Source organism: Homalodisca vitripennis, chromosome 1, assembly GCF_021130785.1.
Source record: "Homalodisca vitripennis isolate AUS2020 chromosome 1, UT_GWSS_2.1, whole genome shotgun sequence".
Classification (NCBI taxonomy): Eukaryota; Metazoa; Arthropoda; class Insecta; order Hemiptera; family Cicadellidae; genus Homalodisca; species Homalodisca vitripennis.
In genome coordinates, this window is record NC_060207.1 from 79114352 (window position 1) to 79186440 (window position 72089).

A 72089-nucleotide genomic window follows, 5' to 3' on the forward strand; every position below is an offset into this window, starting at 1 on the left:
AGTAAGCATCAAAATGTGAGAGTAAGTATCAAAATAAGTAAATCAACATTCTTCTAGCATCAAAAACATTTATCTGGGCATCGATATCCTCCAATTAAGCTCCCAACTGGAGGTTAGCTCTACTGTATAGCTGCCTACAGTGTCTAAGATTGTGGCCTTAATGTAAGGGAAACGTTGATTGAGTATCAATTTACTATTTCTCTGTGTATAGATTTCCTCCCCGAAACTTCTTAGCAACGGCTTATCTCTGCTGAATATGTGTATCCAGTCTCAAGGATTGGGAACTAAATCCGAGGAAGATATTTCTCTGGTACGAAATCATTGTTTATCTGGGTGTAGAATACCTGCACGCAAATTCTCAGCAAGGGCTTATCTCTGCTGTATAACTGGCTATAGTGTCAAGGATAGTGAACTCAATCTGAGGAGTTCATTGTTCTGGTATCTAATCATTATTTATCTAGGCATAAATTTCCTCCATACAACTTCTCAGCAAGAGCATTATAAAACTGTCTTTGTACACATTTAATACAAACTAATTAAAAATATCAAAGTTAAAGCAATGTATATATCCAAAACAAGTTCACCATATAAATAAAACATCAAAATATATAATGCATCACACATTAAAGAGCACCCAGTACAATACAAAATGTCTAAAAAGTTTGTAGCCATTTCTAATAAATTAAATTTAAAAACATTTTTGCCAGAAGTTTCCTTTCTATTCATTCCTTTTTAGTTTATCTGGGTGTAGAATACCTGCACGCAAATTCTCAGCAAGGGCTTATCTCTGCGGTATAACTGGCTATAGTGTCAAGGATAGTGAACTAAATGTGAGGGGTTCATTGTTCTGATATCTAACCATTATTTATCTAGGCATAAATTTCCTCCACATAACTTCTCAGCAAGGGTTTATCCCTGCTGTTTCGCTGTCTTATGTGTAAGATTGTGAACTCAATTTGAAGAATATATTGTTCCAGTAAATCATTATTTATCTAGATATAGATTTCCTCCACTTAAGCTCAAACAACGGCTTATCTTATGACTGTTTCTAGAGTTTAGGATTGTGAACCCAATCTGATGAAGACATTGTTCCGGTAGCCAAACATCATTTATCGTAGAATCGATCTCCTCCACGTAACATCTCAGTAACGGCTTATCTCTGATCTATAGCGATCTCTAGTGTCCTGGGTTATACATCCTTACTAACGCAGTTTTGTAATGTAAAAAGTTAACAAACTGAAGGTAGTAATAAAACATATTATAATTAGATGAGTCTCAGTAGGCTTTTTACTGTATTAGCTAATGAGGAGCAACAACTTTCCCAGCTGAAAATTTTACTTTGTATGTGGTAGTGTATTTTTGTGATACGTACAAGGACTATTATATTAGATGGATTATTAAATTGTGAGTAAATTTCGGTAGTAACTGAAACGTATCATACATTTTCATAATTCTCCCATTTTCAGACATGAAGGAACTAAGTTAATTATTAAATATTAAATGACATGCATAAATAAAGCTGACTAATTAATATAGACTATACTATACTGACATTGTTAGTATAGAAGAGTGCTCTTACTATATTAAAATTGTTGTTTTCTCAAAAATGGTGGTTGCAATCGGTTATGTATTAAAGTATAATTAAAATTATGGATGTTTATTTTTAGAGAGGTTATTTGATTTGTAATCTTTTTATTCCAATATCAGCCAATATCAGATTAACTTGGCCTGTAACATTACATAACCAATATACTTAAGTGCTAATAATGCAAGGAAACATTTATTGATATAACATCACGTACTTCATCATATACACTAACGTGTCGTAACGGGTAGGAAAATGTATGTTAATAATAAACATAAAATAGTTTATGGAAGGTCCAGGTATTTTTAAGATATCATGAAAAAGATGGAATGAATTACCACATTGACTGCGAACGCACCTGACCTCTACCTGTAACAGCGAACGTGTTTAGAATAAACACATAATAAAGATAGATGTATAGTTCAATAACTTAATATAGCTAGAGACGTATACTCATCGATTGCTGCGAATCCAAAATGCTACAATTTCTGCTTTACAAAGTTTGTTTATGATTCGTATCGCAATTGTAACAATATATAAAGAAGCTAGATATGTATCATATTTAAAAAACGTGCCATAAAGTTAGATATGTATTATATTTTAACAATATTATAATATAGCTAGGTTTGTCTCATAGTTTAAAAACATATAATATAGTTATAGAAGTATCATAGCAAAACACAATATCTGCTGCGTATCCACAATGCTACTATTCTCACTGTCCTAAAGAAGGTACATGACTCTAGTCGCAATTAAGATGTCAATAGTTGCATATCAAACGTTTGAATGAAAATACAATAAACACATTTTTGAATAAGCAATGGAATACGGTTGTTGCAACTGCTACATTAGAACTAGCTTCAAAACTACAGCAACTAAAGCACTGTCTCCCGGAAGTAACTTACAATCATAGGATGAAATCACCGTACTGACGGCACTTTATATAGTTCCCCTTGTTCCTGAGCACATATTCATTTGTTGTTTTCATATTAAATAGTCCTATGTTTCAATATTGAGTGATATTTCTGTGAATATGTAACCACTGGCCCTCATGTATATAATTATCTCTTAGTGTTTGTGGAAGGTACATTTTGTAATATTATAAGTTTATAAATCTATTATTATTTTGTAATTTCTTTGGAAACGCCGTTGTAAAGTAAAAATAGTATTCGGAAACAAAATATTGTCAATAATATTTTATCTTCGACTAATAAATGTTATATTATTAGTATGAATTCAGAGGGAACTTGGATTACTGATTAAGGAAAAGTTATGGTTTTCCATTTCCAGCAATTACCTCAGCTTAACATTCGCGGACGACAAATTGATGGCGGTTGAAATGGATTGTTCAGTGGTTCCTGTAAAGCTCTTTACAATCAGTTTAGTTCAGGCCTGATGGCTCTTGCATCAACTCGATTTCCAGTCGGTGCCGATTGGCTCTCATTGCTAAGTTTCATAACATCAGTCGTTAATTATGTTTGTTTAAAGGTTCAAATAACCTGTTGATTTGCTTGTAAAAAATAACATTGATTTGATAATGGGTCACTTGTACATCTAGAATACTTTCAATAGATATTTGTAAGTAATGGGCTTTAAAATGATAGTAGTAATGTAACAATAAGAACTCAGCTTCAGTGTTAAAGTTTTGTTGAACGTTAAAGAGAAACCTTTACATTTGCAGCTTGGCTATTGGGAAGAAAATATATCTCTATGTTTGATTTAACCTTTTAAAATGTATTGCCATCTATCTATCATTCCACCAACTGCATGGGTGTCAAACCAGTCAGACACAGGAAGCTGTTTTAATATTTCAAGATAGTTTTTGATAATCTGTACTATTTTAGTAACCAATGCGTGCTTTTAAGAGAGCTCAGTGCTAACTATAATGTTTGAGCGTACCTTTTAAGTACAAGCCAATCTTTACTGAGATAAAACGTATAAGGATTACAATGTTACCTCATCGAAATTAGGAAAGAATAAAAAAAGAAAGAACAGAAACTGATATTGGTTGACGTGGGAGTCACCGATTTTACTGTTTAAAGGTCACATTTAAATAAACGACAATTAATTTTTCATACTCTCTAAGAGAAAACGAGGACAGATTCCAGATTCAATAGTGATTTTTATATGATGAGAGTTCTGGTTATCGGTACTTGATTCCAAGTACTAACGGTCTGCTAACAAAACTATTACATCAATAAAATCCATTAGTTAATAAACTAAATAACTGTATTTGGCGCATACTGTATAAAATAACGAGAAATATAATAGCCGTATTAAAGTTTAGTTTGAATGTGTAGTTTTAATGACATAGTCGTAACTATAGTAACACATTCAGGACACAGACATTTCCATGCTAAGAGGGTTTACTTGTACAACTCCCACAGGTATACTTGTTGAACCTGTCCTCTTATACCTCCCTCACACACCTACTCTAGGGCCTACTATGATATTTAGTTTAGTGTTTGTAAAATTGTCAATATTAATAAAGTTCGGAGTTATCAATGACTTTGCTCTTTTGGTTTGTCATAATCTAAGTAAATTTATATTAAAACAAAATGTAATCAAATAATATAAAATACTGTGAAAACTCATTTTAAAATGAATATTAAAACTTAAATCTATTGTGAAAGTAAGTAAAAGAATTTAGCCTAGTTCCTTGGAATATACATGTAAAACACGGAATTTAATTTTAAACTACGAAGTGTCCTAAATACGGAAATCAGCTGAAATGGAGACTAGTATTTTTTACAGTTATACTGAACCATATGCTAACACTGACAACCTACATCAAAGAGAAACAATAGGGGGTGAAGGAGTCTGATTTTCAGATTTCAGACTTCCGGTGGTGTGCTTATTGAATGTGTTGCAATTATGGAGGAACTTAAGGAAGTGAGGTCGATCTTGAAGAATTCCGTCAGAGAAATGGGAGGGATAAGAAAACTTCATAGTGAACCTTTTGGTTTAGTTAACATAGTCAAGTTCTAGTAGTAAAGGTTATGCTAGTTGATTTTTTAAATCCTTTTTTTTTATAAATGTAAAAATGTCACAAATTTCCAACCTTAAAATTTTCAATGCAGATAGTCAACTGGTATTGAATGTATACAATCACTGTTTGATTTAGAACTGCCCATGGAATATCCAGCGTATCTTCACCATCCAAAAGAGTAAGAAAAATACCAAACCCCATATTCACTAAACATTAATTCTGATACTGAAAGATACTGGTATATCTCCTTTGGAGATATAGGGCATTTAGTTTTAATTATAAATAAATTATCCTAGATCCCCCACCGAAAAGTTTATCCAACCGTTTTAGATTTTTTATTATCGATCTTAATATATTATTTATTTTTTAGTTAAAAGAGATTTTTTCTTTATTAACAAAAACTTCATCAACTAAACATATTATCATTAAAATTATATTGTTTTACTTTTTATTTTTGCCATTTACTTGTTTCTAACAATTTATAAATTTGAATCTCTTATATTTTTTTTCTAGAATTCGTTGTAACTATCAGCACTATAATAACTAGGACCTACGCACAGGTTTACTTGCCCATGTAGATCCTATTTCCCTAATGGAAGTGTATATCCAGTAACATATTTATATATTGTGTATGATTTTTATATTCGAACATAATTACTACATTTATATATGTTTTCAAATAAAAGTATAATTATACATATGTATTGTAATTGGTATTATTGGAAAATACATATTCATTCATCCTATTCTTGATTAAAACTCGCATTTATTTTTAACCTGAATAAACGTTACATTAGTTTACAATAATACATAAAATTTATAAAACCTGTATTATTTACATCGTAAAAACTATATTTAGTTTGAATACAGAACTATAAATAATTGAATGTTATAAGTGAGTATGGCTCTAATTGTAATGTTCTAACTTCCCTTACTCGGCGGAAATGATCTTTTTAATAAACTTTGTGCACAGTAACATTGGCTGACAAAATGAATGGAATGAAAAAGGGAAAACATTTAAACTATGATTTTGCAGTAAATTCTATAACAATGATCCAAAATCCTTAAAATATTCGCCTTAAAACTTCTTAAAAAACGTGAATTTGTCCAGTCACTATAAATAAAAATATTTTATTCAATGAGATATGTTTTATTATTTTTATGTGAAAAAGTACATTATATTGTGAGCAAATACTATAAAAATTAATACACATCAATGAAATATAGGATTTACTTATTAGTAACGAAATAAACCTCATTTTTACAAGATCTTCTAAACACAGTATTTTTACAGAAAATCGTCACTCGTTCAGGGAGGAAAATATTTATAACCAAAACTTAGTTTCAATAATATTTTGTACGAAAATTAAGACAATGGAATTATTGTTATATACATTTATTTTATATATATTTATATAATGTAATATGTATATGTATATATACTATACATACACATATATATATATATATATATATATATATATATATATATATATATATATATATATATATAGTTAGGAGTATATTTTGTTTAGGATTCATCTAATGTTGGAATATTTAAAATTTACGACAAAAGACGAGGAATTGAAATAAAGGCTACGGTGACAAAGTTTGTTTTTATTACCGGTCTTTATCACATATGTAATGTCATATCTAATTAAAATGGAACACTACAACATTGTCTGTGAGGAAGGTATATTTGTCTCATGTGACATGCTTTTATGTTACAGGGATTAATGCTTATTATTTCATTAAATTGACATTCTAGCTAACAAAAATTCTAAAGATCTTAAATTCTACAAAAAATACATTTGCTAACAGGCAATTATATCTTTATAAGATAATAATATTGATTAATTCAAGTTAAATAATTTTCTTCTAAAAAATCAAACACGACATTGATACTTGAAATATGTTTAAATAAATCCATTTTCAATTATAATTAAGAGCCAAAGTTATAAAATTGTATATACTGTCTGGTTGAGTTCTCATGCATACCAGGTTGTTTTGATGCTTTTATAGCAGATTTGACCGTCGTGAACTGCTAGTATTCTCCTACGTGGCACTTATATCTTAATTTACAGATCAGAAAAGACTTATTTTACAGGCGGAGTTTTCAAAATATACGTTGATAGATGTCTTTAGCTTTTTAAGACTTACTTTCTTAATTAGGCGTAACAAGGTAGTTTCCTTGACAATTTAATGTTTACAAATTACTAATAGAATAAAAAACATATCTAAAGCGATTATATTAATCATTTGAACAGCATTTTTGTATCAAAGTGACTAATCTAAAATCTTTCACTGAACTGAATTAATGAACTCTGAATGGATGATGTAGAATATCGATGAACCAGGAGCACGAAGCTGATCGTGCAAAGTTGGTATTGAGGATTATGGATTTAGGTCTTAAAAATTGATTTGCTTTAAAGAGCGACCCTTAAACGCTAAGGATTCCGACAAATCATTTTAATACAATATATTTGCAAGGGTTTTTGTTCATATGAGGTATATAGGGTAGAAAAATGTGTATCCTCTATCACACCTTAAATTTAATAGAACTAGATATTACTATTTACCGTAGTCAATCATTACTGTTTCGTATACTGGTCTCTTGATATAATCATGCAATGTACCTTTTTTTTCGTTTGAATATCAATAATCTATCTTGCATATATATAAATAAATATGGTATGTATGAATATTGTATATATAAATTTATTTATCTGTAGTTATAACAATGTTCATAAAACAAACATTTTCAAACAAAATTCTTAAAATATACCAATTGTTACTTTAAATATAATACTATATACACCTTACTTTATTCAAAGAAGTAAAAGCCCAATCGGACACTGTAGTACTCCTTTTGAAAGGTCCTAAGAGTTCGTTAAATGAGATGATTATGTCCTAACATTTATTAGCGGATGATACTTGTCAGACATTGAAGTTGATGAAAACGATGAAAATGTCTCTAACTCAGGCCTAAAATATTGTTTAAGATTTACTAAAAGATTTTTAATAGCCAATGGTTTTGTTTCTCAAACGGCTTTCTGTAATTATATTGAATAAATGTATATTCCTGAAGAACTTTTCTTTCCCTAAGAACGGGTGATTGAATGCTGTAACAAGTTCAAACTTGATAAAAGAATTTACTTTTAAAGCATCTAGCCTGCGTTCGATTGCTAGCTCTTATTTCGTTCCAATATGTTGTCCGTTTAACCAGTTTAAATTCACAGTTCCGTTATTATTAACATAGATAAAAAACAAAACAGGATACTTTAATGCATATAGGATTTTCAAAAAATTGTGTAATAGACAAGTTTTTAGTACCTTGAATGATTAAAGAGATATAGATTATATGTATTTTTCAAAAAATCTTCTGCCATATTTATTTATTTTTTTAATACCTCGACTAAGATGGTTGGCCAGCTTAATATACCGTTACTTTTCATTATGCGGCCGTTTAAACATAAAATATTTACAACACCGTTATTTAAATGGATTTGGACACAAATTTAAACAGTTCTCTAATGTTTGTGACATTTCATATTAAGAACACATGAATGAGAATAAATTAATAATGTTTCAGTTCTCAATAAATCTAACTAATTCTTCCAACTAAGCCAGAAAGAATATTTCTTATTCTTTTAACTTAGTTTGGATTATAAATTAAATGAAAACGTTACTTAAAAACTCTATTTTCCAAATATTCATCTTGTATTTAATTGAAAATATGACGGCTTATGTCTTTATATATTCTTTAAACTTTAGATTTACCAAATTTATTATATGTATGGTGCATTTAACAGTTTCTGAAACACAGAAAACAAACCAGTAGAAAAATTCTACATGTGTGAGAAAGTGTCAAACTCATGGAAATTTGTCACCACAACCAGATTGCGCCAGAGTATAACAAAACATGTGTAAAAGCGAGGACCGTGAACATGTTTATTGTTTAAATTTAAATGAAAACATCACCAATCTCAGTCACGGTAATATTTCCTCTCTGCTGTAAACAGGCAATACAATAGGAGACTCACGTTATAAATCATCTCAACGACATTACTCATAAAGTTATATAGCTTCACTTTATTACAGTTTATCCTCCCATTACTGTCTTACTGTTCTTATTAAAAGATTGATATACTACTCCGTAACTAAACAATTCTGTTCCCACAAAATTAGCTGCGTTTCAAGGATGGAGTCTATTCTCTTAGTTAGGTGTAAAGCGACTTTATACTTAGGGTAATGTAAGCAAAACAGTACAGTGATTAAATTTCCGAGCTCAAATAATCTGACAACAAAACAAGTTGTACTTTAAAAAATCTGTAATTGATAAAAGTGAAAAATATATAGAAATACAATATCTTGTTTTAAACCGTTTTGAATTTCATTTTGTTATAAGTTTTATAAGGTGTCAATTTACTTTTAACAAAATATTTTTAATTAGAAATTTTATGTTTAATTTTGGACCACATTTGTAATTAAGAGCAGGTTATGATTTTTTTAAGTTTATGCAAATGCTTCAATATAGTATAATATTATGGTTTCGTTAAAATTTAAATTTATTTCATCGATACACAAATTTGGGGATTTTCAGTATTACGTTTGAAAATTACAACAAGATACAATGCCATTACTTATTTTAGATATCATTTTTTAAATATAAAATATTTAACACAGAGTTAACTAAAATACTTGTAATCTATTTGTGTTGTTCTTATATTATTTATGTAATTATGTGTTACTCGTATAGTATATTTCGAAAATATTGAGAAATCTATTAATTTTTCTAAACAATTTAGATAAGAATTTGTAATAACACGCACGTTTAGTGCTTATTTTAATAATCGTGAGATTACAAAATTAAACAACAGAACGTTTCATTTATAACTTAAATTTGCTCTGAAGATCAACCGTAATTCTGTTATGTACGTTTTCACTCCTGGATAACACACAGAAATATTTATGCTATAAATCAGCTCAAAAATATCACTCATGCTGTCACATCCCATCTATTATTACAGTTTATATTTCCATTAATGTTTTTTCTGTTCTTATTAAACTAGATATATTTTAGCCACAATTGACCTTACAATCATAGCCACATCTAACGTTTCATGATTGGGAAATATAAATTTTTAATATTTCAGGAAATTTTATATAACAAAACATTTAATAAGCCTATTTCATTATTCATAACACTTTTAACTTAACATTTAAAATGAGAATGTTCAAATCGTTTTCCCTTACATCAAAGCCAGTTTTAGGACGTTTAGTTATAAAGCGTAAAATCATTTCAATAAAGACGAGTAACACTGTATTTTGTATATATTCCTTTTCAGGAAAAACTTTATTTTACGAAATTACTGTATAAAATATACTAGTTCTATCGCATACAGCAGAAATTTATCCACATGAAAAAGTCACCCATAGAGTTCTACAGTTTTGCAGATACATGCATGAAATATCTAGAATGCAACACTTAAAACAAAAAACGGCACTTATTTTTGTGTAATTTTCCCTAAATAAGTCCATAGTGTGTAAGAGTTATACTGTCATAAAAAGTACAGCCAATAAAAGTTATTTCTATTGCAAACTAGTACTTTTCCTTTTATTGCTCTTTTTCCAGGATGATTTGAAAGGCAGAGTAAGATCTCTATCTTGGTAGACATAGTTGGTAGATAGAGTTGGTAGAGCACGAGATGGACAATATTGATCAAAAGTCCAGGATCAGGACGGATTTGAATCTCTGCCATCTCCAAGTCAGGCTCAAATCCCTGTGCGGCCACCACCTCCGCCAAATTTAATCAGTCAATATCAGCACACCAGGATTATCATTTAATAGACAAGCCTTAATAACATGAATATATGTGATTATTCTAAACTTACATTTTCTTTAAATGCGAAAAAGGAACTAATGCTTTTACAAAGAGTTTATTTTTTAGGAAAAATAATTGTTACATACAACTCATTGCTAAATGTTATAGCACAAGATGAGAAGCTGACACATGTTAGTATGTATAACCAATTTGGATATCTTTACTTTATTCAGTTCTTGACAACGAGTGTTGGTCTTGGCAGCTATCGTTTCTCAATATCATATAACGTTAGTTATTGTTGCAGATTTGAAGCTTTGTGATGAAAATATTTCTATACGGAGCACAATTCTGTAATATTCAATTATGTTGTATATAACTAATTCTCATTCACCAGTTAAGAAATATTACACACATTACATTAAAGTAATTAAAACAAAATGAAACCTAGTTTGGTCCTTCTCTATTCTGAACAAAAAGAATTCCTAAAATAATGTTTGATTTCATTGAATGGCAGCAAGTTTAAAAGGTACGTGATAATATAGTTGTTTATAATAAATTATTCGATCTATGAATGTATAGGTATTACTCTCATTAGCTTTCAAACATCGTGAACATAATATTACGTTTGCTTCATAATGTCCGCCGAATGAGACTGATCATAACAATTTGCTTTTTCCACAACCCATTTTTAAATTTATATATCATACAAACAAAACTTTGAAAAAAAATTCTCTACTAATAACATATCAATTTTGGGGAAAACAAATCAATTGATAAACATTCTTGAATAAGATGGTGTATAGTGTTGAAACCAAATAGCTGAATAACGGCGTCAAGAATATACAATGTCATAACAATCTATTGAAACGTTACGTATTTACTGTATTTAATTAAAAAACCAGGTGATATTAAATGATATACTGATGTTATTTAACGCATATATGTTTGTTGTACAGACGAATATGACGAACATTATTTAATGTTATTTGCCCTCAACCCTAATAGAGTAGGCTATATAAAATCCTGATTAGTTGAACCAGACAGCTCTCACCCAAACATGAACTGGGATAATTACTCAATACACCTCGCTACCAATTTTCCACTAATTGCCCGTACATGACACGTAACGAATTTAATCTTGCTAATAAACGTCTGATGGTGTTTAACTGCCACAGATAAATCGAACTAGAATTACTAACATAATTATGGTACTAATAATTCATACTTTTATATGACATATGTTTTATAAGCAATAAATGTAAATAAATAATATTTTTCTTATATTTCACGAAATCCGATGTTTTGGCTACTCAAACTTTTCCCAAGAATATTATTAAAGCAACTGTCCCCATTTGAATAGTTTTTCATTTTTATATTTAGTAATAGTATGAAACAGTTTAGTATATTATCGACCAAGATCTAGCGAAGCCTATCACGAGGTGCTACAATAATTTATTACCTGCATTTCTGTTTGTCTGTATATCCGTAATCTGCCCGCACGAAAATGAAGTGACTTATAAACTAAAAATGTTGCTTAGTACAAATTAGAATATATGCAACACCATGTTCGTTGATGGAACATTTCACTTCATGAAATTAGATACATCCCTGCAACACTCGCGCAAAAAGAATTTCACTAGTACTCGCGTGGGGTCAATATGACCCCATCTTGGTTTTATTTTGTTTTTATTATATCTACGACTATTTTTGGACTTAATCTATTCTTATACTAACTCTGTGTTGTTTTATAGAAAATAAATGATATTTTTGGAAAATAAAACCAGTTAAATTGTAAATAATATAATTGAACATAGAAAACTACACATAGAATAAGTGTAGTCTATACGTATCGGTAATATACGTATAAGAGTGACAAAAGATCAGTTATTCCACACAATTATTACACACAGTCATCGCAAACAACTTTCATGTGCTCCTTGCAAACATATTTGTAGCACTCTTCACAGATAAATGTTGTTTTCCTGTCTTGAAGTCGAGGGCAGAAATTGCATCTCCCTCTCGCGGGGGGTCTCTCTCTTGGGGCTACTACTTCTTCTTCAGGCAGAAACTTCTTAATACTTGATCGAAGTTCTCTAGGAAGACTCAGAATCTGTACTCTTATTTGCATGAATGGCCTTACAAGACTTAGGCCAATTTCTTCCAAAAATTATCTTCTGATTATTCTCCTCTCAAAGTTGTGGTTTGATGAGTGAATTACCTGAGCATTTATGCCTACAGTATTCAACAAACAGAAGAAGATCACTAAAGGCCATCTACGAGTTTTCCTTGATAGAGAATATAAACTGCACATTTGATCATTTGTGTCCACCCCCCCCCCCTTTGTTGAATTATAAAATGTAATAATCTCAGGCTTTCTTTGTTCTCCTGTCGTTTCATCGATTGTGGGTGCATCATGCATTGATGACAGTAATATTACATTTTTTTTAACTTTGGAGTGTAGCTTACCATAGTGATTTTGTTATCATCAAAGCCAAACAAACATGAGTGTATTGGCTTTTTTGCTACAAACTCTGGAGGTATTTCACCCTTGTTTTTCCTGAGGGTTCCAACTAATGTTATTTTTTTAGCCAATAGTTCATTAGCTAACGGAACACTAGTGTACCAATTATCTGTAGTTAGGTTTCTTCCTGAATTTTCTATCGGCTTTATCATTCTCATAGTAACATCTTTTGCTGCATTTGAAACCTTAAATGGGCCCTCAGGCTGTTTAGCGGCATACATTTCCAAGTTGAATGTATATGACATTCTTGCATCAACCAACGCAAATAGTTTGATGCCATACTTGGCCGGCTTGTTGGGGATGTATTGCCGAAATTGGCATCTGCCTCTAAATGCCTCAAGTTTCTCGTCCAGAGTCACCAAATGACCAAGTGAATAGTACTTTTGGCAATTTTCAACTAAGTCAGTAAAGATTTCTCTGATAGGTGCAAGGTTATCAACTTGTATTCTTTAATCTCTGGTTGCGATGCTATCAAAACGTATAGCAGTCAACAAAAATTCAAACCTCGGGAGACTCATTGCACAGCAAAATAATTCAAAGCCCAACCCATTTCTTGCCCATAAATCTTTCAAGTTGACGTGTGAGCTTTTCTTCACACCAGCTAAATATAAAAGACCAATTACAGCTTTTATTTCAGCTAAGTTAGAACTTTTTGCATCACGTTCCCTATTATAACTACCTCTCAGTTGATCAATTTTTTCATTTGTATAATCAACAATTTTGCCTAGAATTCCATCAGTGAAATAAAGCTCAAAAGCCTATATAGGTGTAAGAGCATTTTTACCTGCTGGTTTCAATCCTGGTGCGTGCATTGCAGGTATAACGTTCCGATCCAAAACTCGAACATTTTGACTTGGCGGTTTGTTCATCCACAATGTAAGTTGATTCTTGCCAATATAAAAGCGTAAATCTTCATCCATTTCATCATCTCCATTTACTTCTAGTTCATCAGCACTTTGTTTACTTTCACTATCTTCGTTATTTATTTCCACATTATCTTCTTCAGAATCGCTCCCACCAAATTCTTCCTCAGATTCTGATTCATTGAAAATGTCATTTACAAATCTTTCAAACACCTCCCCGGTGGCCATATTGCCAAAAGAAACACTAACAATAACACCAGTTATCTGTATGATAGCATAAATGATGCTTAATCACACGAAAAAGACACAACTTGTGAAAAAAATTAGTTACACTAATACTCGCGTGGGGTAAATCTGATCTTAATCTCAAAAGTGAGGTTATGGCTGTCAAACGCTAAATAACAAACACGTGTGGCATTGTCGGCCTTCAACTAGGCTAGGAACCCAACAGCTACTGAAAACAACAAGGAATGGGTGCTAACTGCTGAGGAGTTATGAACGAAAATGCCCGCGTGGGGTCACATTTACCCCACGCGAGTGTTGCAGGGTTGGATAAACTGATCCCCATTATCAACCTTATCCTGCCAGTCCTCTTGGGCCACTGGCCTGTGAGATAATTTCGTGAAACAAAACATGGGCAGTTGGTATAGTAGGACAACAATACTGGTAAAATGCGTAACAGTCACAGACTGCGCTATCTCTAACTCCAAGACTCTATGCACAATGCTATACACCACTCGGCCACTGACTCTACTTCATTGCCTGAATCTGTCTAAACTGAGACTTAATTTCTCTTCTGTTTGCCTAGAGGATGTAAATATTTCTTTTCTCTACAGTTGCCTGCTTGACTGTTTATCCACAGGATTTTTCTAAAGAAAAATCTGAACTAATACATTTACTACAGCCAATTATGTTACAAATTTATACAATTCAGATTCAATACTTGAGCTGTAAGAAGTTTCAAAGGACAATATACAGGTTCTAACACACTATCATTCTCTTATATGTACAGCTGGGTTGAAGAAAGAGATAGAATGTCAAGTTTAAAAAAATACATGGTGTCAAAAATAACGTTAGGTGAACAATTAAGAATGTAACCCGTTAAAGTTTCATGTTTTGAAATTTATAAATTTTTATTGCATCAAGCACATTTGTGACATTTTTATAACCATTAACGTGTGAGTTGATATGTTGTGCAGTTCTAGAGAGGTGAGGATAGAGTTAGGATGATACAGTTACAATTATGAGGCATCGGATCTCGCTCACAGCTTCTCCTACTACAAACCTACTTTAAAGTACCATTTCTCTTTGCCGGAAATTAGACTAAAATAGCATTACATACTATCATCTAGATCAGGGGTTCTCAACCGGTGGGTCGCGACCCCCCAAGGGGGTCGCGGGACGGGTCTGGGAGGGTCGCGAGATAGGTGATAAATGAAAAAAAACTAAAAATCTCAGGCCATATATACCATATGAGCGGCGAATATCAAATGAAGCGACCATGTACTTATTTAGAAACTGAGTTGAGTCCGCTTGTTAAATACAATAAGTATATTTAATCAATTTACAATTAAATCAATACTATTTTAAAATACAACTATAATTAACGAAAAGGAACAAATAGAGCTCTAAATGACTCAACATCGCTGCTAAAAATGATGCTGCCTGCCGCGCCGCTTGTATCGTAACGTAGGCCTTAATTGTTGTGAGACAAAATTTGTTTATTCTAAAAAAGGCACACTACACAAAATACATTGCAAAAAATACATTTTTTTTTTAATTCCAGCAGAATCACTTAATGAGAAACTTGAGCTTGCTTTGAATTAACTAACTGTAGAATATCTGGGTAGATTTTTGTTAAACACAAAAAATAATATCATTTTCCAGTGCCAAACGATTCCTTGATTTGGTTTTTAAATTCACCATTGTGGAAAATCCTTTTTCACCAATTGTAAGAAGTAGAAAAAGGTATCAAAATCTTCAATGCTTACTTTGGTCAATTCTGGGAGTTCCTTCTATATACTTAGCCAAAACTTGTCGGGACAAACATCGTCAAAAGTTAGTTTCAATGACTGATCACTTGATATATCTATCAGTTCATCGTGGAGGCCAGCATTCAATTCAGCTTTTTTGAACAGATTTTTCGGAAAATGGTTTTGTTTATCCACACAGATCCACTTGCATCTTTAACAGGAATATAATCATTCAACTGCTTCATCAAGGCTTCAAGGTGTGATGATATGAGTAATGAGAGAGATGATGTGTCAATGGGTATGTCACCAATACTTGAGACATACTCCTTGAATTCTTGTGTAAGTTGGAAATTTTCAAAGTCTTTATCTTTTATTCTTGTATTCCAAAGAGTAAGTTTTCTTACAAATGCATTTTACTCGGTCTTGAGCATACAAAATAGTTTGTTTCTGGTCCTTGTAGGGATGAGTTCAAAATGTTTGAGTTGAGAAAAAATATCAGCTAAGTAAGCAAGCTTTATTAACCATTTTTCATCGCTGAAAAAATGGGAAAGTTCATGTTTACTGTCCATTAAAAAAGCAACATTTCTGATCTCAATGAAAACAGCCTACTCAAACACGTTAGCCCGGGACAGCCATCTCACTTCGGTGTGGGAATAGCAAATGTTTGTGCAGGGCTCCTACCCTCTTCACACAAGTTTTCAAGTAATTTACTCTGCAATGGTCGACTCTTGACGTAGTTAGCAACTTTGATAGCCTCAGCCAAAACTTGACGCAAGTCATCCGGCATTCCTTTAGCTGCCAAAAGCTTGTCCTATGTAAAAAACAATGCACTCAGTTTCCATTTGGCATTAACGTTTTCAAACCTGGCAATCAAATCCGCTGTTTTTACCCGAAAGGGCTCTTGCACCATCACTACAAATTGGAAACACATTTTGTTCCAATCAATTTCAAATGGTTCAGTTGCCTCAATGAACACTTTAAAAAGACTTTCACCTGTGGCATGGTCTGGCAAAGATTTGCAAAATAATACATTTTCCTTAATAGAGTGACCGCAATCATACCTAATAAAAACACAAAAACTGAGCACAGTTAGCAATGTCAGTTGATTCGTCGCATTGAATCGAAAAAAAATGTGCTTTCTTTTATTTGCATCTTTAGTTGGTTTCTGAACATCTGACACTATGTCTGATATTCGTCGTGACACAGTGTCCATTTGATAGTGGGATTTTTTTTTAGCTTGTCAGCTTCTTGAGGATTAATCATATTTGAAACCCATATCGATTGCGACGGGAAGAATTAATTCATCAGCCGTGGTATGTGGCTTCCCCACTTTAGGCAATCTTTAGCGCTAACCTCGTACGAAGCTTTGAGGGCATTTTTGCTAACATCAGTATGAATTTTAATATTTACCTGTTGACTGCGAAGGGACAGCAGTTTTCTCTGGAAAAACTCCACTGGTTTGTTTTTCAGCGCAGAATGCTTAGTTTCAAGATGACGCCTCATTTTTGAAGGTTTCATGCTTCCAACTGATAAAAACTTCACTACAAATAACACACTGAGGTTTGTTTTCAAGTTCAGTAAAACCAAACTGTAGATATGCATTATCATACTTTCGGCATTTTGGTTTTGAGACTTCGGAACTACTTTTGCTACATGAAGCTTCTCTTTTTAAAAACTTATCCATTATTAATACTAAAACGTGAGTGTTCAATTTGAAGATCAAAGTACGCACTATTTCTCAAGACGTCAGGCAGTCGACTGGCACACTGGCACAGTGGCTTGTCGGTAATGATGGGAGAATCGAATACAGAATCGAATAGTATTCGAATACAGCCAGAGTATTCACATATTCGAATACATCAAAATGGAGATTCGAATACTTTTGAAATGAATACAATTTCTCTGGAAGAATTGAATTCAAACCTGGAGTATTCGTTTATTCTGACAAATAGTATTCAAATAAAATATCCAAGAGCTGTATTCGTATTCATATGAGGTTTAAAAGAATACATATATGGAGACTTTGAAATGAATAATTTAGGGGAGATTTATAATTAAAAAAAATAATTACAAATTTTAATACTTAAAAAAAGTATAATTAATTGTATAATAATTATTAAATTTAAAAATAAATATTATATCATATATATATATATATATATAATAACTGAGTTACAGTTCTAAGCAATAAAAACAAATATGAATATTTATTTTATATAGTTGTGTAAAAACAAAATATTTATTGAGGTTTTCTTTCTTCAGTCTATTTCTACGGTAATTAGTGACAGGACCTGCTGTGGAAAATAGTCTTTCAGACGGAACTGAAGTAGCAGTGTAAACAAAGATATTTCTTCTGAAGTTCGTATATCATGGGTAATGACTTTGTTTATACGAGGCACCAAAAGCCAAAGTATTCGAATACATATTCGAATACAGTGATGAATTCGTGACAAACAAGTAAGACAGGTCTAGACCTGTCTGTTAGAAACGCTCAGCTGATCAAAAGTATTCGAATAACAGGGGTGAATTCGAATTCACTGTATTCGATTCTTTAAAGTATTCGATTCTCCCATCACTACTTGTCGGAGGACGAATTGCGCCGTGCGATGGCTGCGCGCGCAGCTCCATGTCAGGCTGTTTCCGCGGCTTTAAATACTCCACGCGTCAGTTCTGTAAATAACACTGCGCACAGTTATTGCCTGCTTTGGTATTGAAGAATTGAAAATGATTAAAATTACTTTCGTTACATTTATTACCGGATCGTTTATTAATTATTAAGAAATTAGTGCTCACTAACGTTTTTATATAGTTTTGAATAGTGTTTTTTACGTTTTTTAAAACTAATTATTGCTGTCTTTTTGCATACAAAGGCTTACTTTACGATGTTACAAGAAGGGGGTCGCCAAAATTCTCAACCTAAAAAGGGGGTCGCAGCGTTAAAAAGGTTGAAAACCACTGATCTAGATCATTTGTTTAGTGTTCCTAAACTTCTTAATGTAACTTTCTTAAAAAATTTTTTGCTTCCTTTTTGCAGCATTATGGACCTTAACTAGGTCTAAATAGAATTTTAACTTTAAACTCAATATGAATTGATATGTATTTTTTTCATATAACTTTTTTTAGGAAATGTTTATTACCGATTAGAAAATAATAAGTAAAATTACTTAGAATGGAGTTAATAACTTTGTGCTGAGAAAAAAGAATGTTATTTCAAAACGACGCATATAAAACACCGTAGATATAATAGCTATACAACTGCAACTATACAGTGAATAGTGTATAATGGCTTTCATTTCCTTGTTTATAAAAGTTTAAATTGAAATGATTTAATTGCTGTAACATATACACAATAGTACATTATTGTTTACTTTGTCAACATAATACGTCTTATATTATGAGAGAAAAATATTATATTTAAAGGCAGATGTGTATTTGTTACAATATCTACACTAACAAGATAAACTTGTCCTTCATAATTTTGTACCGTACAACTTTATGTATAAATGGCGTTCAAATGCTAAGAGTTTACTTGCATAGGTATACCAATTACTATATTATCACAGCTATTCCAGTAGGTTAATATCCCTTAATCCATGTTGGAAAGACCAAGTGTAATTAAATTAAGTAGGAACTCCACTGCTGTTTTACACAAAAGCCACGTAAAACTTCTTATAGCCTTAGTTACCATGTAAATGTTTCGCATTATTCTATAAATTGAAATTTCATAACAATAATGAATGTACTCAGTGTTATAATTTATAACCTAACCAGTGGTTTTTATTGACATATTTTGGTGGCGAAGGAAGACTGCAGAGTAGATAAAATACAATAAAAAGGATATAGAGGAATTGCATTGAAATCCACCAGTGGAAATGTCAGAGCCTAACGACCGCTCTGAAGGGATATAAAGTTGCCACACCCAAACCCTTAATCCACAGTAGCAACTTCGCCAAGCCAGTGATCCTTCCCTTCAATCACTAATATTAGGCATAAACCAGAACAGATTCAATATATTCTACAAATTATAATATTTGGTAGTTTTTATGTGTATACATTATCATTTATAGATCTAAAAGATCTCTCATTTTACTATTGTTCCTAGTTCACTGAACTGATTGCAAGAAAACTATATACAACTCAGTTAAGTTGAAAAAGTTGCACAATTTATACGTTTATGATTATAGCGAAGGGGATAATTTTGTAGGAGCCACTTAGGAGAGAATGGGATAATACCGAGTACCTAAGCTAAAACTTCGCCCAACAATCAGGTATTAAATACGACTTTTACAATGAAAAGTATGTAATAAGGAAACCATCTGGCTCTACTACATATAAGTTTCAAAACTAAACTAAATTGTATCATTTCAAAACAGTGAAAAAGTGCTTGGATTAGCATTACCCCGTAGATGGGGTAATACCGATCACGAATTTTTTAATGTAATTCATATAGGATTTTCACAGCAAAAACATTTTAATGGAGATATTTTAATATGTTATGAAAGACTCAACTTAAAGACAATATGAATAATGTTTACAACTCTAAGTTTGACTGTAAAACAGAAAATTTACGACAGCGGTCACATATATGTCTTCTGGATATTAGAAATTGCTGCACAGGGCTGGACCCATAGACGCATCTGAATCACTCTTTATTGTTTTCCCGAATTCGTTACAAAGGAAACATAAATCTTCGTTTTCGCATCTGACCAATTATTATATGTTGATTATTAAGTTGAAAGACATCGTTTGTAAATTAAAAATATTGTGCTAAGCCTGAAAAGTTAAATACATGATATCTTCGGAATGAATAGAAAAAAAATTTATTGTTAGGTTAAAAAAAATTTTTCATATTACCAAATTTTCAGATTATAACTTATATAACCATAATAAATGTCTATAAATTATCTTCAGTCTCGTAGACACTATCGATATTTGGAATTGAGAACTTCATCATCATGCTTGGAAAACTTGATGATGTCAATATTTGTCCGATCCTCTCCATAGTGCTTCTGTAACAGTTTTTGTCCATCCCTTTTCTTCTCTAGACTAATCATGTTTCTTTCTGGAATTGCATCTGGATGCAAATATAAACGTGTTTTGTTTGGCTTCATTAACGATCCCATCTATGGCCTTTTTATTAAGGAATGTACAACCCTAGTCAGAGTTATATGTGATTTCTCCCATGACGGGGATTGCATCAGTCTTTTTACTTTTGATCAGAATACGACTGCAATTAGATATCTAAAAATACCATTTGTTAGTATCCTTCATGTACATGTTCTACCGGCTGTTCTAAAATCATTCACTTCACAAACTTTGCCAATTATTTTTATAGAAAAGTTTTCATCATTTAAATCATAGATCTTTTCATAAGTTGCAATTACTCCTCGTTTTCTTATTTTTGTCATTTAATCCAAACATCCTGTTTGATGGCGTAAAACTATGCCCGGAAATAAGAAAAACAATTGTGATTTTATTAACATGACTAATGACAATTGTGACTTTACTAAGACAAAATCTACTCATAGACACAAAAATTTCATGTTTATTTTGACCGCTGCAGCCGTCATATATTAGGCGGATTTTTTGTACATGTTTACTGAGGTTAAGGCATCAAACACACATGAGGATAATGTGTTAGATCCCTTTTCAAATTGGTTCTCCGTCCAGCAATAAGAAGTGACAGTATCTTTGTTTAAAGGGCCTTTGCTATGACATTAGACAACCATAAAGTTATGAATATATACTTAACGACTGTACTAGGTTGACTGGTCCAGCAACTTGGGTACGGGTAGATTTTTTGGCAGTCGTATTGAAAAATTAACAGCTTGTCACCTTTTTCTTGAATGTTCTTATAGGAAATTTTAGCTCGAAGTGTATAAACACGCTTCTAGTTTAAAAATTTATTTGTATTTTCACTATCGTGTTGAGCTTTTAATTTTTCACCCAAACTTTGACAACACATAAATACTAGTAATTATTAATTTTTTATGTAATTTACATGCAATCAATATCTCGAAAGGCGTTCGAGATATACTAACTTTCATTCTTACAAAAAGCTTAAGAAATGCGTTACCATTCCAGAAAACTTTATAACTTTTGTATTTTCCCATAAATAACAGAATTGTGAATTTTAAAATGTTAGGCCACCATATTGGAACAAAGTGGCGTACCAATTGTTATGGGATTTATATGTAATCAATTTCTCAAATACCGCCTCACATACCAACCTCCAAGTCATCAATTAAAAATTACCAAGTTAAAAAAGTTTGGAATATGGTATAAACATTCCAGAACACAATCTTTTTATCGCATGTTTTACGATTTTGGCGCTTAGTCCGGATTCCAAGACTAAGACCCTAAATCAACCAGTTCGAGTCTCAGCCCCTCGTTTAAATGTTGTAATACTTATCAACGCAATTAATCATTTACGGGATTCCCAGATGAATAGCACAAATTTACCTACTCAGGTCCAATGCTCTCTATTCAAATAAAGTTTCTCCTTCGTTTACTATAATTATTAACACAATAATACATGTACTACTTCAAGTGATTAATATAAATTAACGGGTAATGAAAAACTTTAGCTCTTACAAATGATTCTTAAAGCCATATTTGTATTCCCCAAATAAAATTTAAAAAATATATTTATTTTTTATTCGTCTTACAAAAATGTATAAGTATATTTGAACAAGGTTTAGGAACTAATGAGGCATTTTGGCTAAATAGTTAAAATATTTTCCATCGGGGGTTGGAAAATTCAATTTCGAACTATATTTCTGTCTGACTGTTTGCACAATAACTCGAAAACGAACTGACTTGTACACTTCGACTGAGGCCACCATGTCTATACAACACTGAGTTTGACCATGCTCCATGTCACTCCTTAGCGTTTGGCTCAGTGTCTGCGAAAATCTTTACGTTGGTTTTCTGCTTGGCCATGATAACAATGATAATAGTAGGATAAATGAATTAATAAATATACTGAATAACATCACATTTTGTTTAAACGTTTAGTATTTATTCATAGTAAATAAGAGAGTGAAATGTTTATATTAGAGTAATGTGCTTGGCATCTTTTACAGTTAGTGGAGTTGACATACAATATGGTGATTATAATACTTGACTTACGTATGTCACAACACTCTGGTACGAGTAGTTTATTTTAAACTAGATTGCAGTTATGTGTTAGGTCAATTATCTACCTGAGGAAGAGACCAGATTGCAGATCTCGAGATATAGTGTTACTGATGTTTTGTGTCACTGAACTATACAACATTACGGTAATAACTGTGAACACAGTCATCGTGTATGGTAGTTCTTAGTAGCTTCAGACCAAACTTGGTACATTGAAACTGTTTGTAAATAGCTTGAATGAGTTCATTACTCCGTCATAACCAATGAAAAGTTTCAATATGGCGGCCATTCACATTCTATCAAAGATTTTAATTTAAATAATTTACAACATAGACCCAAACTATTCCATGTCTAACAATATATTACGTAAGTATAAAAACATATTGTTTTACATTTTTCGATATCTCTTAACCCTCAAAATTATACTATATTTAGTTGTAATGTTACACAATAAGGGAGTTTTGCAAGTTTATGTTAAAATTAAATAATAATATGAATATAAAAAATTTACAAAACTGTAACATTTTATGCAGTTTTTTATCGAAAGATAGAAAGATATAGAATAAAATAATATAATAACACTTACTTACCATTGCATATTAAAAATGTATTAATTGTTTTTTCAATTAAGATTTTGTTTACATTTTCAAAATTGTCACAGCAAAGCACTTAGACTAAACACACCCAAATAAGAACCAAAACATACATAATAAAGATAAAGTTATTAAAAATAATATCATCCAAGTACCGCCTTTATTTTTTCCATCATAAAACTCGTATGTTTATGTAATGTTTTACTTACAGACGTTACGTCATTTGTGGACGTTATGGTGTTTGTTACGTCATCCCAAATTCGCATAGCACTCTTATAACTAATGTTTCAACATGATGGCCCTACGAATTTGGTAAAGGATGGGTTATTTCACTTGTGGTTATTATCTCGAAATGTCAAAATGAAAATGCATTATCAGCTTAGATGTTTGATTCGCACAACACTGATGGGATGATAGCCTTCAATTTTGAAATAGCAATATAACCGTAACACTATCAAACCTTTAGCAGCCTATAATATTAAAATCTTACGAGGAAAAATTGTTATAGGTATATAAATTATTTTATGAAAATGTGGACTCGATTGAGTTACAATTCACCCAAAACTATATCTATAAACATATTCACATGTAGTGGTTCTATTGCATATTTTAACTGGAACACCATCTTAAAACCTGAAAATGTATCGAAAATATGCTGGCATACACATTGCTAGGAAGTACGTCACAATTTTATGAAATTTAGACTTATCTTGTGAAATAATACAGGTAAAAACTTTGCCCAAATTCGATTGACCACCATCTTGAAACGTTTTATTGGTTAAAGCCATGCTAATGAACTCGACCAAAAACATACAAATACTGATTCTGAACTAAGTCTACTCTGCATCTATGCCCAGATGCACACAACTATAGTAGTTATCGTTTTATAATTATTCCCGAAACGTTGTATACTAGTTAAAACTATGTACGCCTGTTATCTGCAAACATAACCTCTCAAATAAATTACATTTCCATTGATATATTAATAACGTTTCTCTAACATCTGATGTTCTCCTCACGATAAACTACTTCATTACTCTTGAGTTGAGATTTCATTTAGTTAAGAAAACTAATATGTGACTTTCATATCCTTTGTGCTAGATTTGATTCATCCTATAAGGAAGGGATGTTAAGTTTTTTACCTGTCAGACCCTTTACAAATGTTGGATGGTCCCTGTGGGCTTCTCCCATTAAAACTCCAAAAAAGTTTGACAGTTTGGCAATTTTGGTACTTAGTTCTCGGCAATCCAGACTATGATCTCAAATTTTATTTCATTGTCAAAATATGATAGACCGCACTAGGAACCAAGTAATTCCAAGCAGTTGGTCTCCTCCCGCAAAGTTAGCGTTCCCCAGACTCGGGTTATAAGAGCTTTGTGCATAATGTAACTGATTCGATCCAGTGAGTATTATAAGCCAAAACTAATATACAAAACGTGTAGTGTTAAAAATTTAAAATATTCTAATTAAAGTAATAGTTATAATGTTTTATACTTCAAAACATATTTTATTTTTAAATTTTAGAGTTACTTACACAGTATAATTGATTCAAAACAAGCAAGAGCATGGCGTGTTCCTATAATTGTACCAGGAAAACGTTTTTAAAGACCCAGTTGAACGAAGCTAATGAATTAATTCACCGAAAACGCTTTGTCTAAACGCTTGAACGCACTAAATCTCAAGAACATTTAAGCTCCAGTGTTGTCTATTAATTAGTAACTTTCTCTCAATTCCGTAAGACATGCTATGAGATCTTTGTAAAGAGATTTTCTAATGGTCGTATAAAGTTTATAATTGTAAAAACCTGGATAAGACGAAATCATTGGAATAAATAAATTAAAAATAGCCTCACACTGCGGAACACACCATTTGTGCTATATTATTACAATTTGACAGCTTAATAATTTACAAATTTTATTTTTTTTTTACTGTCCTAATACAAAATTAACATAGATTTAAAATTGTTGTGTGTGACATTATTTCAAACAGTTTTTTAGATTTCCATGGACAGTTGGAAATACACAGCTAAAGCTTTTATAATTCAACACATTCCGGACGAATCCAAACGCAAAGTTTGGTGTAAAGGAAAGTCCAAGTTATTATGTAAGTTTATTTTGTTGAAACAGAAACAAAATTCTGAAAATGGAATAGATTATCCTGATCCTATCACTAGTGTAAGGAGTATAGCCTGCATTGTAGATGTTGGGTCGTTTGGGGGAGGTTGTAATACTTCGTCGGAGAACAGTAGTAACGTTTTTGTGCCAAAACTTTCAAAATGTCTCTTTTAAATTAGGAAGTATATTCCATTTAATCTGATATTCCGTATTACAGTGTACACAGATACAAGGAACTGCATTAATATTCATTACTTGTAGTTTAAAAAGAATGATACACAACAACACAAGGTAAACCTTTAATGTTACCTGTCATGAAACAATATCAGGACGGTTCTTCCCTTTTACAGAACCTTTTTCCCTTAGTTAAAAGAATGAGTCTACTTTTAGTGTGTAAAATTATATTCTTAACAAAAGGTTGTACTTATAATAATATTCACACAATATTTCGTGAATTAAACAAAGTCTTTACTCGAATGAAAACATATTTATATTGATTGGTTTAATTAAATTAATTTCCACTAACTATTTTATTTTGCATAATAAATAGATATAAGTGAGGGTGAATAACGAATTCAAAACAGTAATTTACTCCAGAGTTGTTCAAACTAGCAGACTCACTAAGTATGGACTTTAAATAACCGTAGTTATAATGTAATATCAGTTATTGGGTTGCCGTAATTTTTCTTGAACATTGACAAATCATACATCAGTGTAGTTTAGCTACAATATAGACGGTTCACTTTGTAGAGAAGCTGCTGTTTAAAATGAGTTAGTATTTTTAACTAGAGTTAAAATGTTCTGGAGAATTAAAATTGATTTACAGATCTGTATGGAAAAGAACCTTGAGATCAAAATGATGGAGTTCACAATTTATTTAAATTTTTATCCCAATTCTTTTGTTATTTTTGTTTTATGAAGCACATTTATTGCAATTATTGTATTCATATATAAAATGTAACCATAAACTTATCATACTAGCGAGTAGGTTTACTTCATCAGAAATACTGTACAATCTTCACCGTAAATAAATGTGCTTTTCGTTAAGTTTTGGGTTATTACTGTTATGGGTATTAATTTGGGCTATGATATGTGTATTCTTTACTATTATATACAACTAACGCACAAACTAAATTTCATCCATATCTGAAACTATGTTTTGTGTGATTGAGTAGCACACATATTTAAATACATTCGCCTTTGTCATATTAATACGATATCTCAGACCAGGTATGAATTTAAATACCAAATTTATTGCTTTTAAAAATCTTTTAAAAATTAAATTAATTTTTTTTACTAAACATTATGTATGATGTTGTATGTGTTGGGGTAGTAGGATCCTTGCCTTAATATGTGATGCGTTCAAGAGTTATATAATTGTACTCTATTTAAAAATCTATTTAATTTGCTAATATCTACTTTCCGTAAGGGTTACCAACAGGACTAAAAATGTTCGCTCTCATTTCCAATAAATACTAAATCCTATGGAATGAAAAGTCTATAGGTCATTTCATTTTCGAGACCTCGTGCGGGCAGACAGACAGATATATAGTATACAGACAGCCAGGAATAAATTTGTCTAGGGTTCACTACCGCTCAGTAAACAACTATATAAATATAATACGTATTTAACATTAACTGTATATTGAAGTAAACGGTAAAAAATTTGTTTAAGTAAATAAAATCCACAATTCAGGAAAATGTATTCTAATGTCAACCCACTTATGCAGTGTCTAAATTATTTACAAGCCATTCTGCAAATTTATCTCACCATATGCTTCACTTTAATAGCTTCACGTAATGAGATTGCATACATTAAGTAAATAAATGGAGGCTGAGTGAGTGTTTAGAGTTCCTGTAGCATTCCAGTAGAGAGGAAATGGTGTTTGCATAGCGAAGTTGCTAGAAAAGTAATGTTGTTGCCTGGGACATTTTGAGCTATTTATATAATCTTTTATACGTTTAAGAATAGTCTCAGTTTTTCTTTCTATTTATTATTTTAAATTTACCAAAAAAGTTATAAAAATATGTTAGATGTGTTTTGGAAGTTACAATATTAGTATTTTCTTATATCCCACGACCTCAGACAAATAAGTTGACCTAATCTCATAATTCAAGATAATCTCTGACTGAAATGTTCTTTGAGATTAAAAATACTTTTACAGTTATATTATACGTGTGATTGTTTCGTTATCGTTTACTCTTTACAAATACTCCGTGACCAGTTAGGCCAATGTTAGTCTAAATAAACCGATACGATTATCGCAGGAACCGATAGAACGTAACGAAAGAGGTAGCGCATGTACAGAAAGACGAACATCCCTATTATCTTTTGATTCAGTAATCAATAGAGCTCTTTCTTCGGCCAAGAAATGCCAAGTTTAAAATCCATAGGACCTTTCAATCATGGCTTATAGCACAGATGGACAGGCGAAATATTTCTTACAAGGACCAAGAGAACCTTTAAGTACCACATTTCAAGCACTTTAGTGCTTTAAAGAAATTACTTTGTAAATCTAAATTTCTCTCTCTTTCATAGTTTTCACTGTCTTATAACCCGCATACTCTCAAAGTGCCAACAGGCCACTTCATTTTAATGTTTTTATTTATTACTAGCTGACCCGGTGAACTTCGTTTCACTTACCTCTTGGCCATGTCGCTACCTTTTTTAACATATTTACATATGTACTTTATCGATTTAACACAGTTACAAAATTCCACATTGATGTGAGTTTGAAAAGTTTTGGACAATATTGGCGAGTACGGCACAATCCAACGATTGTCTACATCAAAATTTTGTCCTTTTATCTTTACAATTACAGATCGCCCACCGTCCTCAACTGATTGCCGACGATACAACGGGTAACCATCATTTCCCGAGATGGTTTCAGCAATCAATGCTCTAGTGTATCGCTTAGAACACTTGCCGTCGACCATACAGGGTGAGTTGTTGTTGAAAACTCCGCAAGGTCCATGTATCATATGTTTATGCAATTTGGGTCAAGTGTTTCATCGGGAATCTCGGCTGAAATTATGGAATCAATGTATTCTGTCCTTAACTTATCAACTAACCAAACTAATATGTGCGCATGTGGCAGACCACGCTTTTGCCACTCAACAGAGTACATCCAACAACGTACTTGGCCATACACACGATGCTTTATAATGAAATTCGTTTAGATTTTAATGTTTGCTTAAACACTCTGGCAGTGATGCCATGCCTATCAACTGGTGTTTGGCCGTGTAGCAATTCTTTCTTAATTTCCATCCATTTTGGGTTACAGGTGAATGTAATAAATAGGTCTGGACGGCCATATTTTCTAACATACGACATCGCATATTGCAGGTATTCGTGCATGTGGCGCGGGCTTCCAATGTAAGCGGCCGGCAAAATTTTCATTTTTCCCACATTTTCTACATTTGCATCGGCATTAATAACTTCACGAAGATGAATGTACTATTCAGATCGAAGCTGCTGTTGGTTTAGACGGATGTACGTCAATCGTTCGGTCTCAATTTTGACATACATGTCAACTGCAAGCTGATGAAAAAGCCGTTGACACATCAAAATGTGATTTACTTCACCTTCACGGATCATGAATCTGTATGAATAAAAATTCATAGCACTGACTATTTTGTTGGTTTCAGCACCTGGAATCAGAAATTATAAACAATGACATTTTTGCATACATTAAATACAACACATTTATTGTCAAATTATCATCATTATAATATCGGACAAATGGCAATCAATACAGGTAAAAATACAGGTAATCAATTTAAAACTGATTTTTTGTCTTTTTTGCGGTGCGTAAATATATAAAGATATACTTTACCATGTGTAACAAAAATCTTCGACATAAAATATTGGGTGCTGTCATGCCCAAACACGACAGTACTTTATTTGCCATAAATAAACACATATATTCTATCATGATCAATGTCTCATTGTAAATTCCCTCATTAATTAGTAGTGTAGGATTCGAAATTTGACATCGCACACGATGTAGCACATCCTCAGACATGTCATCCCTATATTTCTTCCACAAATGTTCCGGATTCGAAGGGAAACATGTGGATTTTATAATAGCAAACAATGTTCGAATTTGATGTGGTGATTAAGATATGATGGAATCCTTGAGCGTATTATCCCAATGTAAATCATCCTCGAGTAACTGTAATAGTTGACACGCCTCACGGTAAGTAGCACACAGATGTCCATCAACTGTTCTCAATTGTTGAAACGATGTCGGACAACGAACATTCACTAATAACAATCTAAGATAATAACATTCAGCGTTATTTGGATGTACTGTATTTGTCGGCACTATAATCGATTTCTGGATCGTAGGAGAATGCTGCTCGTTCCAGGTTCACAGGAGCATTGCGTTTGCGGAATCGGTCAATTTCCTTTTCCCGGGCTCGCTGCTGTTGTGATCGATGTGCCCGAACTCGTTGCATTCTTTGTCTATCCACTTCATTCTGATTTACTGTAGAATGCAAATGTGCCATACCTATACGACTGTTATCATTATCAGCCTCTTGCAGGTCATCAGTGCGATTAGCGCGTGAGGTAGCTCGCAGCACATTCGATCTACTTCGACGACCTATGTTAGGTCGTTTTCTTCTCGGCATTGTAAGCAGTAACTGATATTAATGTTTTCTTGCACTAATGATGTTAACCTATAATGGCGACAGCGTTTTTACCCAAAATTGCATGCAGTAGTAAGTAAAGATATGATACTGAGACACTTCGTCATTTGTATTTGTTACAGCTGTTAAACTAATTATGGACACATGAACATCAATCAAACGTTTTACAGGTAAGAACAGTTTGCATGGGAAAATCAAATTATCGTTTTTAGTATTTTCCTTGCAATTTTGTTATATTTTCTCATCGTTTAAACCTTCCCCGGACTTCCACGAACATTTCAAGACCAAAATTGGCCAAATCGGTTCAGCCGTTCTCGAGTTTTAGCGAAACTAACGAACGGAAATTCATTTTTATTTATACAGATTTAATTATTGCTATTTTATACATAACATATTATGTATATATTATAATTTTCTCCATAATATATAATGTACATATTATTATTTTTATTTACAGAAGTATATATTTAATTTTTTGTGACATAAAAACAACAATATTTTGCAAGGTGTATTATCAAATAGATGTTTATTAAGAACTTAAAGCTTAAATATCTTTAAAACAACCCAAGATACTCGTAAAAGAGTTACAGTTATTACATTTTACAGCACGGATTGAAATATTGTTGGATTTAGGTTTCGTTTGATTACCACATAATAGAATAACAGTGTGTATAACCTAAAAATACGCAACTTTATTGACATGGGACTGTCAATACATTTAACATGACTTTCTTTACTAAAACAGAGTACAAAATCGAATTTTCAAATTAATTTTAATTAATTAATTTTAATTTTTTTCGTTTCTCTCTATTAACAATGTTCCGAACGTGCAATCAAACTGGCAGGAGGCGGTAGAATATTAAATGCAACTTGCGCAATACTTGACAAAATTTACTCAGCAGCTGAAATCATCCTTTAAATGTTAAATCAATGTGGTCTGCTCAAAACAAAACCTTGCGTAAAAATAATTATACGTTTTATGTAAATACAGTTTTTTATAGGTTATACATAATTTTATTAAATATTATTTATAAAGTTGGGAAAGTAATATACGTCACACACTCTAATATAACATCTAGAGTAAATGCGTTACCTCATAAAGAGAGAAATGACCCAAACTAAGCTTTGTTAGCTCAGTTCAGCCAAACATTCACTGATCAGTCAACGCGTCCACCAAGCATAAAACTTTCATTGCAACATTATGTTTGAACACGTTATGTTTAATAAATTTAAATTTTTGACCTTATTTACCTTTATATTAACACTTATATTAACTATACGTATTGGTTATACATGCTATTTTACATTTCTTGATATTATAATACAGTTTTTGTATAGGGATTTTGTGTTTCCACTTATTAAAATATATTTGTATTTAAGAGATTCGAAACTTAAAAATAGCTAAACCCGACGTAAAAAATTAAAATCTATTTTCATAATTTTCAATCGCAGCTAAAATATTTCTAGGTAACTAGTTGAGATCAAATCTTAAGGTACTATCATTAAGAATTTGGAATACTTATTTATATTTTGCAAAGGGTCAGACCTTTTATCTAGAGGGGCATAAAATATCAATTATAATGAAATATATCTTTCCATATTATACTAATGTAAAACTGAAATACCAACGTGATTGCAACTTTCCTACTATATTGTACGATATAAGGTGGTATACCTTCAAAATTATTGAAAATAACATGTAACTAGCCATTAAAATATCTTCCGGACAATAAAGTTGCATACAATTAGGTTTATAAAAATACCAGATGGTTATGGTTAGAAATATTTAAAAAAATATATTACTTTTATTAAAAAAATTAAAATCTATCAAATTATGTCACAGTTTTGTTATAATTCAGAAATTATGTAATTTTTAATAAATCAAAAGATTCTGCTCACTGTAGCCCAAACTAAACATGCATACATATATAGTTTTGGAAGTGCCTGTAAGTTGTTATAACATGTTCTTTCTTTCAAAGTTTCTACATGAAATTAAGACATTTTCTTCTATAAGCAACTCACTAAATATAAGAATTTAACTCACACGAGCGAAAAGAAATTAAAATAATTTGATTGTATGATAATATCATTTAGTTTCAAAGTAATATAAATTCACATATCATAACAGTATTTAAATAAATTTGTACAAAACAGATTGTGTAATCTCACTAATGTAGAGTAATACTTTTACTGTAGTAGTTATTCATTTATAATATATTGATAAATAAGGCTATTGCCATTTATACAAATTTAATGTAAACAAAAGTCGTTTGACAGGTATTAGGTCTTCCGATCATATGTTAGTTTAGTTATTTAAACACATATGTGACAGATACGGATAAATATAAATTATTGAATCGTAATAAGTAAGGGCTCTGTGGTGTAATGGTAGCACATTCACCCGACAAACGAGAGATCCGGGTTCAAGTCCCGGCGAAGCAAGTACTTTTTGTGATTCAATGTTTATTGAATTTAAATAAGGCTATTGCCATTTATACGAATTTTAATATATTGATTAATAAGAAATAGAACTAAATGTTGATTTAGGTTAAATTTAGTTTTTGACAATGAGAGAATATTATTGTCTGCTACAAAATTTCTATTTTCTTTTTTAAACAACATCAATTTATGTTATTTTTTTAATCAAACTTAAAATACTTATATTCGTATCAGACTGTTTAGTTTTATGATTGTATACTTGTGGATCACCGCAGCAACTGTGACCACAAGTTAATATTCCAGTATTAGTTATACCGCTGTTTATACCGCGTCATGAGGGTTAACCCAGTACAGTGGTGACACTATCAAACATTGCGGTGTGCGGTGTACTCATCTCGGTGCGGTGTTTAAGGGCTTACACACGTGACTGCGGTTCTTCTCTGAAAACAGGCTACTGTAAACTAAACACACATACTCATTGTTGGGATAGTTAGATTGCGTTTATCCAACCACTGCTGACAGTTAACAAAACTTTATAATAACAATGGTTTATTAATCATTTATACAAACACACAAGGTTTTTTATCACAAGCTTCAACTAACGTAAAACTTTCTATACATACCACAACGTGTAGTAGTTGTCTAAGCACAGAACATTAAAAAAATACTAACTGGTACAATTACTGTACTCTTTAATAATATGTTATATCCTTTAATATTTATTAAATGGTATTATCTATTTTAACGCTCACTGTTCTTCAAGGTCAATATGATTTACATTTTACAGGGGTGAAAGTGGGTACTAAAATACATTAAGCCAAAATGTTCCTCATTCTTCGTTTATTTTATTATTATTATGTAGGAGATTTCAATTATATGAATCATTCTATTACTGTACCAATATTTCTATTAACACTTCTATTAAGAGGACTTTATGTAAAGTGACCATATCGCACACATTAAAAGGTTATCTGTCGAACGGAAACATGATCGAATTTGTTTAGTATGTTTTAAAAAGCCGTTCGCTAATAAATTAAATTTCTGCATTTTATGATACTATTTTACCATATTTCCTGAACATATTTTAAAATTTTTAATTCAATTACAGCAAACCTCACAATGTATAAAGGTAACGCTTTACAGTTAAGAACACAGGAGATTGTATCACATTACACTGCAGCTAACACTACGATATCATTAACTGTAGTTCCTGCGCAGCTTGACCCTACTCCCTGAGAACGGCTGGCTTGGAAAAAGTGTACATTCACAGATACTCAACACACTGCAACATTTTACTTTCAAAGAGAATAGACCTTGCATGCCTATGTAGATTTTATAGCAGAAATTGTGTGCAGTATAATTGTTTTTTGATAAATCAAAAGAAAGCCCTACTATCTAATGTGTTTTCTGTTTTGTTAGCATTTGAATGTTATACTTTTTGTCTCTTATTGATTAATTACATTTAAATTAATGAGTGTTTCATGTTATAATAAAAATTTACATAGTATAAAAATTTAATACTTTTCTGAAATATAATTATAAACATCATATCTTTTGTTTACCGTAGGTATTGCTTAACCATAAGGTATCATGTAGAAACGTAGAAGGTAAAATTTCCTAAAATTGCAATATATTATACGGATAGTAAAATATTGTCACTTACGTTAACTTTATTGTCAGATAGAATGCTTAGAGCTCTATCTTTTCTTCTGGGATAGCTTTTATATAAGTGGATAGATTCTTTCAGATCTTCTCCAATCCGATCAATAGAGATGTAGGGCACGTCGACAAGACAGTGCGTGGAAAATAAAGACAATACATTTATGCGATTTGAATTCTAATTTTAAGAGTAGGGTCAATTTTAAACAGCTAGGTTAAACAAACCACAAATATTAAATTTAAGCTATTAATGTACAGGGTGGTTATAAATTATTGTACACATTTTAAGATTGAATAAATAAATAACCAACCAAATTAAAAACATGGAAATTGTTTTATTAAATAGCAAATGTAAAACAGTTTTATTACCAATGAAGGACAAAAAGATTACTGTTACTCATACTCATACAAGGAAACTAAACTAATTCCACGTGCTCTCCGAGGTTTGCACGCAAAGTTTGTAGTCTAAATTTAACCTCACACCATGTGTTTCTGAGCATTGCTGGAGTTATGCTTCCAATAACCTCTCGAACTCTATTCTTAAGTTCAATATCTTGAACTTTTTTGGCGAAGACTCTGTCCTTGACATAGCCCCACAAAAAAAAGTCTAAGGGTGTAATGTCTGGGGAACGTGGAGCCCAAGGAATTGGACCATCCCGTCCAATCCAACGATCAGGAAACGTGTCATTTAGGTAGTCACGTACTATCTTACCCCAGTGTGGAGGGGCACCATCTTGCTGCCAGTAAACATTTGGTTGTCTATGCTCAATTTGCGGTATTGCAAAAAGTTCAAGCATGTCGAGGTATACCTCTTTAGTGACTGTCGGTTCTGCGAAGAAAAAGGGTCCTATTACTTCATCTATAGCCAATGCACACCAAACGTTTATTTTAGGGCTGTCTCTTTCTTGTTCTCAAACATTATGAGGATTTTCAGTACACCAAATCCTACAATTGTGTCTATTCACCTTATCAGAAACATGAAAGGTTGCTTCATCAGAAAAAATTACTTTTTTCAAGAAATTGCTTTCTCCAATGTTTATTGTTTGTTCTTCGAGGTCAAGTAATCTAACAGCAAAATCGTAGCGTCGAGGTTTATCGTTAGGTTTTAGTTCATGTAATAACTGAATTTTGTATGGATGGAGCTTAAGGTGTTTGTGCAAAATTTTTAAGACTGTTGATCGAGGTAATCCTAATTCCAAACTTGCACGCCGAGTAGACTTACCAGGGCTCCTCGTAAACAATTCTCTTACTTGATCAACAATAGCTTCAGAAACTGGAGGTCTACCAGCACCTTTTCTATGTTGGACACTTCCCGTCTGTTCAAACTGCCTATACCAGCGTTTTATAGAATTGTTACTCGGAGGATTGCGGCCATACTCTAAACGAAACCTTCTTTGAACAGTTATTACAGATCTGCTTTCGTGAAACCAAAGAACACACCTTGCTTTTTCTTGCACACTAGCCATTTTGATACTGAGGTTAGTTTAGTGTTTGTTTAGTGAACTGTAATTAACAGCTGGTGTGGAAAGATCCATTGTTGGCCAGCTGACTATGTCACAACACAAGTCATTAAGAAGAATCATACCTTACACCCACAGTTTAAATGACATTTTTACTTTACATTTATAACTACTTTTTATAATTATTGTAATGTGTACAATTATTAATTATCAGTCAGTATATAAAACTGTTTTAAATTTACAATTTAATAAAACAATTCCCATGTTTTTAAGTTGATTGGTTATTTATTTATTCAATCTTAAAATGTGTACAATAATTTATGACCACCCTGTATAATTATATCGACACAACTCCATAAAAGGTACGTTTCATTGAAATAGTAAGAACACAATCCAGTAATTATGTGTAATAGAATTATAAAATTAAGCATTAAAAATAATGATTAACACCATTTTTACATGGATTTTTGAATATGAAAGGGAAGATTTTTGGATCATGCCCCTTATAAAACCAACAAGACATGGTAGGCTCGGTTACCTTACATACGGTGACCGTTCCATGGATATTCTACTTCTTTAGTATGGGTTCTTATTGGGAACTACACCACAATGAGAGTTAGTTGAGGTACCTCGGTTAACTTGCATACGGTGACCGTTCCATGGATATTCTACTTCTTTAGTAAGGGTTCTTGTTGGGAACTACACCACAATGAGAGTTAGTTGAGGTACCTCGGTTAACTTGCATACGGTGACCGTTTCATGGATATTCTACTTCTTTAGTATGGGTACTTATTGGGAACTACACCACAATGAGAGTTAGTTGTGGTACCTCGGTTAACTTGCATACGGTGACCGTTCCATGGATATTCTACTTCTTTAGTATGGGTTCTTGTTGGGAAATACACCACAATGAGAGTTGGTTGAGGTACCTCGGCTTGCATACGGTGACCGTTCCATGGATATTCTACTTCTTTAGTATGGGTTCTTGTTGGGAACTACACCACAATGAGAGTTGGTTGAGGTACCTCGGTTAACTTGCATACGGTGACCGTTCCATGGATATTCTACTTCTTTAGTATGGGTTCTTGTTGGGAACTACACCACAATGAGAGTTAGTTGAGGTACCTCGGTTAACTTGCATACGGTGACCGTTCCATGGATATTCTACTTCTTTAGTAAGGGTTCTTGTTGGGAACTACACCACAATGAGAGTTAGTTGAGGTACCTCGGTTAAATTGCATACGGTGACCGTTCCATGGATATTCTACTTCTTTAGTATGGGTTCTTATTGGGAACTACACCACAATGAGAGTTGGTTGAGGTACCTCGGCTTGCATACGGTGACCGTTCCATGGATATTCTACTTCTTTAGTATGGGTTCTTGTTGGGAAATACACCACAATGAGAGTTGGTTGAGGTACCTCGGCTTGCATACGGTGACCGTTCCATGGATATTCTACTTCTTTAGTATGGGTTCTTGTTGGGAACTACACCACAATGAGAGTTGGTTGAGGTACCTCGGTTAACTTGCATACGGTGACCGTGCCAACGATCTTAATAGTTTTTATGGTATTAATAAGTTTGATATTAACGCCACATGTAAAGATCGAAGAGTTGGGGTGTTTACTAAAATGCGAGAGTAAGTTGAAATCAAATATTTAAAACAACTTTTCATATTAACTTTCCGTGAATAATACTAAGAAAACAGTATATTTTAATGAATTTTTGTCCACAGATAAAGAAATAATGGTCCCACAGAGAAATTAAAACCCATTTACTTCGCATGGACTGATTCTAAATGCAAATTCTCTGCACTATCCCTTGTATCCACGAAAAGGAGTTTAGTTTTGTCTAAGATGAACGCGCAAATAATAATGCCCGTAACAACTGGCCTATTATAATAAATATTTCTGAGAAATTGCACCCCAAAAGCTTGTTAACAACAGGAAAAATATATTTATTTTTGTTCTTAGCAATCTAAACTGAATCTTGGAAGAATCTTTGTTTATCTAATCCTATTTTCCAAAAACAGGTATAATATAAATTTTGTCTCTCAGGAAGAACGTTGTGGAGGTCAAGATTGTAATATATGCCTGGTCAATTTAATTTCAAGCCTGATTACCCATTAAACAATGGTGTTTAGAGTACATTTCTATGGGTAAGAGAATTGTATTTAACGACCTGCGTCTATTTTCCAGCCACAATGAGACATAACATTTTTGTCATTTATAGTGTTATTAACTTTATGGCTAATCCAAATTGTGTGTGATAATTTAGTCGCATGTCACTTTATAACTGAACGAAAAGTTATTGGTATTCTACAGTGATTAGGGGGGTTTCACATTTCGACTCATTTCTAACATAGTTTAATTTGTTTTTGATGATCATAACCGATCATTCTGGTATTAAAATTTGGTAAATTCTCTTTTAGGTATTTGTTGGTTGCAAAATTCCTTATTCTTTAGTTCCTAAAACAAAAATATAGCTACCAAAAATTGTTTGTCCTCATTCCAAATTCTAACTCATATTCTCTCCCCCCTCCCGTCCTCTTAATGATATCAAAAATACAATTTTGGGAAATTTGCTTGATGGAAATTTCAAATAATATACTTTTTATATTTTTTTAAAAGCACAAATTTAATAAGAATAACATTCCATTTTAAAGAATATAACACACAATTAATATCACTAAATCAATATAACTACGGAGATAATTAACCTCAGAGATAGTTGAGCACGTGGCAAGTTGTAACTTGATAAACGATTCGTGACGTAGCTATGGTGGGGTTACTTCGGCGTGAATGTTAGTTTAGTTCCAGTTCACCTTCCTGTTAGTGCGGCGTCTGGAATCTGAAGCTGTGACATACGTTACTCCTGAAATCTGGAGTTATGTTCGTCACGAGATCCAGAAAGTCACCGACGTGGAAGTTTAAAATGAACTCTTTACATCGTTTCGCCATCAGGGGCACATAAACCACAAGATATAGATGAAGAAGTATTCCATGATGAGACAATATCAGGTGCACATTATATAGGCGTATGAGATTGAATGACTCCATTATTTTTTCATTATTTTGATAAACAGGTCGAATAAACCATCCCTCTCCTTTAACAGGAATTGGATAGAACCAAAATGTACGATTCTTATAATTAGTTTTAATGTATTTTAAAGGTTTTAAAAAAATATTGCATAGGATGTCCCAAACAATGCGTAAGTAATATGGGGTTCTTATAAATAAATTATTAACAGGATTCTCAAGGTGATATAACTAATTAATTTGGAATTTGTAGTTTATTTAAATAACGACTTGTAATAACTTATTAAAATGTTTTACAAAATGTTGTTTTAAAATAAATCTATACATCTCGTTACTTTCATTCTGCGTAAACCTTTAAAAGATAATTAAAGTGCGTTAAATTTTCGAAGTCGATTTAAGTGAAATAAAAAATCATTAAACATTACCTGCAAACTGCTGACAGACAAAAACAGATATTGAAACAACAGGTATGAAACATACTAAACATATTAGTTTAGTAAACAGATAAGTTTGTTATGAACTGGTTATATGATAATTTTAATTATTTTATGTGATCAAACAAACTAATTAGAGTGGACCTGCTTCGGAATGATACTTTAAAATTATTAAATTCATATTACGATGTTATATAATACATACTACAATAGATACATACTTCCAGAGTTCCTGGTACTGGCCTCATATATTCACAATGTTTAGCATACTTTATGTTACTAAAATGACAGTAAATAATATGTGATATCAGTTCCTCAGGATACCAGTTCCATCAGTTGATTGTCAGGATAATTAGTTCCTTGTATTATTAACTCACAATGTTTAGCATACTTTATGTTACTAAAATGACAGTAAATAATATGTGATATCAGTTCCTCAGGATACCAGTTCCATCAGTTGATTGTCAGGATAATTAGTTCCTTTTATTATTAACTCACAATGTTTAGCATACTTTATGTTACTAAAATGACAGTAAATAATATGTGATATCAGTTCCTCAGGATACCAGTTCCATCAGTTGATTGTCAGGATAATTAGTTCCTTTTATTATTAACTCACAATGTTTAGCATACTTTATGTTACTAAAATGACAGTAAATAATATGTGATATCAGTTCCTCAGGATACCAGTTCCATCAGTTGATTGTCAGGATTAATTAGTTCCTTGTATTATTAACTCACAATGTTTAGCATACTTTATGTTACTAAAATGACAGTAAATAATATGTGATATCAGTTCCTCAGGATACCAGTTCCATCAGTTGATTGTCAGGATAATTAGTTCCTTGTATTATTAACTCACAATGTTTAGCATACTTTATGTTACTAAAATGACAGTAAATAATATGTGATATCAGTTCCTCAGGATACCAGTTCCATCAGTTGATTGTCAGGATAATTAGTTCCTTTTATTATTAACTCAAACTAAATTAGATATCATCTAGATTATTACTCAGATTCATTATTATCACATTCAGTGACTGAAATAACACGAGTTTTGTGATAAATATTGATCGTTTCATTTATATTTGACTGAAATTGTAGAAACATACCATACTGTTGGAAAAGTATAATAATTACTTCTCTAGTGTACGAGTATGTATGAAACAATATTTCACAAGCTTTTACCGAATACTATAATGGAAGCAGATTCATTTGTGTAAGAAAACTGAAAAAAATATTTCCCGCATACCGTACTTTATCTTTTTTACGTATTTTATTTTGATATTCTAAGCAGTATTTTCATGGATCCTCTTAACTACTTAAGATAAAACATGAATACAAATTTGAAACAAATAACAATTAAAATGCATTAAAATAATGACCATGTGCTGTAAATAAGTATGGTACCCAAGGAATAAACAACATATACTTAAAAATATAAAAAATATACAATAAAGACAGTAAATTGGATTTGTCACCACAATGATGTATTAGAAAAAGATTAACCAGGATCCGATTATGTGTATGGTCTTTAAAGACGCATCCTGCACGTGGAAATATCATTTAAGCAGATGTATTACCAATATCAGAAGTTTTGTAACACCCAATCATACGTATAGTAATTAAATCGATAATTTCATTCTATCTCTTTTCTTCATTCAGTCATAGACTATGTTCAATATTGGTTCCGTCAGTTTTGGCTGGTGTCCAAGTAAGGATGTGGATATCAAAGATCTGTAACATATCAATTTTATGTAACATTAATACGAACCCCAGATATCTAGTGATTACATTTTATGTTTTGTAAATAAACGTACAGTTGCCTTCTATGCCACAAAAAAAGTTTAGCACTGTGAATAATACTTAATTGCTATTATATATTATAATATTGCTATTATTATACTCATAATAATAATAATTATTATTACATTAATAATACGATGTAATATATCAGAACTAAGATTAATTCTAAACAAGATCATTATTGTTTGGTTAATTTTATTCTGTTCTACTACCCATTATTTTGTATAATATATTGTATTATCTTTCAAATATTTTGCATGTATTTTGTAAATTAGGATTTTGATTCTTTATGACTGATTACCAGTCTAGTGAAATGTATAATTTCTACGATATGAACTTCTGACGGTTGTGTGAAAGTTATCCCAGTTTTGTATTGACGTCATTCAAACTCTCGACCAAAAGAGATTTTATATGACAGATGATTGATGTTGTACATTTCCGGTTGTAATACTCGTGAGCTCAACTGTCTGTCGTATCATATTGTCTCTATTCGAAAAAGATGTTGCATGAGTTTTTTCTGAATATGATACAACTTGTTACAATAAAAATTCATTTACTTTATTTATGTTTGTGATCAAATATAATATTCTAAAAATGACAATATTTTACGGTCTTTACCTTTCACACTATACATTTGTATCTTCTAAATTTTGATGGAGATCTAAACTAAATCTGAACACACTTATAACACAAATCAAAAATTATATTACTAGACTAAAATATTGGCATACATATATTAGCAAAAAATAATTTACTGTCTGTTTGTTGTTTGATAATTTAGGATTATTTCATATTACATCAAATTATTTACATATATACTGAAGTTTGTTGTAACTTAAACACAACACAAGCAATAAATCGTCAAAAGTAAGAACTCTGCACAAGCAAACTCAATGCAATCTAAGCTTGTTAAATGTGTTCTCTCAAACTAGTACCTCACGGCTATTTATAAATCCTCGGAGAACTTCAAATATAAATAATTATTCTTCAAAAATTGCAGGGAATAAATTTCTGACAGATTTACGAAAATATATTGGGAAATTTGTAAGAATTAAATTTATCTTTGCTAATAAATTATCGAATTGCACATATGTTACATTTTATAACAAAATAATAAAATGCTAAATGTAAATAAATTTGTTATTACAAAGTATATGGCTGAGTGTAGAGCTGTTGAAACAACAAAGGCCATATTAGTCAGCTACGGTTTTGATTATGGTTGAAAGAATATTATATTTATATATTGTAAAAATGTACATTTCTTAATGTAACAAATTCAATTCATAATCTTAGCTTTAAGTACCTTTTATTTGAAATTTTACCTTCAAATAATAATCTTCATAAAGGAAAAATCTTGATTAAAACAATACCTGGCTGAGTAAACGTGAAACCTATTACTTACAGTTAAATTGGTGTTTAAACTTGTACCGTAGAATTCTGTTTAATAAAGGAATAAAGAAAGTTATAGCAGTCACCGTTTTGTCCTAGAAATTGCACATTTTTCTGTGCTTTGTGGATTTTATATTGCTACCAGTGCAAACCTTTTATACTGATATTTTACTACCTTTACAACATTCTCCCAATAATACATACTTAAGTAGATTATTTATAACTGTATGTACTGTGTATTTCTCTATAATGTGTAGAATTGAAAAATAACCCAGCAATGACGAGGTATTCTCTCACCAGCCAATAATGGAAATCAAATAAACCCAATTTGGTGACGTCACCCTGATGTAAACCACTGCGGATATTGTCCGGTTTCACATCGAGTCAGTCGATTGAGTACGAGTGCGGGACATTGTCGTCTTTCCTTATTCATCTACTCTAAAATCACGCAAATTTGAATTCCACTAAGACCTGTTGGACTGCGATACTTGTTTCGTGTAATATTTAAATTAATGTAATATTTCCCCACGCACCACACAACATAACAAACAGTAGTAGTGTAACTAGAATATGGTAGCTCATGACAACAAATTATTTGTTTAATTTATATTTATATGATTTAAAGTTGTATTAACTGTTGTATTTAGCCATGTTTTGAATAGTGAGGACGATCTAATGCGTACTATTTCATGAAGTATTTTTATTTGTTGAACCAGCTTATGTTACATAGCGTTGATTACTGTTACATCAAGTTATTTAAACTACCTTAGCCTCCTCAAGAACAAGTAGCCAATCACAGTTTAGGAAAATTTCTGTACTTAAACTGTTATTCATGCAGAAGTATCACCACTTATGCTACTTTATGGGTGCTATATTATATGCAATACTGTCAATAAGTTCACTTACTTGTAGAAAGATTGTCTCGTACCCTTTGTTTCTCGTCTAGCGCAACAACTGTGCTGTTCATCCCCACAGCTAAAATGTCACATTTCCGATATTTCCAATAGCAAAAATAATGTTAAAATATAATAATTCTCTAAATGTAGTTAATTAATGAATTAATACATTCTGTATAGTAGTAAAAAGGCTGCATTCTATATGACCGACGTTACCCATTCGTCTTAAATTAAATGTCGAATAGAGTTGAGACTTATATCATTGAAAATATCGTACATTTGATAATTAAGGATTGCCGAGTCATTCTGTCTGAAACTTGAGTATTGCACATATCTGGTGAAAATGTATCATTAACTGATCAATATGTTTTATTTCAATTCTTATTAGCTGAGCGTTAGCGAGGCCTATCTCTTCTGGGACCAGAAAACTTATTTTCAGTCTGTATGTCTACCCACACGATATCTCTAAGACGAACTTTCCTATAGAACTGACAGTTTTCATGACGCTTCATTTCTATATAGGCAAAACTGAGCTCGATGATAGTATCTGCCACTTCATGAACTTTAGCTGAGGGTTAGTGAATAATTTTACTTTGGCCTTACGCCTAATCATGACGGCAATGAAGAAGTAGCAAAATAAATTAAGATATTTGTACAAGTGATTTATTAACACAGGTAGTTTAGTTATAAAGTAAAAAGAAAAAGTTATGGAATTTCAGACGAAAGTGAATGACGAAGGTGACATAACTTTCTTGTCATGACAATACTTCAGCGCACTCTTGAGTAGTAGCCTACCTCTTATACATTTTTATTATTTAAAAACTGCTATAAAATCTAGCTTATCAAAAGGAGGAATTTATAATTCGGTAAGATATGTAGAGAAAGATCGTTATCAGACTATAAACTTTACATGGAACTTCATCTCCACATATACACAAATTAATTAGTTTTCCAGCCTAATTGAAGCCTCTCACTTATTATAGTGACATGTTTCCTTTTTCGTACAGGGGGTTAAAAATTTCTTTTTCTACAAAAATTGTATATCTGTATATATAGCATGTCCTTCAGAGTAGAATAAGCTATTGACTTGAAATTTGTATACATAACCACAACAAAGCCTGTTACGTAACACGTGGTGTGGCATACTCATACCTTGTTTAGTTTATTTTTAATTAGTAAAATATTCAGTTTGTAATATTTAAAATTTGTATTTAAACAAGACGTTTAGATACAAGTTAAATTTTTTTCTAAACCCTATTTTGGTATAGATCTGGTGCAACACTATCAGACACTAATCAATAAATTTATTTTAATATATATAGGTACTAAAAAAAATAAAAATAAAATAAAGAAATATAAAATCGATTTTACTGTAACTTTGGATTTCTTGATAAATCGTACGATTTAAATTACATACTTTGGAACATTTGCCAATCCCTTATAGCTCTATTTATTTTGCTAAAAACCGTCATCAAGAAAATAATTAGGTTATAAGAAAGAGAAAAAACAACAACTCGTAGAAATATCAGTCAAAATGACATGCTGATCCGGATTGTAAGAACGTAAAGGACTACATTTATGAAATACCTAAAAAACACAATCTCATTATGGATTGTTGTAGCAGAAACTAACTTTCACAACATATCGCTTATCTCAGTATATTTCTACCGCAACACAACAATGTTAAAGGTCACATGATATAGACCTGTCATTTTATTACAAGTACATTGTAGGTCAGTAGTTTCTAAAATTTCCATGTACTACCTGAATAGGTGCGTGTTTATGTCAGAGCAGATTCCTGACAAATAAGGATGTTCAATATTCTGCATGGAGTCAACATAAAATATTGATACATTTTAAGCGTATTTCCATTGCGATGTCAAAAAGAGGATATTAATTCATTTGATTAATCCACACAACTGTATATGTTTAAGTTTGTTTTTCTTTAGTAAGGCCTGTCCAAAGATTCAAGGTCTCAGTAACGTTGCACTCACTATTCATATACATGTTCTTGTCGGGACGCTTTTATAGCTATAGCTTACGTAGGACTTTTATTTTATATCCGATATATGTTTAATAATAATTATTTACTATATACTGAATTTATGGTTTAAAATGCAGGAACCAATTAAATTTATATGAAGATCAGAGTCAAGTGTGAAAAGAAAGCACTTGTACCTTATCTCGTACTTAATATTGCTTTGTACTTGACCCAATTAGTAGACCAGTCATGAGAACTTTGCATCCGTTGGCGCTTGGATGACTTGTGGTTTAATGGGATTATGAAGAAGATGTGTTCATGACACGTATCTCCCCATCTGAATATTGATATTTATATAATATTCCCTTGTGTCCTTTTTAAAGTGTGTAAATTTCACAACTTCAAACATAAGATAAATGTTTTCGTATTTAGTTAAAAAAAGAAAGTTGTTCATTCCACGCATTTAACACTTTTGCGTATAAGGACTTTATACTCATTCTAAAGGAGAAATAAAGGAATAATAATCTATCAATTATCTTATGCAAAAGTTCACTTTTTTAATAATTAAAATTTAATTATTTAACATTAAAGTTTAGTAACCTTAATTAAATTAAAATACATAGTAATTGTTTTTGTTCTAAAATATATCTTTTTAAATTGTTTTAATACATTTTATAAATATGAATATATATAATTAACACGTATCATAAGTGTATTAATTACATTTTTGAATTGAATACTATTCTAAATCAAATCAAAAAGTATATATATATATATATATATATATATATATATATATATTATTTATATATTTATATATATATATATTATATATATAATCAAAAAGTATATATATATAATATATATATATATATATTTTATATATATATATAATATAAAAACAAACTGAATTTAAAATCTTTTAATATAATAACCAACATAGCCGAAATGAAATTGAAGACAAATTTGCTTTGCTTACAAAAACACACTTTGTAAAACTACTAGTTAAAAGAAAATGATTGCTAACCATCAACAAGGTATATAAGTTTTTATTGTTTATATTAATTAGTTTATTTTAGTAATTAATTAATTTAAAATAAATCTATACAAGAATTATTTGTATTAATTTGTACCTGAAACCAATCCAGGTTAATTAGTAATGTAATAGTTTTATTGCTAATTAATTAGATTTTAAATAGTTTCACGTAACTTTGTTTGAATCAACTCAAAGAAATGATCTTAAATCAAGTTATCATAAAAATATCCTAAAAGAAATAAAAGTTGTATTTATCTTGGTCTTAATTACTTTAGTAAACTTTTCTTTGCTTCAGCGAGAAAATCTTTACATCGATCATATTGTAATGTACCTACAGTAGCAAGATTTAAAGTGTAATAGTCAAAACATAATAAGAGATTTTTTAATACTTCTTAAAAATAAGAAACTATAAAACTATTACAGTATAATTACCTGATTGTTGAATAGTTGAAGTAATGGCATGATATATTAAAATTGTACAATAGCCGTTTACAGAGATGCTTTATACAAAATATCAATGACGCAGGAGAACAATCGCCGACCTTGTGCAGTTGGTATTCTAGATTACGGGTTTGGATGTGGCAGCTTTACTTCCATTCAGAGTAATCTTTATACTCTGACGATTCCAAGGTATGATCTCATTCCAATTCCTGTATATCCTTGCATATTATTACCTTATTTGGTTCACTGTGGTGCATCTCTATTTAAATATATTTCTCGATACATACGCATTGAATGAATCAATATCCGGTTTAATTCTAATTGCTTTATGTTTTCTAAAAAATAATTTTATTATTACTGATGAATTTTAGAGCACCACTGGTATGTTGGTGCAAAGTTTAAACTTACAGTCTTGTGCCAAAGGATAAGGTTCAGTATGACGTTGCTGAGGGATGTAGTTTCCAAAAAACAGACTGTAAAGTAACATTCCAGAAGGGTTACTACAAACCCTTCAGGTTCTATTCTGAACCTTATAGAAAATATAAAGGATAATAAACAGTGTCTCCTGTTTCTACTACTGAATCAATAGATTGGTTGTCCACTACCTCTGTGGTAGGGGCTGCTGCAAGAAAAGATCGTGTAAGATTTGGCCACAGATAGGATTACTTAATAAAGACTGTGCAAGTTCTCCCGTGTCTTACAGACAGTATTTATCTAAAGTTATAAAAAAGCTAATTGCTATACAACGAGAAGAAAAATATGATTTGCGAAAAAAAATAGTTTTTTTTGCTACACGTATAATTTTGTACTATTTCAATATCAACCAAAACTGAGACCTAATGATAAATAAATGTATTTTTTACCGTAAATTTCTCTATTAATTTAATGAAAAGGTTTTTTGGTTATACAATAACAATTGCCTTTTTGTACCTATATAATATACAAAATATTTAGATAATTTATTAACAATCGAATTGAGTTTACTGCTTTAAATCACACCGGGTTTTTTCATTACTGTTTCTGTTCTTGTATATCTTCATTTTATGCATATATTTTGGTAGCTGCTTAACATGTACACTATTTATACTAGTATTTTAATAGTATATACCTATTTATCAGAACTCGGTACACAAATTTATCGGTTCTGTTCAGGGTCGGCACAAGCTATTTCGGCACCCTAGATAAAAGAACCTTTTGTCGCCCCTTCCACACAGAAACGCTACGACAGAAGAAAAATTCTTCCATAGCAAGTTTTTATACGTTACGAGTCTTTAATTTCCTATACAACAGGATATTTCGTGTTTTCTTATTTTATTTCAAATAATAAATAAACACACTAAACTATTCTTTTCAATTCAGTACAAAAACCCTTATTTCCTAAAGTTTACATTGGATTTCTTTTTGTTGATTTTATTTTGCGAAAATATGACACAGTTCACATATATTTATTGTTTCGTTACACCCTTCTGTATATAGCATTACAAATTATTCAAAATATTGGTAAAATTCATAACAATATACAGGATATACTACTTAATAATAATTTTATATATTTTAAATAGCTGGGTTATATAAAAATGAGCACATGACAAACAACAAGCTATTTAACTCACAATTTGTATACAAAAAAATCGTCTTTTGAATATATTGCACTGAAAGGGTTTCTCAAAATCTTGGTACAGTAGTTTAATGGAAATCTCTGTTAGGAAATCATTTTGTTACAGATCAATTTACTGTAAGAAAGTCAGTTCAGCGTTCGTAGGCTAGGTTTATTAATATTTTACATTGACCATCTAAAGTATAATAGTATTGATAGGGTTTATTTGCATCCATAATTTTCATTCAAAAGCCATCTTTCGAAACAAAGAGGAAAATTAAGAATACTTTATACATAACTTAACGATGTCTGTGCAGTGAAATGTTGTACTCAAAGTTTGTCTGAACAGTGCGCATAAGCCAGAAGAAGAAGAGGATCAGTAACATTCTCATTACTACTGTCTACAATGTTCTGGATAACATCGTCTTTCATATTACATTCCCATATAGATAACAAGAAAGCTCTTGGTATTTAAACATTATTTTTCCTCAGCCTACATTTTACATTATGACCTGTCATATAGACCGCTTGAGGTCTTGCACACTACATCTTAAATCAGTTTCTGAGTTTTATAATGAAAACGTTTAATTCTGTACTACAGTTTATTATATACAGACTTTATTTTTCATTATTTCCTAATAATAAAATGTGACGGCGTCATAAAAAATGCACAGTATCATATTGTATACAATGGGAGTCATAAATCTGATTTGGACTGATCATGATTACCTCCAATTAGAAAAGTGTTAATTGATTACTTCACCCTTGATAATTACCGCAATGCAATGGTAAGCTACGTTTATAGACGTTTCATACCAAATTATTATAAGAGCCTTTTATACCAATAAAGTGAAATTATTTTTATTTTTTAAATTACTCATGCAAATGCTTACAAAACAACAAATAAAAATGTTCTTGTCGTGGGAGAAAAGCTCTTTGCAAAGATCACGTCCGTTGGAAAGATGTCAAAATGACGGTCAGATGCTTGTTCACTACTTGGCGCAGAGCCAGAATCCAAAACTCTAACTCCCAATACTTATGCTTTTTGGTGCTAGTGTCTTGTTTATGTTTTGCACGAATAATTTACGATTTGTTATATATTTATCTTTTAATAATCCTCAGATAAGTTCACTTCTGGCAGGTTTATACCTTCCAGTTTAACCTACACCGGGCACAGCAAAATCCAATGTTTTACTTAAATCTGTTGAACCTTATAAATTTCCGGGAGCGCTACATCACTGGTCGCAAAGTTCGATTTTCTGGGCTGCAAGGGTACATCGATAGGTCTAGTCTACAGCGGGAGATGACTGTTGGAGTTGGTGGGGCTCCTTTACATCGATAGGTCTAGTCTACAGCGGGAGATGACTGTTGGAGTTTGGTGGGGCTCCTTTACATCGATAGGTCTAGTCTACAGCGGGAGATGACTGTTGGAGTTGGTGGGGCTCCTTTACATCGATAGGTCTAGTCTACAGCGGGAGATTACTGTTGGAGTTTGGTGGGGCTCCTTTACATCGATGGGTCTAGTCTACAGCGGGAGATGACTGTTGGAGTTGGTGGGGCTCCTTTACATCGATAGGTCTAGTCTACAGCGGGAGATGACTGTTGGAGTTTGGTGGGGCTCCTTTACATCGATGGGTCTAGTCTACAGCGGGAGATGATTGTTGGAGTTGGTGGGGCTCCTTAAGTGTCAAACTTTCTTGATAGCCTGTAAATAAGTGCGTGCCAATCCCTACTCGCTTTTACTGTAGAAGTTACTCCAGAGCTGGCTTTCCCTTCTACCAAGGATACATGACTGAAATTAAAACCATGAATCCTTCCTCATAAACAAAAGAAAGCGGCCCCTACCTTACCCATCCAGAATATCCTGTCAATCTAGAATCAGCGCAAAGGTCCTTTTAGGACTTAGTACAATTTCTAAGCTACTTGTCCTAAGTGAGAAAAAAAACTTCATTAAGTTTTTATAAATATGCATTAAAATAGATGTTTAGTATTTTGATATCATTTAATTTCTTACAAATAGCATTCAAATTAAGAAGGGCCAATTTGTCAATTAAGAAAAAAGACATACTATCGTGTATTTTACAAATAGCAAAAAAACATAGTAACTACACCATGACATGTGTAAAAAGAGTAGCTCATTTGTTTTGAAAATCTGATACACGATATGCATCAGTCAATGCCAGCAGCTAATTTGTTTGAATACAATTTTGATTTATACTGTCATTTTACACTCTACTTTGAGTAATAACTGATTTTATTTCCAAACTTATTTCCATAATTACCCACAAAATTAATGTAGTTTTAATAATATATCACCAACACAAATTACACTTAACAGAATATTTTCTTCAGTCACTTATTTATCATACTCAGGTTTTTACTAATGAGTATATTGGGGGAAAAGGATACTTAAAAACTTAGAGCATTCTCAGGTTTATATAATTTAGAGACGATACTATACAAGGCCATGTGGTTAACAGGAAACTCCACTGGTCACTCTCCTAAATATCTCATATCCACACTGTTCTACTAGATGGGAGTACATCACTCAGCAGTACAGTATATATTAGGGATTATTAGTTCTATTCCTCTCAGTACAGTGGCTATTATGTCAGCCCATTAGGATGACATGGACGTGATTTCCACGCCCAACAAGACCAAATAGCATGATCTATTGTGGCTATTTGGATGGCATTCATCTATTGCGCCACCGGCCAAATTGTGGAATCACAAGCCTTTGAAATCCATGGAATACCGATTAACCTATAGCTCAACAGGCTCAGGCTCGGGTGGCTTTGCTTCAATAACCACCCGAGCAGTTTTGCCCCCGTGTCTATATGGCTCTGTCCATAAAGTGTTGAAAGTTAAACAAAAAAATCAAGCAGTAACCGAATACAATCACCAGCAGGTACTTGTAGTCTTATAACGCAATGTAGAGTTAACTTGAAAAAGTTTACTGCACCACCAGAGGACAAAGTCGCGTGAGACATCTACCTTTATCCATCTTGATGTGCCTAAATACCACTGTACTCTCTAAATAGCAGCGTTAATTCCAAGATAAATCCACGTCTACCAAGGAAATTCTGTAAGTCAGACTCAATTATTCATTATTGATTTTTAAATGTCTGCCATTTAATGTAGTTTTTGCTAATTACAAATTTTTAAGGTTCGCATTTGCTATTCTTTAATCATCTATAAATAACATTGGGTTTCTTGTGCCCTCTCTGTCGATTACAGGCTATCACTTATATTACAATGAGTCTTCCAAAGCAGTGTGATTTCCTTTATCCACCGGTAGACTGGAACTCTATTATGTCTCGGGCATGTTATCTTTGAAATCAATAGGTGCAACTATACAATCAAACTCAATGTTAGGGGTATTCCTGGACGTTCACAGGACAGCCTATTGTCCCCTTGGTATGTAGTATTTATTGATAACTTTGATACAGTACACAATTAGAGATAAAATTATAAGACGACGCACTATGTACATCAAAGCCAGATATTCTATAATGCAATCTTTTACATTATAAATTCCATTAATGACAATTTAGTTTGCTCACTTTAATTTCAACAACATTTAGATACCATGTAGTAATAAGTTGTTGTTTTTATATTTATTCAGAAAGATGTTATTATTTAGTTTGGTTAGATCTATTCGTATTTAGTATATGAAAAGTATTGAAAATACTTTAGACAATAGATTTTAGACATGTTAATATGGTTAGCAAAAATATTCCGGACATAGTTGCATAAATGGGAGAGATACAACAAAGGACAGGTACAGCAAAGTAACTATACCCGTGAGAGTTGTTTAGGGGACCACTTTAGCAAGGGACTGTCTGTGTTCTAAATGTTTTGTTTGTATTTATTACAAACTAGTTTTTCTTTTTCAAACTAAAAATGCTAAATAAACTGTTATAAGGTCAGTACAACATTTTACTTTGATCTGTTGAAACGTTTACGGTCCATAATAAATATGTGTATAGCCCGCTCCGGATTTCCTCAAATAATTATCTAATTTATAAATAATGGCCACATTTCAGTCACCGAATGGGAAGTGGCTAATAGTATTACAAAAAAATCACTGATGAATTTTTCCATTGTTTATTCCTTTTTTACTCTAACACATTTAATATTAGTTGTCAGTGATATATTAATTTCTTAACAGTAAAGTCTCCAACTCTTACTTTGGACAGTTGGTAACTTCTAGCTCTCTTCATTATGATTTCCTTATTCTGCACAGTAAGACGTGAATGGCAGCACTGTGCTGAGAGTCTCGGTTCTACTGGAGTTAGCAGTGTGATATTCCATATTGATCTGCCAGAACAGGAAAGCTTAAATATTTTAAGTAGGCTAATAAGTGAAAGATTGGACTTAACATAAATTTCATACTTCATATACCCGCTTTACTTATAGATGCTAATCAAGTTATCAGTACGAATGTTTAATAATATTTATAACACATATTCTGTTTGTATTGCTGTCCAGAGTACAAAAAACATAAAAATTATGCGACGAAAGCATACACGCTATATGTATATAAAGTTGTATTTCACTTCACACACGTTCGATCTCCAAACAACCAATTTAGTGTTATTTGTACATTTTAAAAATTTAAGTATTCCGAAATATTAGCTGATAAAATAACAAAAACTATGAAACCAGTTTTCGAAGTTATAACATAATTAAACAGATTTTTTTTAAATTTACGAACAAAACATATTAAGTAACTGACGCTATGCAACTTTTAAAGGAAATGAGATGCCATCACCACCGACTACAAATCTAGTTAATGCCAGAGGTATGAAGGCCGAACTAAACTGACTGTAAACAGCTTAACATGAACCACTGAACAATCCATTTCATCCGCCATCGGTTATTTGTGCTTTTTTGAGTGCTGAGGTACCACTTTTAATGTATTGACATGAAAACCACAAACTCATTTTTGAAGTATAATCGTAATTGATTATACTTATAACGTACTGGTTATAAGTATAATCTATAACTTATACGTTATACTCGTAACATATAAGAATATATATTGATACAATATATTCTTATATGTTTAGAAAAAAAAACAGTAATTATTTAAAACTTGGCTACACATAAAATATTTTGTGTTATAGGCTTGGAATCTAAGTAAAGCGGGATCTCTGAGGTTTTATACATTAAATCTGATGGAATTTAAATAGAATTTGAATAGAAAAAGAAAAATTATTGTTTGGTTTAGAGTTTGTAGTTCCTTTGAATTTTCCATTTGAATGCACTTTCTATACAATATGCCAAATAGATGGTGATGGCAATTATTTAGTATTATCGATGGTGTAACCTAAAGCGTCAACCACCTTAATTTAGTTTTCTTACCGTATGTCAATGGCTATTAAGTAACTAAGAGCTCATGTCAATATATTTAAGGAGTAATTAAGTTTGCTACAAGTAGCTACAAATAAATTATTTTAGTTTACTATAAAACATGCACCGTTATTTAGTTTTATTTTATATAATACACACTTTAGCAACCATTTTGCTCGTTACTGCTTAATACAAGTTACATACGATGTTCTTAGAACTAAATAACTGGCAGATTAATAACTAAATTGTCACGCCGATTAATTTTCTCTCTCGTGAACTTTGTAGGTGCCGGTCCTGCTTCTGAGCAACATCTCACGCCTTGTCCGTAAGTAAAATTAATATTTTCGTATTACAAATGAGCCCTTTCATGCAAGACATCTAATTTTGAATGTAGTATAAAGTAAAGTTGTAAATAGTAAAGTAATTTACCTTGGTTGATGTTTTATTTGGCAGATTAATATGGATAGTAGTGTGGTGATGTCCTTCTGACGAGACCACGTTGTCATGAATCATAAGTTGTCTCGACAAATGGCTAATGCCGTCGTGATTTGGTTTTAGGCGAAAACTTAAAGTCTCTGAGTTTGATTTTAACTATGAGTACAACTTCGAGTGCTTCCAGCATTCGTGTTTTAGATTTCTTGTCTATTAATCTTTACTTCTTCTGACTACAGCTCCATTGTCTAGCCAAATTCTGTCGTGAGCGCTTGTGAGTCGACATCAATGTAAAGGAAACTCAATTTTAAAGTTTTAATAATTATTAAGTTCGTATGCAAAACTCCCATAGAAAATTGTAACCATTAGGCCCACCCCCATGATATCATTTAATTTATTAGCACTGTATTTTGCAGAAACGTGGCAATATTTTCTTAATAAGAAGTAGAAGTAGAAGCGGTGCATTTAAATTTGTTTGTCACAATTAAACATTTTAAATTGTGAAACAATATAAAACACTTAAAACAAATAAAAAAACACTTTTAAAAATAATTATAATTAAAAATACTTTTAAATTTTCAAAGTACATTTTTTAAATCGAGTATTCATTACTACAACTTCAGCAGTATCAAAACTGTGTTTCGTCCATTCAGTACGAACATATACTTCTTTACAAAATGTATAGTATCATCAACTAATTTTAGCAAATGTTTCCTCCAGTATTCCATGTACAAACTGTTAAAGAAGGTGTTTCTTGAAGCTAAAGAATAAAAACTTGCTGGAAGTAACTTTCGTCTTTATATAAAATATTCTCCCATCTATTTCCAACACTGAATAAGCTTTGTTTTGACGTAACAGCTGCACCAACTTTTGTTTCTGTCTCCTAAATTATTCGGTAATAATAATTCAAGAGTTGACTTTAATTCATCTATTTGTCTGTGAAACAATTCCGTTACGGTGCAGTAAGTTCACGAAATATTATTTATTTTGGATTTTTGTTATTTCATTAGTGTAATACGGGTCATGGCTTTGATAATACAATAAAAGTTCTTTAAGTTCTTTATTTCAACAGTATTTTAAATCTATACAGTAGTATGTTCCTACAGTCATTAAGCTTATATTCTAGATTCGATACTGATGACGAATGATGTTATCGAGTTATGATACATACGCTTCACAATTTTCATATTGAAAGAGATCATATTGCATATTTGAAAACAATCTTGTTAAATCACAGTAATGATACTTATTGTTAAATCACAGTAACAACTGTGATAATCAGTTACAGCGTTGAAAATTTATATCTCCAATTGTCTCTCTTTGTATATGTACGCTAACACCTAGAATACATTACCGACCCATCCATACATTTGAATGGATATCCTATTGTTAATGATTTTTTTCAACATTTATATCCCATCGATGATTCAAATAATATTATAGAAGTATTGTTTCAGTAATACTGAACACTGAAAAGAGCAGGTTCTATTTCCACAGGAAGTTTGTTTTTTTTTAGTTTTATGGCTGGCAGTGCTCAAATGTTTAAAGTGTGTTTCATGAAAGAAATCTTCATATAAAAAATTATCTCTTTACCACGTGTGATATCGTATTGTCTTTTTAAAATGAAAAATAATTACAACCAAAAAATAGCAGCTTATTGACGTGTGAGGAGTTAATACTATCGCCTTAAAACCTCTGCTGAAATAAATGTGTGTTGTTTTTTCAGACATTCACGTTAACTTAAAATACTATCTACATGATTAATACTGTCACGGGACCCATAGGTCAAAATGGCCACTCTACTTTCTTGTTTCAATGGCCAGTAGAAATCTTAAAACCATGATTGAATCTTTAAAAAAATGATAATGAACCAAATGTTGACTTATGTAGGGCGTCCCGTAACTCTCTGGACAGAAAAATATATAATTTTGATTATAAAACACATACAGATAAACAGATTGGAAACTAAGCATTTGAGTTCCATGTTCATATGGTGAAATGTATTGTCTTGACCTGAGCAATAACGTGGTATACCAGTCACGGTATACCCTGCGTGTGTAAGATTCTTACAGATCCTTAATATGAAATGTTCCTGCCTCTCATTTTAGAGTAAAAATCTACTTTGAGTTAATTTTTCATCAATTTTGAAACGATTTTTAGATAAACATCTACTTTATAACCAGTATTGTTAGTTGGGGTACCTACAACGCTTGTGTTATGTCATGGAAATATGTGTGGTAAGATGCATATAACAGCTTGCTTTTCATCGTATTAAATATTCCATCAATACGTTTTAATAATAAATTAGAAAGACAATGTCGTAAAACATTAGAAAATTTAAAATGTAAATTTTTACTAACTGACTGTGGAGTTAAGCTGTCAAGAATTAATTTCGTTTATCTATTGTGACAGAGCAGTTTTGAGTGGAAAGGAATAATTTATAAACGCCATAATATCGTTTGATAAACAATGTGTTACGTTGTTCATTGACTACTTTTCACTCACCTCATTAAATGTTAAACAATAAGCTTTAAACTGTAATATTATATCTTATATTTAATTACTGTATACAAACATATAAATGATCTGAACGTTTTAGTTTCGAATAATTTGGTTTTTATAAAGGATTTAATCGACTCATGGGAGACTTGTGGGTGTGGTAGAACATTTTATTTCAATTTTTTTACACATTTTTATGATTATGAAATATACTACTTTAAAAAAATAAAAACAATTGAACAGAGACGGTATATTTTTATATCAGTCATTTGTCACAGTCACATTCCTTCAGGAATTTCTATAGTCGCCATTCTCACTAACTTAGGGAAGTACTATTATTATAACTTATTAGTCATTTAAACTGAGATCATACCACAGCTCTGTGTGTGAGGGTGATGGCCGCGATGCCTATATTCGACTTGAGCATTTTTATACAGAAAATGACGTTTTGTGCATGTATTCAAACGAGAAGCACCACATTGAAAGCCTTTTTTCAAAATCCATCGGCAGTCATTTATGGAACAACGAACCAAATGAAAAATACCGTCATCAGCACTGTAAACGGGTAACATACAAAATATTATTACTTAAACATTTATAACATATTACTACAAACTTTCGGAGTAGGTTCAAACAAAAACACAGTCATATAAAAAGTATAATATATTATATTGCGTATAAAACGTTATAAAAGATGAATAGCTTATTCAAAAAGCGTATTGCTATGTATATAATTGGGGTATTAAAAATGTATATGCAAAGTTCCCCAGAATTCTTTACCAATATTTTCAGGTATTATTATTATCTGGACCACAATCCCACTAAAATATCATATTAGAACTGTGACAACTCAGTAATTACCCTAATGCCCGTCATTTCGTGTTTTTTCCTTAACTACTTTTAATTTTATGACGGCTTGTTGTTCTAAGTTGAAATTTGGTATATTTGCGTAGTATCTAAGTTACATAAGGAAATTTAAGTTTTTTTTAACCGAATACCAAACAATACCCACTGTCATTATGTGACAGAACTATTTGTGTGCCACAACAGTCGGGTGTTTTATTTTTTGCCTATCTAATCAGCTGATTATAACGTTCCATTGTTAAACTTTAGTCATAATATCCTTCTTATTGCAGGATTTAGGTTTCTTTTCATTAAAACGTAAGAAAATAAAACTGTGTGATGCAAAAAAATGTACGTATTTAACTTCAAAAGTGCTATGACATAATAAATTTGAAAAGGTTTGTATATTATAATGTTTTATAAAATAACCTTGAATTAAAATATATATATCTGCTGCAGGATGAACAGTCAGTGCAATATTTTTTCATCCAGTTTGATTGCAAGTTAAACCGAGTCAGGAGAGTTACCTACGTGTCCAAAATCGATTTGACCTTTTGGAATTTACTAGCAGTCTTACTTAAATAAATTTATTATTTTTGTAGATTATAAACCATTTGTATTTTCATGTATTTGAAAAAAATAAATCTAAATCATGCAATAGGTAAGGACATTATAACCATAGTTCAATAATGTAACGTAGCAATCAGCTGATTGATCAGCGAAAATGAAAACATCTGATCGTTGTGACTCACAGCTGTCATATGATGATAGTGGATTTTGTTGTTTCTCGGGGGTTTTAGCGCATTATCTCCCTTATAAACAAATTGATATCATTAAACTTGTTATCGTTGGATTTATATTAAATTTCCAAACTAAAATGTTAAAATTTGTGAGAAATTGTGACCAAAAATAAATTAAAATGTCGTTTTTAATATATTTATACTTAAAGACGAAATGAAGCTGCTAGACATTTTGAAAATGAAGCACAAAAGATTTACATTATTTTCTTTAATTTAGACAATAGTCTAATATAATAACATTGTAAAGGTATATACCAAGTTTCAAACTTATTACAACTAGCTGTCCTCAAATTACAAATGGTTACATGGAAAAAATTGTGACTTTTCCGGTAGCTACAATGAATTGTAGAAAGATTTAATTTGATAATTTGATTTGACACGGATCCAGTAACAATACCGGTAGAAAACATTGGTAGAGAGTTCTGGGACACCCTGTATTTAGGTTATTATCACTATCGCGATAACAAAGAGGTTTCATTTCTAAACCAAATGACTATAATGCAATTTAACAAGAAATTCTGGCAAGTGCCGTTAACATACAAAATACTCTTGAGTTTTTTAATAATTAAGTATCATATAAATAGGCTATAAAATAATAATTATACTGTTAATGCTCCAACAATTAAGCAACGATTCTTTTAAATTATTTGTTATGTGTAACATTTCAAACTAAACTAAACTAAACTTCACGGTCTATTTAAAAATATATAAGCTATATCGAATGTTTAATGTTGTCTGAATTATGAATAAATATAAAAGAGAGATATGAAATGTTGTTTGTGACAACAAGCTCTGGTCCGGCCGCTTCCCGATTGTTCGTCAAGTATTGTTTGATTTCGGCTCTTTATGTTTGTATTTCCTCAGTTCACTAGTCTCGCTTCATTACGTCACAAGAGAGGTTATTGGTCTCATGTGATCGTGAGCGCAGAGTTTCCTGTTTTAAATTACTGATTTCAACTCTGAACTGGTTTAATTCTAATGTAAAATGTTGTATCTTATTGTAACAACAAGCGAAAAAATATTAAAAAGACAAGTAAATTCCTTTGGTCTACATAACTCTACAATTTATAGTTATTGATATATTTCTAATTATTTGTTTTATGAAAAACGTAGCAAAGGATTGTTTACCTTATTGAAAACGTTACGTTAAATCACAAGACAGGGGGGCCAAAAACATAAGACACACCGTACTATATGCAAAGATTAGTCAGCCTGCGAATTGACAGAATATGAGAGTGAATCACCATAGCTCGTACCTTCATTGGCAAAGATAGTGAGTAGTATTAAGATCAGTGAATAGTATTAAGAGAAGGGAATAGTAATTAAAGCAATGAATAGTATTACAGCACGTGCGTTTTATATACAGGTTTTACTCACAAGTTATCCCTCCGCATTTAGTCTTTGTTCATTTTGACAAATTTGTAATGAGTTGTGAAAAAAATACTTATAAAACAATACATATCAAAATGGTTTTTACTCGAATTCTGATATTTTTTTTATCGGTGTTTGATCATTCTATCGGCGAAGTGCTTCATCCGTTTCTTCTTAACATAATACAACTAAAGGAAGGCAAAACATACATTTGTTAAGAAGGCAACCGGAAGCTTACGGGCTTAACAATGTAATAAGTAAATTATTTGTCTGAATAATTCAACTACATACGAGCATGGATTTTAATAAATCTACAGTACTAAATCATATCTATGGGGAGAGCGAAGATGGCCAGAGTACGTGAACGAGCGAGGTTTACTTACATGACACCGAGTTGCCACCACATGATTTACTAACATCCCTCGACTGAATATTAATACACATAAGGAAAGCTATGGGCTATTGAGTTAAAGTGAGAAATTAAACAACAGTGTAAAGAGAATGTATTATGGTAACTCCGCATTCTTGGTGCTTCTCACCCGGTATCAAGTGGATCTTTAACTTAAGTTCTTATGCGTTGGTTTTAAGTTTTAACAAAGAATAATTTTTCAAGAAACAAAAAATCAAAATACATAAAATAAAAGTTGGTTCTAAAGGATTATTTTCATTGCTATACAGACTCCAGCTAAAATGTCAAGCTAAAATTAAAAATGTAAACTTTTTAAAAGTATTATTTTCGTCCTTATCTGTTAACAAAGACGTCAATTATCCAAACCTAGTATAATTATAACATACATTTCTCAAGTTTGAGGTACCCAGTGCATTATTTATCTGAGTAGTTGTTATTATTTTAAATCGGTGTCACACTGAATGCATTTTGTCTCACTCGTACAAATAAAAAGAATTAATAACAGATGTTAAACCAGGCAGTTATAGAGCTGTGAAATTGCGGGCAGGTTTGCGACTGACATCTGACACGAGACTTTTGTGTTCGTTGTTATGTTGGAAAAACCTATTATGGTAGTTATTGTACAATACGTGTACTTTAAACTCATATTTTATTAATATCGCTATTATTTTATTCTCTTTACGTTAGTGATACCTCATTTATAGTACTGATTAATACACACAAACTATTCAAACCATTCAAAGCCACTATATAACCTCAGGAATTTGAAATGACTGTTATTAATATACCTATTCTATGTTTATTAGCTTTCCTCTTTGGTTGGTTTAATATTGCATTACAGCAGTGCATGAGTTTATAGTGCCTCATTTCTTATATTTGATATATATGTGTTGACTAAGATCGCAAAAGTATACAGAGTGCTCATTTAAAAACTTCAAACTCGTATTAAAAGACTTATAGCCCAAGAATCAAAATTATGTAAACGGGATTGTATAATACTAATTGGGGGAAAAAAAATTTCAAAAATTTTCAATTCGGGAGGGTGCTCACCTCCATGCCCCCCCGTACCCAAAGTCAAAATTTTGAAATGGCAACTAATACCTTGTGACACCTTAAATTGAAGCACATAAAAGTGCTGTATTATGTTACAAACAAAATTGAAATTGGCCAATCCGTTTGGTATCATCAGCCAATAATGTAATGTCTTACACAACAATTATTAGTCTACAAATTACTATACTTCTGCTATTAACAACAAAATAACTCACTGAATACTGTTGTAAATCCTTTATAAACTTAAAATAAAATTTTCAAATTGGTAGCCTTTGTTGTTCAAGCAAAAAATAACCTATATTCAAACTTTTGCTACACTTTTCTAAAAGTGTCTCTGGATAAGCGTATGCACTCAGCAGTGATCCTGTGTTGCAAGTATTGGACACCAGTGGGATGTGTTTTAAAAACAACTAATTTAAAGCGACCCCACAAAAAAGTCTAAGAGTGTTGTCTGGAGACCTTGCCGGCCACTCAATTGATCCTCAAAAGGGTCAATAGTGTTGTGTAACAAGTACGATTCTCCATTTATTTAGGTTAAGGTAAAAATCTATTATGTTATATTACCTTTTTATGTTTAGCAAAAATTACATTCTTTTATTTTTTAAATTTTAAATTAAATGTTTAGATGGGTGGATGATATGGGTTTAGTAATAGAAGGACATGAAGGAAAGAAATTTGAGAATTTATATATATATATATATATATATATTCATATTTATATTTATATATATATATGATATATATATATATATCATATATATATATATATATATATATATATATATATATATATATAGTGGAGAGGGGATGTTCGGTAATTGAGCTGGCCGCAGTACACATAAACTGTTGTAAAATAACATAGCCTACGATTTCAATATTTTAAATTTTATCTACGTTTCGATCAATTGCCGATAGAAATTTGTCACGGTACGGTACATTTGTACGGTAAGTAAGTTGGGAGATTCTACCGTTGTTGCCGAAATTTAAGTAGTCTGATAAGAAGTGCGCGCCTTATCTGAGAAAATCCATAAAGCAGCTATAGGGCTTCGACTGGGAGTTGACAGTTAGCTTTAACGAGTTAACTGCCTGCATCACTGCCGCCGCGTGGGTGCTGCCTCGGGATAAGAAAGAGCAGTTCAAACAACCATGGTTTTATCATTAAAGCATGGTGGTAAGGAACAGATTATTTAAGCTTCTTAATTTATTTCGCAAAATGAACATGATTGAAATAAATCTGCTTATGTAGAGTGCAAAAAGAAATTTCAGTTGATATGTAGAAGCAAGAAGAGGGAACGTTTTAAGAATACAGTTATAAATTGTTATAAGTTGTGCTTATGATTCTAGAACACGTTGAACAGCAACTAATAGTTTTAAAAACTAGTAACCCTGAAACTGTCGGTAATAAAGCGTGTGTCTAGTGGTCTGAGCACTTCAAAAAGGCTATTGAAAACGCCGTTGATAAGAAATGTCACTGTCGACGCTGAATTTACTTATAGAAAAATTAAATATGTTCTAACAAAATTGAAAAATGATAAATCCTCAGCTTTTGATCAAATCTATTAGGAATTTTACAAAATTGCACCAGATTTCTATATTGCAAAATTATTAAATTTATACAAGAAAATATTTGATAAATTATTTTTGAGGTAAATACAAAAACGTTTCAGAAATTCCATAGTCATTCCTTTGCTCAAAAAGGGGATATATAAACTCAGTTAACAATAACTAGGGTTTGTTCCTTATTGTTTATACTGCAAACATTTTACGTGTTTATTGAGTAATTTGAGATTGAGTAAATGGGTAGTAAATTTCTATGAAATAGTTACAGGATTTCAAGCTGAGTTCAGGAAACAAAAGTCTACAGTGGATGTACTTTTGGTTTATCTATGATTCATTTGCGCTTGCCGAAGCCACAAAGCTTTGTTTCTTTTTTTATTTTACAGCTGCGTTTGACAATATTGAGGGGAGAGGAAATAATTTATAAGTTGCCGTGTTTTGGTTTGTCAAGGCGGATCCTCACTGTGATAAAATAATTTGTATAAAGGAACAACAGCTAGTGTGTGGTTCGCTGAAGGAGTAACTGCAGAGTTCAGCACGACACTGAGCTTGAGACAGGGCTGTATCCTCAGTCCCGTTCTGTTCTCTCTGATTTGAAACTACCTGCCCGGGGCCTTGAACGGGGGCTGCAGTTTCAGTGGTTACCGAGTAGTCGAGTTGTCTACGCAATTGATATTGTGTTTCTAGCGCCAACAGCAGCCGAGCTGCAGCACATGGTCCCAAAATTGAAGAAATACTGTAATAATTGGAATCTCAAGGTTACTTTTAATAAGTCCAAGATCATAGTGTTTAGAAAAGGGGGCAAATTAAAATCAACCGATATGTGATAGTGCAATAAAGAAAAATTGAGATAGTAAGTCAGTATAAAATATCTGTGGGTGGTTTTTGGTTCAATGTTTTCTTGAGAAATATATTTTGAAAAGAAATTCAATCTGAGAGAAGTTTCCTGGAACAATAATGTTCCAACGCACCAAATACATGTTTGGGGGTAGAGAAACAGCGATATATTAGAATCAGCGCAACAAATTTTTATTAAGAATACATTTTAGTACCCAATTAACACCCCAAATTACGTTTTGTATCTTGAGTCATTTTTCAAAAAATGGAATTAGTCACCCAAAAACTACAAAATCTAGAACCAAACCGACCTTCAAATAATTTTCGTACATTGATAATTGAGACAAATATTTTGTGTGTGTTGTGAATGGAAACAAATAGGTTAAAAATGAATTGGAGGTCACATTAGACAGGCTAAATGAATTGTCGGTGTTGGAGACGACATGGACCGGCTGGTGGACAGAGCTGGAGGGACGGGGACGGACCTCATAATTCCTCAGAAAATACCTGACCCTCGACCTTGACCACGGTGACAGGAGATATCCAACCGATAATAATTATCATATTAGTACAACATCATAAAGGCAAGGGCTGAGTTGATCAATGTAAATTACAAAGCATGCGTGGAAGGTAGAAACTGCAAATGCTCGCTTTCAAATTTAGAAGATAACTGAGTGTATAACACTTGTTGCTATTTGCTTAATTTTAACAATTATAAGGCTTTGGAATACACACCCTAGACAAAGAAGTTATTAATAATAATATGAATGGGTAAAATTGGCTGGTTCTAAGGAATTATTGTAAAAATGCTTGGGCTTCTAGATGGGAATTGGATAATGAGTTAAATTTTTAAATTTCTTACACGTTCTACACTCTCTGTCCCTGCTTAAAATGATCGCCTTAAAATAATAATAGCAATATTTTACTTAATACTACAGTAATATAAATAATAAACTAGTGTCTCATTTAAACACAGAGTAATATTAATGATATAAAATGATACTTTGAATGTTTTTTATCTTTGTCTACAGTATAAAACAATTAACTTGTATTATGTATTTATTAAGCGAGAAGAAACGTATATTAGTTATTTTGTATACTTTATCTCCATATTTTCGATAAAATAAGTGTATATAAAAAAAGGCAAATCCAACAGAAAAGCTTTTCTAGACTAATGTAAAGGGATAAGGTTAGTTTTAATTCTTGTCTATACATTCTTTTTCAATTACATTCAGATTTACCAAAATGTTTTGTACTTAAATTTATCCAATTGTTGTGGAGTATTGTTAATAATTATTGAATAAAGCACTTTTTATAGTCTAATCTATTTCTATTCTATTCTACTATATTTTGTTGAATGGCAATGAATCCCAAATAATCGGCATAGCATGAATAATCAAAACTGTATGTGTTTTTCATTTTTAATCAGATATATAATACCAAACAATCAATATTTTTATGTATCATCAGGCCACACAAAAAATTATTTTTTAAACCAAATCTTTTATCACGCTTGTATCAAAATTCCTATACACTTTTCAATATCATACACTTTTAATCAAGCCCCAACTGTCTATGTACTTTTAATATTTTGTAAAATCTCGTTTTTGTAAAGTCTAGACCTCTCCAGGCGAACAACCGTAATGATGTGGTGTGACTGAGTATTACAGAGGACTGATTAACCATTGAGTCGTCCAATCACTTATAACTTCCTTCCTATTATCTAACACAAAACGCGCTGGAGGTTGTTAGATTAGATGTTATAACAAACAAGAATTACTTAGTTTACTTATTTCATGTCGAAGTATAACTTTTTTTATCTTTGGTAATTAAATACCAGTATGTTTTCTGTATGCTATTAAGTCGCACCTCCTTGAGAGTGTATTATATTAAGCTGAAATTGTTCACAGAGAAGTTTCTCTATCAAAATCATTCATATTGAAATACGAATTTGCTTTATGACTTCTATTCCAAAAATATTAAATTCTACGCAGAACTACGCAGTACCAAGATAGAAGTATAGAGTAGAAGAGTTGGGCCACGTCTGAGGCGAAGCTGGCGGTGACGTCACGCTAGAGCCGACTGACCGCCCCCACCATGGCAATGTGTATACGGACTAGCAGAGCATCTGTCATTTTCTCTAAAAACATTAGGTTCAACCAATTTATGAATGTGGTTAATACACTGTGTAATTAAAATGTATTGTTTCATGTTTTGTTGAGGTATTGTGCTAATAAGACACTTGTGCAATGTTTATATATAGAGAGACAACGTGTATCTGGTCATAAGCGAGGTCATTACTTGACTTATAACCTAATAGTAAGCATTTGTTGGAACAGTTTGCCCAATTTACTAGGCCTACCTCGCATTCACCTGTTTCAGTAGAGTTAAAACATTAGTTATAAATGTTCTTCCCTCAGGACTTATTTTCACTTGTAATTATAATGTTCTTTATACAAACTACGTAAATACCACTTTGTCTGGAACCGTTTGGGCTGTTGAAGGGTATAATAACAGCCATGTGAAAACTAAACATCTATCTGAAGTTATATCCGGTTTATCTTCTCCTAAATATGCCGATTTGAGAACAATTTGGGTTGATAGGCGAATAAGAGAAGTCTCCTTCAATCCAAGCACATCTCATGTATGCTCAAAACTCTTTTTGGATTTTATCCGAAATGTAGAGGCAGATTTTTTGGGAGAACAACAAAACATTTATTAAATCTTGTGCTGTTCTCTCAACAAGTTATCTTAACCCATATATTTTGAGACGGAATATAATGATGAAATTGAAAATTGGTAGAAAAATACTATTTATAAGTTAGGTAGACAATTTTAAAAGAACATAGTTTTGAGCGTTTAGAAGTTTTCAAATATATTAACGCAGGAGTTACCATCAGCTTCACATAGACGTATAAAAATAGAAGTCTTCATATAACAGAGTAAAAGCACTTATGATGTAATTTGATGGAGCCTTTTGAAACGTAATTAGGCATACATCAGGTACATATTATTTTATTGTTCATGGCTAATTACAGAGGATGGCCAAATTATTAGACTAGAACCAGTTTTCGGGGAAAATTATTTTATTAAATCGTTTTATAAATGTATGTGTACATAAAATTGTATAACTAATATTTTGTATGCATACCCTTGTTCATTATCAACATTTTAAGTCTTTTCTGCATGCTGTGTACCAATGTTTTACAGTTCTGTTTGATTTCTTCATCGTGGTGCTTCACTTTAATTAAGAGTTCAAATCAGCCCTTGACGTGCGGTTAAATTCTACTTTAGCATTCTCTTCTTGAAAATTGACCACAAATTTTCAATTGGATTCATGTCAGGACTGTTACCTGGCCAAGAAAACACATAGATGTCTGATTCACTGAGAAATATTATACTGCCTTGGCCTTATGTAATGGAGCACCATCATGAATAAAGATGAACTCCCCATTTGGAAACCATTCTTGAGCCTGTGGAATTAGCCTTCTTTGTAGCACATTCAAATATTGATTTTGCCTCAATGTCTTTTCAACTATGTATAGCCTTCTTGGGCCATAGAAAGACATCACACTCCACCACATAACCGAAGATGGATGCTTCAAATATTGTTGGATACAAATTTCCTAAAATTCATACGTAGCATTTCTCCGTACATACTGATAGCTTCCATTGCTGATTTGAGTTATTGATTCATCTGAGAAGCATACAAACTATTGTACAAAAAGTTCCATTAGGCTGAGGAAGGTTAGGCTAAATTTGGTTGAATATTAGACTAAGGTTAGATTAAGGAAAATTGATGGACGGTTATGTACCTTTGGAACAAGCATTAATAATGTATATAAACTATAAATTGAGTAAAATTATTAGATATGTGTGACTTAAATTTTTCCACTCCTCTGTTGTCCAATGGTATAAGACATTTAGCCCACTCTAGTCGCATCTTTCCCATGGTAGAGACGCGATCTTTTGCTTTTTTCCTTGGTCTGCGAGCGTTGAGTCCTTCTCTGTTTAACACTCTACTCGCATTTCTAGGGGAAATATTGGCTATATACTCATTTATCTGGTCAGTCAGTAGTTTTTTTTTGTATGTTTCCTGTTTGTTTTAACAATATTCTTTAGTTTCCTGATCAATCTATCATTAATTTTGGGCCTGCGGCCACATTTGCCAACTCGATGGAACTGATAACTTAAGTTTTGATCACAGGTAAACTAGATCCTACTTACTGATTTTTGAAAAATACCCAACCTTTTCGCTATTTCAGTTTGTGAATAGCACGTTTCTTCCAAAAGAATCTTTACTGAAGCTGTTTCCGTAGAAGATAAATCACAATTAATTTTCCATGACCGTTAAAAAGTGCCCACACACTTGAAGTATTTTCACAGTATAATGTCACAATAACACGGAATATTTGATGGTTTTACACCCTTAAACACTCCTTACACTGTTACCAGCTCATTACAAGGAAAAATGCGTGTTAAAAACCACTACAGACAAGAATAGCCAATATTGAGATTATGCTCAGTTACAATTGCCTAAAAAGCATCAGCTGATTTAAGTGCTACCAACTGGCTAATACTTAAACTTCAATACCTAAAGTAGAATTATAAATTTCTATATAATATACAGTTTTGAATGCAAATATATGATAAAATAACAATATATTCCAGTATTATAAGACATAGTTATGAGATAACTAAAAATGTAGTAAATTTGAGTGTTCAGTCTAATAATTTGGCCACCCTCTGTATATATTAAGTGGACTCTTATATCATATATCTCTTATATATTATCCTACCCGTTTTGCACTGGTTCGGTGTAATCATATATCTAACGTCGCAGTTGAGTTTACATTGTTGTACTGATCAAAAATACAAATACGTACGTATCGAAACCTACTTTGTTCGAAAAGGTTTACTTCTAGGCTCTTGTCATGTACTTCTGGTCTAAGATATTTCCAGTGCCAATGTCGATTTTGTTTTATAGGCTCGATAAATAACTGCATACGTACGTCGCCCTCGGAAATTTAATCTGGTCAAAAAGCAAATAACTCCAGATCTTGTCATTTACTTTCAATGTAAGCTATTTACTACAGGGATGTAGTTCAGTTGGCCTTGTTGTCCCGATGAACAGAACAAATACATACAAACATAGGACTGAGAAGCTTATTATGGTGTAGGGGGAAAACTTACCTACTTCTTATATACTTCCTGTATATGGAGTATATACTTATTCAGTTCTTGCAATTTTCCAAAATAAATGTTTATATGGCTTTAAGCCTTGAATTATTATTATAATTTGTTTTGTATTTTGAATATGTTACTAGTGCAATTTGGAGTAAAGGATAAGTAAATATTAACTTCCATTTATAGTTATAAGTAAAACGAGGTTTTTGAAACTTTGTATTCGCTTTCTGCATTGCATTACTTACCAAGCATTGAACAGTCAATATTTTGTAAAATATAAATACACGTATAAGTAGATGTTTCAACCAAATTGTTGAACTTCAGCTGAATATCTAAGTTAAAGTCGGGTTACGGAATAAACACACCATTTTTTTTTTTTTTTTTTTTTAATTTCAACAAATACAGTTAACTATACTAATTTTTCTCTTTATATAAAACTTCCTCGGATTTAAACGAGTAGTGTACAAAAAGTATCCGAATTTGTCTTATCGTTCTATAGATTAGAGCTCAGCATCACATATTGCGGTTCATTGTTATTTATAATACTATGTTGTTTTGATATTAATTTATATAATAATTACAATTATAAACTATGAATAGACAGGTTACAGTTTAATATTGTTAGGTTTGTACATATATGAGTATTTATACTCCTAAAGACTCAACTCCTACCGATACATTTCTTGCTATAAAATTTATTATATGAGGGATTCCAATTGTCTTGCTATCTCACCTTAAACAGAAATTATAGCCATACCCAGATGTCTCTCCTGGCACATTGTACTAGGTTTTAAGGTTTTAATTAGCTTAAGTTTTGAAAAACTTCGTTCAGCACTAGATACGGAAAGTGGAAACGCAAGCAAAATACGAAAATCCATATCGTTACACGTCCATCATCAAACACGACGTTATCTACTTAGAAATGACGTTACATTCTAATTTTTAAGGCACAAGACAAACAGAAGACGATTATTTCCAGAACCCTTAGTGATAGTTAAACAAAATACACAAAATGATAAGTGTACAGCTTAATTCGTTCTAGATATATATTCCTGAGTGATATACTTATATACTCATATCGACGGACAATCATCGAACTCTATTTTGTCTTTATATGAATAAAGTAGTACAACACAGCAATAGAGGACCATTGAACATAATTTAAAAAGGATCCTTCATTTTCAATTTTGAGTCTATATGATAGTTTATTTTCAGATATCGTGCGGTAAGACTTACAAGCATAAAGACAAAAATGAAATTGTTCAGTTTAACAAGTGATAGGCTTCGCTGCAGCTCAGCCAATTGCAAGTAGCATAAGAAATTGTTGGCACCACACAGTTCTGTCATAATCGTGCCATAGACTCTAATCTCAGTCGTTATCAGAGAATACAGAAGACATCAGGTTGACACACCACACCTCGCTATCTCGGGATAACAAGCTGTTCCTCCTCATTACCATGTTTCTCCAGTTCCTTGCCTCGGCACATTACATGATACGACCTTGTTTTGACCTTCCTTAACCTTCGTTAAATATGAGAATATCATGAGCTGCGTGGATGATGAGAGTAAAAATGTAGTCACGTATGTATGTATTTAAATAAATAAATATATATACTAATTATACTTACTACATGATACTATACTACTAAAAATTAAAACTTATATAATGACACTGGTTTAAGCCAAACTATTTTCTTTAATTTGATTTTCTTTTGTGACATAATTTCGTAATTATGAACCTGTACCATGATATCTGATACTTTGTGATCATCATAAGAGAACTACAACACTATCCTCTATGGATAACTTTATTTTACTCTTGTAGACATGTTTTAATAGACTCTTTGAAATCGCATAATAATGTACGTGAGATATAATATCATTATTTCATAAATGCTTTTGTGACAAATCGAATCAGTTACATTATAGAACACCATCGGTATTTATGTTTTTTATCATGTTACAAGAGTGTTTCAGCTCCGTTTGTTATCCAAAATTATATATGAACTATCAAAATTAATGTGTTACGTTTACACTTAATTTTATTATGTATTTCCCTTTTTCAAACGTATAACATATTGTACTTGTGGTCTCGCTTTGCGTCAAATGCACAAAAATATTTCTCCCAATCTGAAAATATTCAAAGTTAGCAGGGGGATTTAATATACAAACAATATTATTAAAATAAAAATGTTTTTACTTAAAACTAGATTTTAACGTATAATTTAATATAACTTTAAAATATAAAGTTTCAGTTTAATATTTACAATATGACACACTTAAAGTTGTCTACTTAATAGTATTATAGAATTATGTATTAATATTCTATACTTATCTCTTATCTTATACTTACTCTTTACTTATCTGTCCTTGTCTGTTTTGATGATGAGTCAAGTCAAGGCAAAAGTAAATGAAGTAGAGAAACTAAATAAAAACATCAGGAAAAAATCAAAATTATAGGCTATATATGGTTTGCTCGAACTAAAAAGCACACTTTAGAATAAAATTTGGAAATCAACCTTTCTAACCTGTTTTACTAGTAATAAATTCAGTGTAACTTATTTCGTAGTTTTAGTGACCATTACAACTAATAAGCAATTGATACATTTTTATCATTTCAAATTATAAATACGTTTTAAGTAACACACATTTGCTGAAATTTGAGAAATAGAGTATAAAATACCATAGGAAAAATATATCACCGGTAAAATGTGATCAGACAACGACATGTACACTCTTCTAACAGACTGGTGAAAACGTCAACCTGCAAATGTTGGAAAGAAGTACTGACAGTCCAAAAGAGTAATGGTTCAGAATAAATCCTCTACCTTTTCCTTTAAATACAAACAGTTGTAACGGCATTGTTACTTTCAAACAGATAAAGTGACGCTTAAAATAAATTTCAATGACGAGAAAGCTTAACTTTGCTAAACTTAATTTCTAAAATGTCATAACACTCAGCAATGTAAAAACCCATAAATACAACTCGGCGTATAATTTCATGTAACTCGTGACCTATAAACGTAAAAAAGAAATACTTTTTGACTGAAACATTCTTTCCTATTATTGTATTTCATAAGCCTTTCTTTTCCTCAATCGAAAGTGATCGGATGACCATTTATGTATGAGTATCATTGCAAAACATTAAGAATATCAATATTTTGATTTATTGAACAGGTTTTATTACACCGTTTCATTCAGGTAAAGTCTGATACACCACAAGTCAAGACAGGGCAAGACATTACACAGAGTTCAAAAATGGTAGACATGTACATATAAAAACTTTCATAAAAATTTACTAATTTAGTTCAGTGTAA